General features: G+C 49.7%; 3 protein-coding genes and 1 pseudogene across 4 annotated transcripts in view; 2 read left to right on the top strand and 2 right to left on the bottom strand.

The window, feature by feature from the left end:
- Positions 1 to 2,533, top strand: part of FAM240B (family with sequence similarity 240 member B) — a gene marked incomplete at both ends in the record, with an annotated part of 6,120 nt that extends 3,587 nt beyond the window's left edge. Inside the window, one exon of the mRNA XM_080709028.1 lies at positions 2,443 to 2,533. Within this exon, the coding sequence (XP_080565154.1) occupies positions 2,443 to 2,533 (91 nt within the window). The remainder of the gene's footprint in view (positions 1 to 2,442) is intronic.
- A 13,919-nt stretch (positions 2,534 to 16,452) lies between these two features.
- Positions 16,453 to 23,098, bottom strand: LOC308272285 (centromere protein N-like; annotated as a pseudogene). Its single transcript has 2 exons — positions 22,396 to 23,098; positions 16,453 to 16,525 (listed from the first exon to the last, which is right to left on the bottom strand). The product of its transcript is annotated as a centromere protein N-like (transcript).
- A 2,207-nt stretch (positions 23,099 to 25,305) lies between these two features.
- On the top strand, positions 25,306 to 47,406 carry LOC308272284 (spermatogenesis-associated protein 31-like; the record flags this gene model as incomplete). Its single annotated transcript, XM_080709027.1, has 8 exons — positions 25,306 to 25,402; positions 27,201 to 27,255; positions 27,838 to 28,080; positions 33,154 to 33,207; positions 33,850 to 37,133; positions 40,758 to 40,834; positions 41,959 to 42,025; positions 47,318 to 47,406. 8 exons carry the CDS (start codon positions 25,306 to 25,308, stop codon positions 47,404 to 47,406), a joined length of 3,966 nt encoding a protein of 1,321 aa, XP_080565153.1.
- Positions 47,407 to 57,282: 9,876 nt separating this feature from the next.
- LOC308271855 (procathepsin L-like) lies at positions 57,283 to 62,994 on the bottom strand (the record flags this gene model as incomplete). Its single annotated transcript, XM_080708465.1, has 7 exons — positions 62,744 to 62,994; positions 62,327 to 62,449; positions 62,091 to 62,237; positions 61,742 to 61,966; positions 60,275 to 60,437; positions 59,530 to 59,647; positions 57,283 to 57,382 (listed from the first exon to the last, which is right to left on the bottom strand). Exons 1-7 carry the CDS (start codon positions 62,867 to 62,869, stop codon positions 57,283 to 57,285), a joined length of 1,002 nt encoding a protein of 333 aa, XP_080564591.1. The 5' UTR covers positions 62,870 to 62,994.
- Between the last annotated feature and the right edge of the window lie 7,370 nt (positions 62,995 to 70,364).

The following is a 70,364-nucleotide window of genomic DNA, read 5'->3' as shown; positions in this document are numbered from 1 at the left end:
TACTGGTGTTCCTGGAAGCCCTTCTACCTCCGGGCTACACTCCCAGACCTATTATATATAATATATAATATATAAGTATGTATTTATATATTACATATATATATATATGTATGTATAATTTTTTTTTTTTTGGAAAAGAGGTTTCACTACTTTGCCGAGGCTGGCCTCAAACCTGCGATCCTCCTGTCTCAGATTCTTAAGTACTAGGATTGCAGCATGGGCCACCATGCCTGGTCCACAACAGATTTTGCTTTTGTTTTTAATTCTGAAGGAATATTTCCTTGACATTTTTTATCCAGAGACATGAGTAGTCATGACACTTCTAAATTCAGTGTGCACGATTCAGGTCTCCCCCGTCGCTTTCTTAAGTGTAGACCAAGGGTCGGCAGCAGTTTTTCTTAAAGAACCGGATAGTTCATACTTTGGGCTTCATATACCATCTGGGCTTAACCTCTAGTTTCCCAACTCTGGCTTTCTACTGTGAAAGCAGCTATGGAAAATCTAAACAGCGTGGGTGAGCAAGTAATCAGGTGCATGCTAATAAAACTTGATTTACAAACACGGGCCACTGGGCAGCTTTGGCCAGAGCCCAATCCTTCGTCCAGACAACGAACCAAACGGCGTCACGTACGTTTTGTAGCGTTTGCCAATCCAGCCGCCGTCGCCCTCTCAGCCCTCGGTTGCTGCCGGGCTTCCTGACGCGCAGCCAGCCCTCCCGGTTCCTCCCTCCCCTGCCGGGCCTGAGACCAGCGGAGATGTAAAGGAGACGCTTTCCAGAGCCAGTTTGGTGCCAGGAGCTTTTATAACACCCATGCCCTCTGACACTGTGATATTTCACCTCTGGACTCCAAAAGCTGCTTACTGTTTTGTGCCTTCTCATTCTCCTGCAGTAAGCGTGTACCCCTCAGCCCCAGCACTCCAGCTTCTCCCGGTGGTCTTCTAGGCCCACACGGGAACAGAGTTTAGTTCCATGGCCCCAGTGGGCAGAATGACAGCACAGAAATCCCAGGGAGACAATATTCCAACCGTAGCAGGTTCTAAGTCCATTTGTCCACACGGAGCTATGAGGATGCTCCGGGATCCTTTGTTAAAAATACCATCCTTCCTCCAGGAGTTATTTCTGCTCCTCATCACACATCAGACACTCCCGGGCGGATTTACTTCTGGATTCTTCTGTCCATGGGCCCACCTGCCTGTCCCTCTGCGGGGACCGCGCCATCTTAATGATGAGGCTTTGGTTAGGCCTCAGAATCAGGCCGCCTGGACCTGTTGCCTTTATTCCTCTTTATAAAGTTTTTCTAGCTGATCTACTTCTTTTTTGCCTTCTATAGTGATAGATAGATAGATAGAAGATAGATAGATAGATGTGTGTGTGTGTGTGTGTGTGTGTGTGTGTGTGTGTGTGTGTGTGTTGCAGTACTCCCAGGGGCATTCTACCTCTGAGCTATACTCCCAGCCCTATTTTTTATTGTTATTTTAAAACAGAGTCTCACTAAGCTGCAGAGGGCCTCACTAAGTAGCTGAGGCTGGCCATAAATTTGTGATTCTCCTGTTTCAGCCTCCCAAGTACTGGGATTTCAAAGATGCATCACCATGCCCAGCTTTATTTTTATTATTTTATTTTATTTTTGTGGGGGGGGGGGGGCTGGGGATGGAACCCAGAGGCATTCGACCTCCGAGCTACGTCCCTGCCCAATCTTTTATTCCTTATTTTGAAACCGGGTCTCACTGAGTTGCGGAGGGCCTCGCTAAGTAGCTGAGGCTGTCCGCAAACCGCGATCCTCCGGTCTCAGCCTCCCGAATGCTGCGATGACAAGCGTGCCCACCGCGCCCGGCTATTTTTATTATTTTAGATGGAGTCTGGCTCTGAGTACGGCCTCAGACTCCTGGATTCAAGTGATCCTCCTGCCTCTGCCTCCCGTGTGACTGGGATGATAGACGCAGAGCTCTTTCATAGAAAATCTAGAATCAGCTGCTCAGTGGCGGCAAAAACATTCTCACTTGGACCTTGATTGGAATTACATTGAGCCCACTATCAATTTGCAAAGGGTTAAGGTGGGGGAGGGCTGTCTGCTCATCTTAGTCACTCGTTTTTCTATTCGTTTTTTTTCACGTGTAAAAGCCACGGGGTTCTTTTAAAAAGCATTCCTAGCCAGGCCCAGTGGCGCACACTTGTAATCCCCGTACTCAGGAGGCTGAGACAAGAGGATCAGAGGTTGGGGGCCAGCCTCAACATTTCAGCCAGGCCCTCAACAACTTAACAAGATCCTGTTTCCAAATAAAAGAATAAAAGAGCTCTGGGGGTGTAACTCAGAGGTAGAACACCCCTGGGTTCGATCCCTAGGATGCCAATAAAATAAACAAACAAAAAAAAAAACCGAAAAAGAAAGAGAGGCAGGTCTTGCAGACTAACCAAGCTTGGTGTTGTGCTCCCCACCCCAGACTCCGAGAAGAATGGAAGCAGAGGCTGGAGAGGAGGCGGAGGCTGCTGGACAACCCCCAGGAGGAGAAGCCTGCCGACGCGGAGGGCTGAGCGCCTGAGCGCCTCCCGCCTGCAAGCTGCCCGGCCATTGTTTCTAGGAGAAAAAAAAAAAACTAACACCCAAGTTGTGCTGACCCATAGGCAGGACGCTGCCCTGTTTGGAAGGTTTTACTTGTGAAGCCTCCCTGGGCGCTAATGGCCGTTATTATCTGGCTCAGTCCTCTCTGCGGGGAGGACAGGGCGCCAGTGCAGGGGGAGGCAGCTGAGTGACTGAATACAAAACGCTCTTGGAATTAGCAACCCCAGGTTTCAAAGGCCCACACTGCCTAGTGTAGGTCCCCGTTGTCTTCTCCTGTTCGGATCTGAGTATTTACTCTGAACTCACTGTGGGGAAAGACCGTGGTGGAAATCTGGCTCTCCCAGAACTCCTGGGGAAGAGAAGTCAAAAAGACCTATTTTCCTCTCCCTGCTTCTGCTCACAGAGCTGCTTGCAGAAATAAAGCTATTATCGTCTTAAGAATTTAATAGTACGGCTTGAAAATGAACTAAATTAATTTTTCTCTTTATATGAATCTGGGTGGGTGTGTTTGCTTCGTGAACATTTTTGAATTGTTACCAGGGACTGAACCCAGAGGCATTCTACCTTCAAGCTACAGCCACAGCCCTTTTTAATTTCATTTTGCGACAGGGTCTCGCTAAGTTGCTGAGGTTGTCCTTGAACCTGCCATCCTCCTGTCTCACTCCCCCAAGTACTGGGATTACACGTGCCAGCACGCCTGGCCCATAAACGTGTTTAATCAGAAACACGTAGCACAAGTAGGACAGTATCGGGGGCTCCGTGTCCCGCGCCCACCTCGAGTTTGTCTGTCCTGCACCTCCATCCTCCTGTCTCGGTCACGTCCCTCTTGGGAGTGCATGAGGCCTGCGCCTCAGCGGCCCCAGACGCACCCTGGAGTTAAAGTCGCCCTCCTGTAGGCCTCCTCTCTGGTCCCCACGCCATCACCAGCCAGGCGGCCTTCCACAGGGCATCGTGGGGACTCCTTTGCCCGGATCCCAGAGGAGAGGAGTGTGAGTAGGAACCTGGGCCACCAAGGATCCGGAGTGGCCGGAGGGACGCGGGTGCGGGAGGGACAGGTGGAGACGGTGCTGGGGAGGACGTCTGGCTCCCACAGACGCACGTGCACGACGCAGAAAGCAAAGGCCTCTTCGTGGCTGAGCGAGAGCCACGTAGCGAGGGCTGGAGAGGCACCTGCACCGCCCCGCGGGAGGAGGCCAGGACGGCGCTCAGGGCCGTTCACATGGACCCCCATACTATTCAATACTTCGAAGGAGCCATGAGCCAAGGCTGGGGAAATGGGCAACGAGGGCACTCAAAATAAAGCTTCAGGGAGGTCGGGGAGCCCCGGACCTCGGTATCAGGGTGGCTCGCCCTGCCTGGGGTCAGAGGAGACACTGACGCCAAGCAGAGACCTGGACCGCAGCACGGTGAGCGGGCATGACGCCTCGACAGACACAAGTCAGCATGAGTAAGGGCAGCGGTGGCCGGAGTGCACAGCTTGGAAGCCGCTGGCCTCGTGGTGAGAGAGAAGCAAAAGGAGACAGCAGGGAGCCGAGTCCACATCCCCTTCAAGGGCGTCCCCCAATTACCTAACTTCCTCCCACGTCCTCCTTCTTAAAGGGTCTTCCATCTCCCAATAGCGCCACCGGCTGGTGAGCAAGCCTTCAAAAACCTGGGCTTTGCGGAACGTTCCAGATCCAAGCTATAGAATCATGCACGCTTTTGTGATTTTATTACAAGACTTTGTACAGGCCCAAAGAGACGGCGGAGCTGGTTCTGTCCAACTCTGCGCCGCTCACCAGCAGGGCTGCAGCACTGAGCGGGCAGTAGCCACGGCTCAAAGTCGTTGAGATGACGTGAACAGGCGTATCAGCTCCTGGAGATGGATGGACTGGCACAGAGAGAGCCCTCGGGCCCTCGGCTCTCAGCCCTCTCTCTGCTCTCTCCGGGCTGTCACTGATCTGGGCCCATGGAAAAGGCATGGTCCCTCCTGGGGACATGCTTCCTAAGCCTGCTTGCCAACCTAAATCTCCTGGAAAGCTGTTTTAGGTTCTTAGATTCCTGGGCCCTGCTCTGAGATGAGTTTCTTTTTTCTTTTTGTGGTAATAGGTATTGAACCCAGGGTCATTCTACCTCCAAGCTACACCCCCAGCCCTTTTTATTTATGTTTTACATTGAAACAAGGTGTCACTAAGCTGTTAAATATCTTACTAAATTGCTGAAGCTGGCCTTGAACCTGGGATCCTCCTGCCTCAGCCTCTCAAGTAGCTGGTGTTATGGTAAAGCTCTTATGGGGACCCTGCTGGGCTCCCATACTGTAACAGTGAGATGTAGCTGTGGTTTCTTGTCCTCAGCTATTTGTAGAAAAGAATATCCCAAACTCTATAAGCTTAAGCAATTTTATTATTACAAAGATGGACAGATAGAACTTAAAGCACTATACCGTAGAGGGTGACGGAGTGGGATGACTTGAAAAGAAGTCACCCAAGTTGTTGGGTACAGAACATTTTTATAGATACCTGGTCCTTCTGACCCTACTAGGTCCCCCCTTCTGGGGCAGGTCTTTTGATATGGGGATTCCTTCCTGTAGGCCTTCCCTGTCTCCAGTACAGAACCCAAGCCTTTTGTTACACCCCAAAATGTGTTAATTGATCATGGGAGTCTGGGATCTCTTGAAGGCTTATGGCATCCCCCCACATCCTTGGGGAAGTTTGCTTGTCTTAGAAATGTAAAAGACCCTGAGCTTCCTCTATTTTCTTGCTAATCACCCTTGGTACCTGGACCTCTGCAGGGTCTCTTCCCTGTCTCCAAGCTCTGGCTTTTCTATTTTTTGCGGGTCTGGGGATGGAACCCAGGAGCATTTGACCTCTGAGCTACACCCCCTGCCCTGTTTTTTATTCTTTATTTTGAAACAGGGTCTCACTGAGTTGCAGAAGGCCTCACTAAGTAGCTGAGGCTGTCCGCGAACCGCAATCCTCCCCTCTCAGCCTCCTGAATGCTGGGATTACAAGCGTGCGCTCCAAGCGTGCCATGCCCAGCTCCAAAGCTATTTTGAAGAGCATTTTGAAGCCACTTCCCAATAGTCATAGCTGGGATCAGATGTGTGTGCTACTGCACCTCGCTTGCTCTGAGGGATTCTGATCCTGGCGGTTTGGTGTGAGGTTTGGGAATTGTATTTTTATTAAAATGCCTAGGAGGCTGGGCGTGGAGGCACATGCTTGTAATCCCAGCATTCAGCAGGCGGAGACCCAGAGGACTGGAGGGTCACAGTTCGCAGACAGCCTCGGCTATTTAGCGAAGCCTTTCTTAACTCGGTGAAACCCTGTTTTAAAACATAAAAAATAGGACTGGGGGTGTAGTTCGAAGGTAGAATGCCCAGGGTTCTATCCCCAGTGCTGCAAAAAAAAAAAAAAAAAATGTCTAGGAGACCCCACGCCCAAGCAGAACCACGGCCCCCCACCCCAAGTGTACAGAATCGAGCAAAGACAACCGTTGAATCTGGGTGCGCATGGTCAGACCTGTAAGAGAAATGTGAGCCACGTTTGGGGGTTCAGGGCGGGGGGCCTGGCGGACTGCCCAGAAGGTAAGGTCGGGCGTTGGGGAGGGTCAGCTGTGTTCTGGTGAGCACGACCTCTGTGCTGGGAGGAGAGGCAGTGGGGCTAAGTGGAGGCGGCTCTTGAAAGGCGGCTCTGCGCTTGGACCTCAGCACGGGGCAATGGCGACTCATCAAAGGTTTCTAAGCAGGCGAGTAACTTGCTAAGAACTTGTGTTAGAGACTTAGCCGAGCACCCCTGGCAGAGGCGTGAGAATGCACTCTGCGGGGCCAGGGATTGCCTTGTTAACTACGATGACCCAAACCGCTTTATTTGGTAAGCATGCCGCTTCTGAGATCCTCCGCCCTTTCACGCTGAGTGAAATCACAGACCGGCCTGTGGTCTAGGGGTGACGCCGTGGGGACCCGCACATGGCAGTTTCCGCTCAGGCTGTGACTCAAGATAAACCCTTTTAAACTTCCAGCTTTCAATTTCGAAATTAATTAGCACTTTTCCTGTACTAGCCTGGTATGGAACCTAAACCGAGGAATGGCAAAAATCTTAAGTTATAGCAACTGAAAGGTGAGCCCAACTCAATAAAAGCACTGCTGAATTTTAAACCAGAGCGGGACAGATGCTTGGCACAGAGCAGGACCCGAGGCCCTTGTGTCTTTTACACAGCTGAAAAGCAATTCGCCTCAGCGACAAAAACAGTTAAAGCAGGTGTCCCTTTTCACAAAGCAATTTAGTGGCGAAATGGCCAAGAGCGCCAAGCGCCAGGCCAGAGCCCCAGCCCAGCGGAGGAGACACAGCGGCACTGAGAAGCTTTGCTGCTGGAGACTCCCGGGTCTGTGGGGCCAGGGAGGAGCCAGAGAGATGCTGGTTAGGAAAGATTTACTGCTCTGGGCTTACTGGTGAGATGGACGGAGCCAAAGATGGCTGGGTAAATCAGGATTGTTTACAAAACGCAGCCTCTCCCCGGCCCACAAGGACTGAGACACCACTGCAGTCCAGGCTGAGCCCCAAACCAGGCTCCCCGAGGGCCAGAGCAGGACGGCACAGGGTCTTCAGGAGCCAGGAGCCAGGGAAAGGCCCGAGCTCTAACTGTGCACCTTTTATTAGAACCTACCCATAGATAGGATTTTCCCAGGCAGGGGAATCTGATAATAACTTAGACTACGGTATGTTTTCTATGAAACTAAAAAATGCCCTTTTCTGATTATAAAAATACACATTTATGGTAAAAATTCAAAAAAAGAAAAAGAGTATAAAAATTCCTTGTAGTGGCCGGGCGTGGTGGCACATGTTTGTAATCCTAATACCTGAGAGGCTGAAACAGGAGAAATCACAGGTTCCAGGCTAGCCTCCGCAACTATACAAGACCCTTAGCAATTTAGACAGACCCTGTTTCAAAATAAAAAATAAAACAGGGCTGAGGGTGTAGCTTGGAGGTAGAACACACCTGGGTTCAATCCCTAGTACCACCACCAAAAAAAAAAAAAAAAAAGAAATGTAAACATCATGGTAACAATTTTTTTGCTAAGTTGCTGAGGTTGACCTCCAACCTGTGACCCTCCTGACTCGGCCTCCCAAGTACTGACATTACAGATGTGTATCTCATGCCTAGTTTCCATGTTAACCATGCAGCATTAGCACCAGATACCACGAGTGAAAGGACAAACTCTCCCAGACCACTGCCTGGCTTCAGCTGCTACCAGGAGCTGGGCTGTTCAGCCCACCTACACTTCCGATTAACTGGCACCAAGTCCAGAAGGTTCCAAGGCACCAGCCTCCCCTTGATGTCGACAATTCACCAGAACGGCTCACAGAACCCGGCATAGCAACGTACTTAGGAATAACTAGGCTGAGCCCCAAGTACTTAGGAATAACTGGCCCTGCCCCTGGAAGGTGGCCACCTCTACCCCATGTCCACCAGCAACAAAACACCAGCAAGCTTCGGGGCCCAGAGTTTCTACTGGGCTCCCATTATGTAGATATGGTTACTGGTCCATGGGCTACTTGCCTACACTCCGTTGCCGGTGCTCCTCCCTCCCATGGAGGCCAGGCTGGCTCAGGGCCACCTTTCTGGGTGAGCAGCCCCTATTCTGAGTCATTTTTATTGCAGTCGTTTTTCCCTGGCGCGCTGTGATTGTTGGGATTCAGGGTGACACAGTCATATATACACAAACCATTATCTGGTCCATTTTGTCCCCTCTTGCCTCTCTTTCCCTCTTCTCCCTCCCTGTGCGGAATAGAGGTATATAGATATCAAGCCATCGTGTTAGGAGAGCCTCATTAACAGAGACAGACCTAAGACTCAGAAAATTCCAGAGACTTAGAGTCCGCATCCCAGGAGGGAGGGACAGAGGCTGCAGAGATTCTTATACAGCCAGCCTCCTATTCTGGGACATCTTGTAAAAGGAGGGGGAAAAGATCTTGACATTTCCAAGACTGAGCTTTTCTCTAAGAGTCACACATAAGAGAATACTTAAACCAGTCCAGATATGAAATGCAACTTTAAATAGACCAAAAGCTCAAATGTGAAATGGCCCATAAAACTAAAATACTAGCTGGGCGTGATGGTGCACACTTGTCATCCCAGCACTTGGGAGGCTGAGTCAGGAGGATCACAGGTTCGTCGCCAGCCTCAGCTACTTAGTGAGGCCCTCCATAACTTAGTGAGACCCTGTTTCAAAATAAAGAATAAACAATAGGGCTGGGGGTGTAGCTCGGAGGCAGAATGCCCCTGGGTTCCATTTTCAGTACTGCAAAAAAAATAGGGCTGAAGGTATAGCTCGGAGGTTAGAATGCCGGGTTCAGTCCCCAGTACCGCAAAGAATAAATAAATAAAATACATTAATTGTCGAGCCTCAAGTGCCCCACTTTCCCACAGACTAGGGGCTCATGGGAAAGATGTGTGCATTTCAACAGGTGACCACGTGACCCAACCTATCAAGGAGTGTGTGTAAATCTGAATAGCAAACAGGGTCACCGTGTAGACCACTTTAACGAGATGACTCAGAATCACTGCACCAGCTTCTTAATCCCAGTTTTGGGGAGGCTGAGACAGGAGGTTTGCAGTTTTAAGGCCAGTCTCAACAACCCAGCAAGACCCTCAACAACTTAGGCAAACCCTGTTTCAAAATAAAAAATAAAATGATCTGGGGTGTAGCTCAGAGGTAGAACGCCCTGGGTTCCATCCCCAAGACCAACAACAAGGGGACCTTTCCTTACACACAACCCACGTGTTCCTGGATAGCCTCAATTGTGTTGTTTCCCCGAAGACACACCAAGGTCATCTTGGTTGACCTCTGTAGACTGATACATTTTCCTCAGTACATAATTACCCTGGAATCTGCGGGTGAGTCTTTGCGGCAAATGTTTTTTCTTATATTCTTATCTGTGGCAGTGTTGGGAAATGGCTTCAAAATGTATTTGAAAATAGCTTTGGTATTAGAGACCCAGAGCTTGGGTGTGGGCAGGCGCTCAGACAGGGAACTGGCCAGAGTTCCAGGCACCAAGGGTGATTAGCAAGAAAATAGAGGGAGCCCAGGGCCTTTCACATCTTAAAGACAAGCAAAATTCCCCAACGAGGTGGGGGAATGTCATAAGCCTTCAAGACATCCCAGACTCCATGATCAATTAACACATTTTGGGGTGTAACAAAAGGCTGGGGGTCTGTACGGAGACAGGGCAGGCCTACAGGAAGGAATCCCACACCAAAAGACCAGCCCCAGAAGGGGGGACCTAGCCGGTCAGAAGATGATTGGTATAAACTGTTCTGTATCCAGCAACGTGGGTGACTTCTTTACAGGTCTCCCCACTACGTCACCCTCTGTGGCACGGTGCTCTAAGTTCTGTCCTATCTTTCCATCTTAGTAATAATAAAATCGCTTAGGAGTTTGGGCGATTGCTCGCTATACATAGCTGAGAACAAGGACCCGCGGCTACATCTCCCACCTTAACATTACCCACTTTCAAGTGATCGCGAGCAGCCACTTGGGGGGAGTTAAATTTGTGATCTCGCCCAGGAATCCAGCCTGTCGGCTCACAGGCACTGCAAAGTCGCCCTGGGCGTCACTAAAGGGCTGTCACTCAGCCCAGCTGGTGGGGATTTCTGGAAGCCCGTGTGACTAATGGCAGGCGTGCGCGCCGCTCCCCGCTTGGTACTGGATGGTGCGCCTACGCCCTGTCTTCCTGACATTTGGTTGTCGAGTGGGAGCCTTTACACATCTTTCATGGGTGGGGCCTGAATAAAGAGGGGTTTAGTTCAGAAGGAGGCTGCGATGGTCCTGAGGTTCCGAGGGGCTGGAGGCCGAGGAGGGCAGGTCACTAGTGTATTGCCTCTTCTGCCTTGTGCACACTCCACCGGGCTTGTGATTTTATTTTCCAAGATCGTTAAATAAAAAGGCAGCTGTCCCAGACTCTCGAACCTGTGACCGGCCACCACGTTAGCCTCCATTATTTGATACCCTAGTAAAGAGACCTTCCTGGAGTTCTCTGATAACTGCCCGCGCTGCACCTGAAGGACCAGAGCTCGATGCTCGGACGCTTCCCAGCCACGGACGCGCAGCTCACTCCGTCTCCAGCCACACCAGGGGCAGTTCAGCCGGGACTCTGTCAAAACACACAGACCATGCTCCACCTACGTGGTAGGTCAACACAACAAGAAGGGTTGGTTTCTCAACTCAGGACCAGCAGGGTCTGTGGCTTCTGTGATAAAAAAGAATTTCAGTGCGTGCCAGGCAGACAGTAGAGAATCAGTACTCAAGGGGGAATGCAGGCCACCCCCGAAGTGATGGAGGCCGCTTTGGGAGCATAGGGCTTCCATAGGGGGCTTTGGCGAGGGTGGGCAGGAGGAAGTGTGGGCCCCCGGCCTGGTGGTCAGGGTGATTCAGGGGTGGCAGTCATCTTCCAGGTCCTGCCCTTCAAGGTCTCGTTAGTAGGTGTCCATGGTTTTGTTTTGGTTGGCCCTGGGGTTGAGCTCAGGGGCACTTTACCCCCCAGCTACACCCCAGCCTTGTTTGTTTGGTACTGGAGATTATGCCCGGGGACATTCTACCTCTGACCTACACTCCCATTCCTTTTTCTATTTTTTATTTTGAAACAGAGTCTTGCTAAGCTCAGGGATGCCTCAGCTCTTCCTGCCTCGCCCTCTCAGCGCCGGGATGACAAGTGTCTGTGCACGCCGACACGTCTTGGCTTCACTCTGCACACCTAAGGTAGCACTGAAGTGCTCCCCATTTACCTTTTCTCAAGTGGAAGAGCAATTCCCCACAACTATAAATTTGGATTTCAGAGCAAACCACTTGTTACCTTCTAAATAGTAGTACCTTTTGAACGGTTAGCTTTCTTACTTTCCCTTCTCTTTTTTTTTTTTTTTTTTTTTTTTTTTTTGTACTGGGGGTTGACCCAGGGGCATTCTACCTCTGAGTTATACCCCCAGTCCTACATTATTATTATTATTTTGAAGCAGGGTCTCAGTAGTTTGATGAGAGTCTCACTAAGTGCTGAGGCTGCCCTGGAACCTGGGATCCTCTTGTCTTACCTTCCTAAGTACTGGGATTACAGGCATGCACCACCACGCATGCCCAGTTTAAACAGTTGACTTTTAAATAGTTTTTTTGTTTGTTTGTTTGTTTGTTTGTTTTCTTTTCTTTTGTTTGCAGGTCTGGGGATGGAACCCAGGGTATTCTACCTCCAAGCTACACACCTTGCCCTATTTTTTATTTTTTATTTTGAAACAGGGTCTAAGTTCCGGAGGGCCTAAGTAGCTGAGGTTAGCCGTGAACTTCGATATTCCTGTCTCAGCCTCCCAAATGCCGGGATTACAAGAGTGTGCCACCACGCCCAGTTTAAATAGTAGTTTAAAATCAAAGTTCCACGACTACTGAATGCAGAATCCGACTTTGCACTTTCTCTTGCATCAGACGCTCCGCTGGATGCTGCCCCACATCTGCAGAGAAGCCTGTTGCCCGCTCTCTGGGGCTGTTAGGGGTCCTGGAGGTGGGTCTCCCTGCAGCCTCAGATGTGTCTGCACCCACCAGATTCTCGGCAAACTCAGTCAGGAGTCTTTTCGGACTCCAGAAAGTTCCACCGTGGAGCACGACAGGGCAGACGGGGATTTCATGGGACTGAAATGCGACTCCCTCCCGACTCTTTTAAAGCAAGAACAGCCGGCCTTCGTGGCCCCTTCACGCCCGGGCAGCACCTACGACGTCAGGGATCACCAGCCATGGCGGCAGCAACCGCGCCCTCGCTTTGCAGGGAGGGACAGCAGGCGGGCTGCCGCCAGCCCTGGTCAGGGCCGGGCCACGTGGCATCTGATCTGAGTACCAAACCTCAGCTCTGCTCTTCTCCCTAAAGCCTGCCCGCGTCCCGCCCCCCGAAGAGCGCACTGACCCCTTGGAGCAAAGGCGGCGAGGTGCCGGGCGCCAGGGCAGCCGCGTGCTGAGATGACCCTCGGCGGGGCGGGAGGCGCCTCCATCTCCACCCAAACGCCCGCACCTGTCCTCTCCCAGCTGAAGGCCCCGGCAGAACCGCCTGGCCGGCTTCCCCTCTCCCTGGGAGGTTTCCAGCTTTAAATCTACAAAGCTGCTTGTGGTGACCTCCCCCGCCGACCCCAGTCCTCTGCAGCCCGCCGGCCATCACTCCCGATGGAGCAGGCTTAGGGCTCGCCTCCCCCAAACTGTCATCGGCCTCCCTGCAGGTCTTCCTAAATTCCAGGTTTAGAAAAGAAATCTTGCCGGGTGTGGTGGCCCATGCTTGTAATCCCAAGACTTGGGAGGCTGAGATGGGAGGATTGCAGGTTCAGGGCCAGCCTCAGCTACTTAGTGAGGCCCTCTGCAACTCAATGTAGCTCCAAGGTGAAGAGAGAGAGAGAGAAAGAAAGAAAGAAAGAAAGAAAGAAAGAAAGAAAGAAAGAAAGAAAGAAAGAAAGAAAGAAAGAGAAAGAAAGGGAAATGGAAGGAAGGAAGGAAGGAGAGAGAAAGATAGAAAAGAACCTCTGAGTCTGGAGTAGTGGCCCGCACTTGTAATCCTAGCATTTAGGAGGCTGAGACAGGAGGATCACAGGTTCGAGGACAGCCTCAGCAAGTAATGGGACTCTCATCAACTTAGCAAGACCCTGTTTCAAAATAAAAATAAAATAGGATTGGGGGTATAGCTCGGAGGTAAAATGTGCCTGGGTTCCATCCCCTGTATGAAAAAAAAAAACCTTCTCCAGGCTCCTGGCTTTTTCGGTATTAAAGAGAAAGCACAACGTTTTGTGTAAAACATAGAAAATATAAAACTCTTTCCCAGCCGGGCGTGGTGGCGCACGCTTGTGATCCCCACGCTTGGGAGGCGGAGACAGGAGGATCAAGCAGGTTCGGAGCCAGCATGCTGGCTTAAGAGACCCTGTTTCCAAAAATAAAAAAAAGTATGAAATAGGTCTGGGAGTGTAGTCTGGAGGTAGAAGGGCTTCCAGGAACCCCAGTACCATAAAAAAAAAAAAAAAGATATTACCCTGTAATATCAGTACTTACGAGGCTGAGACAAAAGGATCACAGGCTCAGCACTTAGTGAGATCAAGGACAATAAAGGGCCAGGCGATGTAGTTCGGAGGTAAAATGTTCCTGGGTTCAATCCCCGGACACACACACACACACACACACACACACACACACACAGTGATAAAATAAAAGATCTGGGAGCCGGGCGTTTTGGTGCACACTTGTAATCCCAGTACTTGGGAGGCTGAGACAAGAGGATTGCGTAGGTTCGAAGCCAGCCTCGGCCACTTAGTGAGGCCCTCTGCAACCCAGTGAGACCCTGTTTCAAAATAAAGAATAAAAAATCGGGCTGGGGATGTAGCTCAGAGGTAGAATGTCCCTGGGTTCCATTCCCTGTACCACAAAAAAATAAATTAAAAAAAAAGTTATCTCTTCTGACACGAAACCTCCCGTAGTTCTTTAAAGCGATGGCCTTGCTGTCTAACCTCAACCTTGTCCACTTCCCAGGAGTCCCTGCTGCTTCTGCCGGCCCTGCCCGGCTCACTCCTCCGTCCCAGCATGCTCTGCTGCTTACTTCACGTGGGATACAGCAGGTAGGTGTCAAGACCGCAGCGCTGCCAGGGATCCAAGACCCCCAGAGACAGAGCAGAGCTCTGATTGTCTAGGTATTTATTCTGCCCCTTGACTTTTTGTGATTTTTCAGGTTATTTTAATGCCCTTGGGGTGGGGGGGGGAAAGCTGGGTACAGAGGCACACATCCTAATCCCAGGATTTAAGAGGCAGGGACAGAAAAATCACAGGCTCAAGACTACTTGCAAGCTACATTGCCAGCACTTTTTTAATGTTTCATTTTGGAATAAGGTCTCACTAAGTTGCCAAGGCGAGTCTCACACTCGTGATCCTCCTGCCTCACTCTCCCAAGTACCAGGGTTACAGGCATAAGCCACCACACCTGTCTTTTTTGTGTGTGCGTGTGGTACTGAAAATTGAACCCAGGGCCATATTACCTCGAAGCTACATCCCCAGCCCGATTTTATTATTTATTTATTTATTTATTTATTTATTTATTTGGTGGTACTGGGGGTGGAACCCAGGGGCTTTCTACCTCCGGGCTATACTCCCAGACCTATTTTTATATTTTATTTGGAAACAGGATCTCACTAAGTTGCTGAGAGCCTCACAAAGTAGCTGAGGCTGGGTTCGAACCCGTGCGATCCTCCTGTCTCAGCCTCCCAAACGCTGGGATTACAAGCCTGTGCCACCACACCCGGCTTATTCTTTATTTTGAAACAAGGTCTCACTAAGCTGCAGAGGGCCTCACTAAGTAGCTAAGGCTGGTTGCAAACCCAGATCTCCTGTCTCAGCCTCCCAAGTACTGGAATCACAGGCGTGCGCCACCACGCCCGGCACCACACCTGTCTTTTATTTATAATTTTATTGGTGCATTGTGGTTATACAACGTGATGCACTCATACAGGTATACATCACTTGGTGCATTATTTCCTTCTGTATCTGATTTCTTTTGGAAAGATACTAAAGAGAACTATAGCCAAATTATGACACCAATTTAGGTGTCTGTCAACAGCAGAATGAATAAAGATAATATGATCTATAGGCACGATGGAATTTTACTCTGCCAGAAGTAAAACTCTCATAAAAAAAAAAAGAACAGAATTCTGTCATTTGCAGGAAAATGGATGAAAGTAGAAAATATCATGCTAAACGAGATGGCCAGGCTCAGAAAGTCAGTGGCTATATGTTTTCTGTCATGTGTGGAAGCTACAGAGGAAATAGGAAATTAAAGGCACTTTAGATAAATGGAAGATTCGCAGACTAGTGGAAAGGGAGCAGGGCAGGGAAGCAGGGCAGGGAAAAAGAAGGACCGAGAAAGAAAATAGATGGAATAATGTTATGGCTATACATGAAGGTATTGCCGCCGATCTCACCAACACGTACGGGAAAGGAGGAGGAGGTCAGGTTAGACGCAAAAGGAAACACACAGGTGCTAGGTGCAGCCTCACTGTGATATATAATTGCAATGCACCGATTAAAACAGATTTTTTTTTTTTTTTGGTGGTACTGGGGATAGAACCCAGGGGCTTTCTACCTCTGAGCTATACTCCCAGACCTGTTTTTATATTTTTATTTGGAAACAGGGTCTCACTAAGTTGCTGAGAGCTCACTCAGTAGCTGAGGCTGGCTCTGAACCTGCGCGATCCTCCTGTCTCAGCCTCCCAAGCGCGGGGATGACAGGCGTGCCCACCACGCCCAGCTGAAAACAGACTTTAAAAAGAAGAAAATGGGCTCTGAGTATGTAGAGATTGGGGTTCATCTGGAGCCCACAGCGGGATTACAGGCACGAGAGTCCGTGCTGTGCTTTACTTTGGGTTTTGCTTGCTTGCTTGTTTTTGCTTCTGTTTATTTCTATTGCTGCTGCAGATGTGTTCATACTTAATGTAACTCCTTTCTGGAGGGTGCTGGCAATTGAACCCAGAACCTCATTCATGCTAAGACAGCCGTACCCCTGAGCTACACTCCAGCCCTTGCTGTGACGTCCAGTGTGGTGTGGCCTCAGTTAAACCAAAGTGACCGCGTTGGGCTCCCTGCTCGGGGTCAGGGAGCATCTGCCATGAAAGAACGGAGTTCTGCTTCCTCCTCCCCACGCCGGTACCTTCGTCATGTTTGACGATTTCTGCTCCAAGAGCTCAGATGTGCAGGAGGAGTCCATCTGAAGAGGGAATGGTTCTGTAGTGAGGTGGAGACTGTCCACCTCATAAGCCTACTGAGAACGCTCAGCCTGCTTCATTCAGGGCCTCGGACGATGCTCCAGCAAGGGCACGGAACTTTAACATGGACCCCCTCCTCCTCCTCCTCCTCCTCCTCCTTTCACACGTGTGGAGCACACTCCAGGACAGACACGCTGTGGGTGTCGTGTGGATTCCCACAGTGGGAGGCTCCTCTGAGTAAGACACAAGGTGACCGCGGTGGGCAGGGAGGGTTAGCTCGGGCCTCATCCAGGGCGAAGCCACGGGACGATGGCCCTGGAGGGCAGAGTAGTCACGAGAGCCACTCAGCAACCAAGTGGGACTGACTCCAGAGGAGCCTGCACATCCATCTGGGGCCCGCAGAGCAGCCAGCTCCAGCCGCCCGCAAGAGGAGACGCCACCAAGACAGCGGAGGGGCTGCCCGTGTCTACATAATAAACAGTGACCTCTGGGGAAGAGTCACATTTCCTCAAGGTTTTCTATTTGTGTCCGGTGAGCTCAGTGTGAAATATGAAAGGGCCGCTCTCCGAGCGCTGTTAATACCAGGCTCTTCTGCTGTGTAAATAGGACGGAGGCTTCAAAGCCAGGTTCCATTACCCCTGGCCTGCTGACCGGAGTTGGGATGCTTACGCTGCTATTGCTGCTGCTGCTGCTATTGTGGTGGTGGTGGTGTTTATTATTATTATTAATTATTATTTTGTGTGTGGTACTGAGGATGGAACCCAGAGACACTCTATCTCTGAGCTACAACCCCGGCCCTATTTTATCCTCCTATTTGAATCAGGGTCTAAGTTGTGGAGGGCCTCACTAAGTAGCTGAGGCTGGCAGAGAACCTGCGATCCTCTTGTCTCAGCCTCCCAAGTACTGGGATTACAAGTGTGCAGCACCATGCCTGGCTTTATTAGTAGTAGTAAAATATTGTTTAGATCACCCCAGGACCATGAAAGCTTAGGGCAAAGCGTTTCCCAAAACTGCAATTGCAAATAACCATATTTGAGTCTGACTCCTGTCTCCTTAATTTTCTGAAATTGTCCCAGGGGAGAACCCGGTGATCTGAACAGCGAGGAGGATCGTGGAGAGCTTTTTCAGGGCTCTGATTACACTGAAAAATTGTTTTATTTTCTTTCTCTTCTACTTTTTTTTTTTTTTTTTTACAAGTCCTGTACATATTTGAGGTTTCTCTGCCACGGCCTATCTAGATTTTAAGCCTGTGTAGCATGCAATTGGGAATAAATTATTTCCCCACAAGCAGATGAGTTATCAAGAATTCTTAAAGCATGTGTGGCTTTGCATACCTGTAATCTCAGTACATGAAGGCTGAAACAGAAGGATCGTAGGTTCAAGGCCAGCCTCAACAATTGAACAAGACTCTGTTTCAAAAAATAAAAAGGAGCCAGGCATGGTGATACATGCCTGTAATCTTAGTACTTGGGAGACTGAGACAGAAGGATCACAGATTCAAAGCAATTTAGTGTGACCGTCTCAAAATAAGAAAGAAGCCAGGTGTGGTGGCACATGCTTGTAATCCCAGTACTTGGGAGGCCGAGACAAGAGGATCGCAGGTTCGCGACGAGCCTCAGCTACTTAGTGAAGTCGTCTGCAATTTAGTGAGACCCTGTTTCAAAATGAAAAATAAAATAGGGTGGGGTGTATGGCTCAGAAATAGACTGCTCCTGGGTTCCATCTCCTGTACCACGTATTCACAAAGAAATAAAATAGGGCTGGGAATGTAGCTTAGAGGTAAAGCACCCCTCCCTGGTTTCAACCCCGAGAGAGAGAGAGAGAGAGAGAGAGAGAGAGAGAGAGAAGAGAAGAGGAGAGGAGAGGAGAGGAGAGGAGAGGAGAGGAGAGGAGAGGAGAGGAGAGGAGAGGAGAGGAGAGGAGAGGAGAGGAAGAGAAGAAGGGAAGGAGGGAGGGAGGGAGGGAGGGAGAGAGGAGAGAGAGAATTTCTAACCCCTGAAAAACATCAAGAAAATAAACCTATGAGAGAATTCTGTCCTCAGCAGAGATTGCCTCAAAAACATCCAGGTGTGCCAGGTGTGGTGGATTACACCTGTAATCTCAGTTCTTGTGAGACTGAGGCAGAGGAGGGTTCGAGGCCAGCCTCAGCAACTAGCAAGGCCCTCAACAACTTAGCAAGACCCTGTTTCAAGATTAAAAATAAAATAGGGCTGGGAGTGTAGTTCAAGACGTAGAAGGTGCCGGGCTCAATCCCTAGCACCATATAAAGGGTGTTCTGGTAACCATCCCGTGATAGGTGGTTCCGGAACTAGTTACTTTCTGCATTAAACACTGTTTACAAGAGATATCATAGGAAATGGGCTTTAGACTTTTTTCCACCAAGCATTTCTTCCATCTTTTTTCAGTGAAATTCACTTTTCTTAGGCACCATCTCATCAATTCACCGTTTGTGACATTTCCGAAGCCCTGATTCAGTGTCTCCGCACCCCCTCTGGCCCACCAAGCGAGGCTTTCAGAATGTCACCACTGTGAGCACTGGTCTGTCCCTGTGAGAAGACTTGAGTTCTGGGAGGTAGAGGACGGGACGGGCTCAGCATTCATCCTTCTGAGGCCCCACCTCAGAAGGTGTGCTGAATACCTCCTGACACGTGTTGCTAATGGCTACATCCTACCTGAGGAGGACTTAAAGAGTATCACCTAATGGATGCGGGATCTTTCTCTACATATATTCTGGGGATTAAATCCAGAGCATTCTACCTTTGAGTTACACCCCGCAGTATCTATTTTACTTTTTATTTTGAAACTAAGTTGTTGAGGGTCTCCCGAAATTGCTGAGACTGTCCTCGAATCTGCAATCCTCCTGTCTCAGCCTCCCAAGTACTGGATTACAGATGTGCACCACTATGCCTGGGTCTGAACTCAAAACATAACTGATACAAGCATGTTAAGACCTAAATTTCTTTCTTTCTAATGTATAGGATGATTTTTTGTGTGTTTGTTTGTTTACTAATTACAAATGTTTAGTTAAAGAGCAGAATAGTGCTAGATAAGAAAAAAGGTAGCTAAACTCTGGCAAAAGAAACTCAGTGTAAGTTTGTTTTGGGGGGGGAGTTTTTTGGGGGGGGGTTGGTGGTACTGCGGTTCCTGGAAGCCCTTCTACCTCCGGGCTACACTCCCAGACACCTATTTTTATATTTTTATTTGGAAACAGGGTCTCTTAAGCCAGCGAGTCTGGCTCTGAACCAGTGCAATCCTCCTGTCTCTGCCTCCCAAGCGTGGGGATTACAAGCATGCGCCACCACACCCAGCTTCAGTGTAAGTTTTTAAAGGGTGTAGATTCACAGCCACATGCTGCAAAGGAAAGCTCAGGCTTTGAGTCCTGTCACACGTTTCCAACTCCTTCCCATTATTTACTGTGTGAGGCTTTTTAATGAAAGAGGTTTGACTCTCTTCCTCCCTAACTCTTCCTTAGCCGTAATTTAATAATAGTCAGGTCGGCAATGTCTTAATTGAGATCTCTTTTCCACTTAGACCTCTAATTGCACCCAGAATTCGAGTTCCATTTACTTTGAGATTGCTCTTTGAGAGGACACTGATACTGCACGCCAAGTGTTCTCTAATCACTAATAAACGATGCACTAAATGGCAAATTTTCGTCGAGTGATTTATGTTCTTTCTTTCCAGATTGCCTTAATTGCTCCGAACATAAATCTGAGAAATGGTGGTTAAAGCGTTGCAGCCTTTGGAAGATCTAGTATTAGTTCGTAATCTCTTCTGATAGAATTTGAAACGCTCAATTATCTGAAAAAAGGCAGTACATTAGTCGAGGAGCGTCGTTCCCGGAGGCTGTAGGGCCAGGCCAAGCCGCCCAGCCCCAGGAGAGGTCACCTGGCCCCTGGGAACGAGTGCTCACCTGCAAGGAACTATGTCTCTCTGTCTTTCCTGCTACAGATCGCGTCTGGAATGTCCCCCAAAAGCTCATGTGTTGGAAGTGTGTTTCCCGGTGCAACAGTGTTCAGAGGTAAAATTATTGAATCAGGGATCCAATCTGATCAGTGGGTAAATACACCGAAGGATAATTATTTGAACGGACTTACTGGGTGACATCTTCAGCCAATAGGGTGTGGCTGTGGCCTGGAGGACATCTGTCCCTGGTTGCTTCCTCTCTCTCTCTCTCTCTCTCTCTCTCTCTCTCTCTCTCTCTCTCTCTTTCTCCCCCCCCCCCCAGTGTGCCAAGTTGAGCTCCTGTCCAGTGCTGTGGTTCTCCCATGACCTAGCCTTCAAACCAGCCAACTCTGGACTGCACCTCTGAACTCCTAGCCCAAATAAACCTTCCCTCCTCGATGGCATCCATGCCAGGTATTTTTGTCACAGCATGAAAAAGTGTACTAAAACAGCCCTTCTTAAAGATTTTAAAAATAAATAAATAAAAATAAAACAGCTTGTCTTTTTAATTAATTACCTCTAAATTTTACCTCCTAAGTACCTCTCCTACCTGATCTTCACCAACACCACAGCTCCCACCCACGTCCAAGCCCTAAGCTGTTCGCCTCTTGCCTGAACTCCTCCCATGCTGAGACGTCTGCAGCCCTCCTCTGATACCTGATTGCAGCCTGTGGAAGACCCAGAGACGGGGACTCCAGCCAAGCCATGACCAAATTACTGACCCACAGAACTGTGAGCTAATACACAGTTAATAATTACACCTCTGTGTTTGGGGGTCATTTGTTATACAGCAAAACACAACTTATAAACCTGTCATGCCATCCCCTGCTTTTCTTCAATATCACCTTCTTTGGGGGGGAGGCACTAGGGATGGAACCCAGGGGCATTCTACTTCCAAGCTATACCCCAGCCCTGTTTTTTTTTTTTTCTTTTCTTTATTTTGAAAGAGGGTCTCACTGAGTTACAAAGGGCCTTACTCAGTAGCTGAGGCTGTCCACCAACCACTATCCTCCTGTCCCAGCCTCCCAAATATTTTGTTTGGAAACCGGGTCTCACTAAGTTACTGAGAGCCTCACTAAGTAACTGAGGCTGGCTTCGAACCTGTGCGATCCTCTTGTTTCCGCCTCCTGAGGGCTGGGATAACAAGCGTGCACCACCACGCCCAACTTTCAAAACTTCTTCATAAATGAGTAGGTCTATGACTCATGCACACTCCTGCCTTGTGCTTCCAGGAAGGGCCTTTTTCCACTCTCATAGATGTGCATATAAATACATCATACAGACTAGTGTGTCGCAGCCTATACCATCCAGGTCTGTGTAGGTACACTTTATATCTGCAGAACAAAATCACCAAAGGACGCTGGGTGTGGCGGTGCGTGCCTGTGATCCTGGTGTTCAGGAGGCTGAGACAGGAGGATCACAAGTTTGAGGCGAGCCCCAACAACATAGCAAGACTAGCAAGCCCCTGATTCAAAATTAAAAAAAGGCTAAGAGTGTAGCTCAGAAGAAAAATGTCCAGACACACACACACACACACACACACACACCACCTCATGATACATTTCTAAGAACTTATCATGTCATTTAGTGATGTCTGGCCACACAGTGGGGCAAGAACCAGCCTTTACAATAATATGCAACCGGACATCTGAATGTGTCCAGTGAAGAGCTCCCATAAAATTAATCATCTAAGACATATTAATGGGAAACCTTTCTACCCATATTTTAAAACTGAGCAGCCAGAATCGTTGGATATGCAACCCCTGCAATAGCAACTTAATGGACCCAATTCTGCTTTCCAAATGGACCCATTTTATGATTCTCTTAGAAATTTTGAGTTGAGCGCAGTTTCGTGGCGCTTCTTTCAGGGACTTGAAGCTTAACATTAAATCCCTAGAAACTAGCCATTGGAGGGTGACCATTCTAAGATGGAGGACGGGCAAGAGTGAAAGAAAGGACGTCAGCCACTGGGCCACGGACACACGGCTCCCAGGACTCATCTCTAAAGTTTACCGACGGAATCCATCCAGCCGGCCATCGACTGGAATTCCTGTGCGCGGTAGACAAGGAGCCACTAGCAATACCACTAGCATACCTAAAAGAATAACAATTCCTTCGTATGATCAAATACCCAAGTACTGCGACTTCCAAGCCACACTCATCTGATTCATCTCTGACTTTAACTTCATCCATTCCCTTGCTGGGTGTGCAGGCAAGCCACGGAGAAAGCGGTCCATCTGCAATACCGGCTGGTGCTCAGGATGGCAACGCTTCCTTCCAAAAGATGCGGGCTAGAGAATTGTATCAGGCACCGGAGGGGCTCCTGGCTCGCAGCCACGGGGCCTCCGTTTAAGTCACTTCTGAACTTCGTCTCAAGCTTAGAGTGTGCAAACTCTGGTTGTGGCTGAGGATGGTCTCCAAAGGTTTCTCGAGTGACTCTTTGGAAAACGCATGAAAACATGCGTTTTCATGAATGATCCTTGAATCCATATTTCTATCGGGTCCCAGTCTTCTTTCCTGGAGAGCTGTGCTTTCCAGGGTCCTGATTATACTGTTTAAACACAATGGCCATGCAGGTGCCAGCTTCCCGGGCAGTTTTCACAGTCTGATGGTGTTTGCTGACGATTGTGGACTTGACCCAGAAGGGTTTACTGCTCTTCAGTGATGCAGATGTGAGGGCACAGGGCGTCTGGGAACAATGCCTACACAGGTAGGCTTGTGCTGTTTTGCCTTTATGCTCTGTGTCCCCCAGGCAATTCACACCCAGACTGCATTCTCCATGTCTCTGAAGGTGACCGGCACATTTTTTTTACTGCTCTCTGAAGAATTCTAAGCAAGGTGTGGTGGCGCACGCTTGTCATCCCAGCATTTGGGAGGCTGAGACAAGAGGATCTGGGTTCTTGGACAGCCTCAGCTACTTAATGAGGCCCTCTGCAACTCAGTGAGACCCGGTTTCAAAATAAAGAATAAAAAAAAAATGTGACTAGGGGTGTCGCTCGGAAGTAGAATGCCCCTGGGTTCCATCTCTAGCACTGAAAATAAATAAAAATAAAATAAAATAAAAGGGCTACGTCACTGGGACTCGCACCCTTCTCCACACATAGCAGAACCGGGCCTGAAGCACAGAGTCCTTTCTCTGCCATGGGTTTATGCTCTGCAGTTGGTTTTCAGACAGAAAATCCCAGGCTTTTAAGACTGTCATCATCTCCTGCATGGGGATTTTCAAGATGGTCCTCCTGGTAAACTCGGCCAAACTCACATCCGTCTCTTTGGCGCTGCAATGATTTCTGCCCGGAAGGTTTTTCCTGTACACATTCATGCGTGGGTGACTCTCTGTCAGCATGCAGGTGCCTTCCTCAGCTTGCTATTGCTGTGGCAAAGACCTGAGATAAACAGCTCTGAGGAGGAACGACTGAGCTGGGCTCCCGTTGGAGTCCAAGGGCTTGCCGACCGCTTTGAGCCCGCGGAGGCTGGTGCCTCACGGAGCCTGGGGCAGGGTCCCCTCATCTCCTGGAGGGGGCCCACGGCTCCCGCCGCCTCAGCAGCGACTCTCCTTGATACACTTTTTCTGTTAGACAAATCTAGTAGAGTGAAAATGGACTTCAGTCCCTCTGCTTGGTGTAAATGTCATGATGAAAAAATATATATCTCTTTCAAAAATAATAAGTAAGAACAAATCATTATAATGGAAAGTACAAATGTGTGGATTTTTTTTTTTTTTTTTTAGGTACTGGGGGTGGAACTCAGGGGCATTCTACCTCCAGCCCTACTTTTTATTTTTTATTTTGAAACAGGGTCTCACTGAGTTGCAGAGGGCCTCTAAGTAGCTGAAGCTGGCTGTGAACTACGATCCTCCTGTCTCAGCCTCCCAAATGCTGGGATTACAAATGTGCGCCACACGCCCGGCGTGAAGTGGTTTTTTTAACTACCATCTAAAAAGAAGCGTAGTGGAGCACGCTTGTAATCCCAGCATTCTGGAGGCTGAGACCGGAGGATCGCGGTTCACTGACAGCCTCAGCTACTTAGTGAGGCCCTCTGCAACTCAGTGAGATCCGGTTTCAAAATAAAAAATAAAAAATGGGGCAGGGGCTGTAGCTCAAAGGTCTAATGCCCTTGGGTTCCAATCCCAGACCCACAAAAAAAAAAAAAAAAAAAAGAAAGAAAAGAAAAATAAGAGCCAGGTGTGGTGGCACACGCTTTTAATCCCAGTACTTGGGAGACCGAAACAGTATGATCGCAGGTTCACGGCCAGCCTCAGTTACTTAGTGAGGCCTCCACAACTTAGAGAAACCCTGTTTCAAAATAAAGAATAAAAAATAGGGCTGGGGTGTAGCTCGGAGGTAGAATGCCCCTAAGTTCAACTCCCAGTACTGCAAAAAATAAGAATAATAAAAATAAAAATAAAAAGGAAAATCATAACAGTTTCTCTTCGATGAGTTATGATGTCTTGCCTAGACCACAGCTTCCCTCAAAACCTACATGTGCCTGCAGTTGAACACTGTCCGGGGCTCTGGAGACTGCCCCAGGGGTAACTCCCAAGTGTGGGGAGCACAGAGCCTCAGGGCCTGAGGACTGATGCCCTCGGGGCCACAAACCCAGAAGGAAGCCAGCCTCCGCAGGTGGGCCGGGAGGTTGCAGGGGGCGATTCCTCTCCAAGTCCCAGCTCACCCACTGTGGGAAGACTTCCCATGGAAACCAGCGACAAGGAGCAGAACCTCAGAAGCCAGCTCCCCGGGCCCTTTTCCGATTTGGGAAGTTTAAGACTGGATTTTATTCCCTCCTTTCCCACCTCTTCCACTAGGGGCAAACAGCGCCATCCAGCGTGTGGCCCCGCCCCAGCAGCTGTGGGCATCTGCTCGCTCCCGTCAACCCCACAAGAGAAACGAGGGAATTATGATTCATTTTTCCAACGTTAGAGTAAATCCTTTTTATTTTCTAATAGACCTTGAGCTGACTTTGGAAATCTACGCTTCTACTTTTCCACAGTTAGGAAGACGGGCAGCTCAGCGACACTGTCTTGTCCTGGCCTCTCGGGGCTCCAGGGTCCCAGTTGGGGGTCACTGGGAGAATGTACCCTCTGCGGGAGAAGCCCCCCATGGAGCACCACAAAGACAGCCAGGTTGGCCCCAAATCGCACCATCCTCAGAGCGGAACACACCTTAAAGGTACGGGAGCCACTTTGGGCTCACAGTGGAAGATCAACAGGACGTCCAGTCAAAAGGGGGCTGGTGGCCAGGGAGCCTCACTGGCCACACTGCCTGCCGCTGCGGCCTTCATCCCCTCCTAGCCAGTCTTCCCTGCATAAGCTTTGCATTATACTGGAGACGCACAGCTCCGTGTCCAGTTAGACGCTTCTCAGCAGGTAGGTAGTAGGTTCAAGACACGGGGTGGGGGGGGTCAATTCTAAGGATTCCTCAAGTCCTGTTACCCACATTCAGGGAGACAGAGAGTAGCTGTGAAGAATCCTAACTACCCCGTCATAACCAACAGCAACATATGAGCAGGTGTCATCAAGTTACACCGTGGTGAAGCCATTGCTGTTGGTGTCCACCCGGGATTGCTTCCAGGACTCCCCGGGTACCAAAGTCCATGGATGCTCATGTCCCTTATGTAAAACAGTTACACAGAGCCAGGTGTGGAGCCACGTGGTCCCACTTCTTGGGAGGCTGAGACCGAAGGATCGCAGCTTTGAGGCCAGCCCCAGTGACTTACGGAGCGGACTCTCAGCAACTTAACAAGATCCTGTTTCAAAATCAAAAAGTAAATACAAAGGTTCAGGGTTCAGTTCCCAGGCCCCCTCCTCCAGGAAAATTTTGCATATAAACTATGCTCATCTTCCAATATACTTTAAATTATCTTTCCTAACAAATACAATGCAAATGTTATGTAAATAGTTGTTAAACAGTAGTATTTAGGAAATGTTATGGTTCGAATTAAAAATGCCCCCTGGAAGCCGGGCGTGGTGGCACAGACTTGTAATCCCAGCATTCCGGAGACTGAGACAGGAGGATCGCAGTTTGTGGCCAGCCTCAGCTACTTAGTGAGGCCCTCTGCAACTCAGTGAAACCCGGTTTCAAAATAAAGAATAAAAACAGGGCTGGGGGTATAGCCTGGAGGTAGAACGCCCCTAGGCTCCATCCCCAGGACTGCAAAAAAAAAAAAAAAGAAGCAGAAGAACAAAGAGGAGGAGGAAGAAGAAGGGGAGGAGGGGGAGGAGGGAGAGGAAGGGGAAGAGGAAGAGGGGAAAAAATTTCCCCTGGAAGAGCTCATGCAAGATGTTCAGAGGAGAAATCACTGAATCACGATGGGTCTGACCCCATGAGTGGACAGATAGAATAATGAAGTCTTTGGCCGGCGAGGTTGGCGGTAGGGTGTGGCTGGAGGAGGTGGGCCATTGGGGTCCTGGGGTTCACGGGCTCCCTCTGCTCTCTCTGCTCCCCGCTGCCCTGCCGTGAGCACACGTGACCCAGCCTAACGGGGACTAACACCTCCAGGCTGTGTGTGTGTGTGTGTGTGTGTGTGTGTGTGTGTGTGCGTGCACGTGTGGCTGAGTTGCTGAGGCTGGCCACAAGCCTGTGACCCTCCTGTCTCAGCCTCTAAGTCCTGGGATTGCAGGCATGCACCACCACGCCTGGCAGAAATTTTCTGATAGGAACAAAAAGGAAGAAAAAACGACGAGCTGGGTGCGGTGGCAAACACCCATAATCCCAGTAGGTAGGAGGGTCGAGGCGTCTATACCAGCCTCAGCAACTGAGACCATTAGCAACTTAGCAAGAGCCTGTTGTGAAATTAAAAGTAAAGGGCTGGAGGTGTAGCTCAACGGTGGAATGCCTCTGGATTCATTTCCTAATATCACACACACACAAAAATTTAAATAAAAGACAAACCGTGTAGGCGGGACAGTTTGGCGAGCAACCCAAGTGGGTCGGACACGTTAGTGCACGTGGCTCGGCTGGCCCCTAGTGGCCAAGGTGGAGATGGCAGGCGTGAACAGAAGAAATGGGGTCAAGTATTTCTTGTCAGAACCGGCTCTCAAACTGGTCCTAAATCGTGTGTGTGTGTGTGTGTGTGTGTGTGTGTGTGTGTGTGTGCGCGCGCGCGCGCGTGCACCCGTGTGTACGGGGATTGAACTCAAGGAATTTCTACCTCTTTTTATTTTTTGTTTTGAAACAAGACCTAACCACCCTGGCCTCCAACTGCGATCCTCCTGTCTCAGCCTCCCAAGTACTGAGATTACAGGCCTGCACCGCCACGCCCAGCTGGTGTGTGTCTTTCTACGCATCAAATCCTTTTGTGGTTGTTACAACCCCTGCAAAAACAACAGGGCAGACACCGTCAACACATCCAGTGAGCCGGGTGTGACGGTGCACACTTGGGAGGCTGAGACAAGAGGATCGCGGCTTCCAAGCCAGTCTCAGCAACTCAGTGAGGCTCTCAGCCATTTAGCAAGACCCTCTTTCCAAATAGAAAAATAATAAAATAGGCATGGGGGGGTGCCGCCCCGAGGTAGAAGGTCCCTGGGTTCCGGCCCAGGGTGAGCTGATCTGCCCTGGTCTTGATCCTTCTTTCCCGCCTCATCCCTCATCTCGTGGGCCCTCAGAGCCGCGGTCCTCACCCCTCGGCCCACACACCCCTGCACACAAGAGGACCGTCAGTGCAGCTTCAGTGGGGGTCAGAGGGAAGCGCTGGCACCCTGGAAGGCCAGGCGCCACGACAACGGGAAGCAGCCGAAGGGGAGCCTTGTGGAGCGGTGGAAAGGGGACCCGCCAGGGTGGACAGGAGCCCGGCCGTCCTTGCACGCGGGATGGAGCACGGAGCTGCGGTGCCAGAGCAGCGTGTCGGGGTGGGTACCACAGCCTGGTGTCCTGTTGGCCAAGGAATGAAGTGCGCAGAGGGACAGGATCTTAAAACACAGGAGCTCTCCAGGCCACCTGCTGCTCAGAGCCGGGGCTCCATCCACACCGGCTTGGTTTTGTTTTATTTTGGTTTCTTTGCAGGTCTGGGGATGGAACCCAGGGGCATTCTACCTCCGAGCTACACCCCCAGCCCAATTTTTTATTCTTTATTTTGAAACCGGGTCTCACTAAGTTGCGGAGGGCCTCACTAAGTAGCTGAGGCTGGCCTTGAACCTCAGTCGTCCAGTCTCAGCCTCCCGAATGCTGGGATTACAAGTGTGTGCCACCACGCCCGGCTCGCCCACACAGGCTTTGATAGCAGAGGTGCGTGCTCCCAGCCAATTGCTGAGCTGTTGGGTATAGGAAGGCATGAAGGCCTCTTAAGAGGGAAAATTATTTTCTGAGTTTGGTACACTACTAATGAAAACATGCAGGAAGCCACTACATCGGGGATGTTCTGCCCCGTGAGCCACTCGCTCGCGCTGTCCCACCAGCCACGGAGAGCAGTTCTCACCCCACGCGAGGAGCGCACGCGTGCGGGGAGCCAGGTGTCTCCTCTCTAAGGGCTCTTGTCCCGGGATCTTGACAAATGAAGTTCAGGGACTAGTGAAGGGTGTAGAACATGAATATTTACGGCAACAGAGAAGACAACGCAGCCCCTCACAAGGGCGTCCTGGAAAGAGAGTGACCACGAAGCTCCTGGAGAGATAGATGGACTTCTAAACACACTAACCCCCGCCCCTGCTCGTTATGATTGGTCAGAACTGGGTTTTGAGCAAGGCGTGGTGGCGCGCTTCTAATCCCAGCATTCCGGAGGCTGAGACAGGAGGATCGCGGTTCGCGGCCAGCCTCGGCTGCTTAGTGAGGCCCTCTGCAACTCAGTGAGACCCTGTTTCAAAATAAAGAATAAAAAATAGGGCTGAGAGCCAGGCATGGTAGCTCACGCTTGTAATCCCCGCGCTTGGGAGGCTGAGACAGGAGGATGGCACAGGATCGAAGCCAGCCTCGGCTACTGAGTGAGGCTCTCGGCAACTTAGTGAGACCCTGTTTCTAATAAAATATGAAAACAGGTCTGGAAGTGAAGCCCATAGGTAGACAGTCCCTGGGTTCCATCCCCAGTACCACAAAAAATAAAAAATAAAAATAATCATCTGCATGAGTTTGTCAACTGAGCCATTTATTGGTAAATAAAGAAAACTGTCTCTGAAAGAAATAAAAAATAAGGCTGGGGTGTAGCTCAAAGGTAGAATGCCCCTGGATTGTTCCCAGAACTACAAATAAATAATACTAATATTAACACTAATACTAGTAATAATAGTAGTATAAAAGCCACAACTTTTTTTCAGCCTTGTGACAATCTGAGATGTTCATAAAAGGTTTTACTATTATAAATCTACTAAAACTGGCTAAGGCCTGGATATGCAGGGACATAAATTCCTTAAATAACAAAATGCTTAAGTTGTCATTCTGGAGAAACCTCCAAAACCCACTCCCAAGATAGTTTAAAACTTCTTTTTGAAAAACGAGCGTGTGCAGAAGCCAATTCATCCAGTCAGTGACCTCTGAATGTCAGGAGTTCAAAATCCCCAGCACAGAGCATAAACCCCACTCCGTAGACAAGCAAACACAAAAACCATGTGTCCTGCAGAGGCCGAGCTATCTGCAGCAAGATCCGAAGCCTATTCTCAGCAGGGCTTTTAGGAAGTGCAGACCAGGGTTCAGAGAGCCTGGCAACTCTGCTAGTCTGTCTTAAAATATAAAGGGCTGGGATGGTGGGCATGGTGGCCCATGAATGCTTGGAATCCCGGCATTCGGGAGGCAGAGACCGGAGGATCGTGGTTCACAGCCTCAGCTACTTAGGGAGGCCCTTCACAACTCCGTGAGACCCTGTTTCAAAAAATAAAGACTAAGCCGGGCGTGGTGGCGCACACTTGTAATCCGAGCATTCGAGAGGCTGAGACAGGAGGATCGTGGTTCGCAGCCAGCCTCAGCTACTTAGGCCCTCTGCAACTCAGTGAGACCCGGTTTCAAAATCAAGAATAAAAATAGGACTGGGGGTGTAGCTCAGGGGTAGAATGCCCCAGGGTTCCAGCCTATATCTATATAAAAAAAAAAAAAACCCCTCAGGATTCAAAATTCACAAAACAAAATTGAAGATAAAAGAAATTTGAGTTCTAGTCGTACAAGGACACAAGACAAAAGCACCGTACGGGAACACAGAGTCGAGGACAAGGTGGCGGCGAAAGCCCCTGGGCAGTCCCCACCGACACAGGTTGGCAGCAGGTTTTCAAGGGCTATAAACCAAACGGGCCACCTGGAGCCAAGATCTCCAGGGAGGACGAAGGCACCAGGGCTATCTGGGCTGGAGGAGGAATGAAGCGCCTGAGTCTCTACCCGGCTGAGAGGTGGGGCTAGGAGGCGGGGAGGGGGCGCAGCCTCTTCTGCCTGGCGCCCCTCCCCCACTCCAGGGCCCTTTGTGACCCGGAGGCCACCACACTGTGATGCGGGCAGGCCTGGGCCCACTCCCTGTTCCCAAAGGAAACTCTTGGGGTTCCAGTTTCTGAGAAAGTCAGGGAGATGAGTTTCCTCTTACTTCTGGAAAGCATCAATGCCACATGGCTGAGCCCGGGCTTCAGTGCCTGGGCCACAGAGATGACCCTTGCCTTTGTGTGTGGGCTGGGGCTCTTCCTCCTGTTACTGCCCTGCCTCCCTGGAGAGGCGTCCTCACCACCACCAGGGAAAAAGAAGGCCGTCACAAAGGTAAGAAAATAGCCAGGCAAGGTGGAGCCCGCCTGAAACCCCAGCACTCCAGAGGCTGAGACAGGAGGATCACAGGTTCAAGTTCAGCCTCCGCAACCTAGTGAGGCCCTATTTCAAAATAAAAAATAAAACCAGGCGTGGTGGCGCACGCTTGTAATCCCCGCGCTTGGGAGGCTGAGACAGGAGGATCACGCAGGTTCAAAACCAGCCTCAGCTACTAAGTGAGGCTCTCAGCAACTTAGTGAGACCCTGTTTCCAAATAAAATATAAATAGGTCTGGGAGTATAGCCCAGAGGTAGAAGGCCTCTGGGTTCCATCCTCAGCACCGCAAAATAATAATAATAATAATAATAATAATAATAATAATATTAATAAAGTAAAAATAAAAAGAACTGAAGGTGTAGCTCAGAGGTATAAGGCCTCTGGGTTCCATCCTCAACACAGAAATAATAATAATAATAATAACAACAACAACAATAATAATAATAAAAAGGGCTGAGGGTGTAGCTCAGAGGTAAAATGTTTCTGGGTTCAGTCTCTGGTAAAACACATACATACACACACAGAGACACACACACAGACACAGAGTAAATAAATAAATAAAACACCTCTACCCACACCCAACAGAGAATGATAATTCTCTTATTACACCCACGTTTCCAAGTCAGATAGAAAGAGTGCCTAAGGGGCCATCCCGGGAGGCCAGCCACCCTTCATTTGGGTCAGGCAGGGCAGTGCAGGGTGAGGGTGGGCACCAGGAGGTCTCCCTGCGGTCACAGGGCTTCTGTATGATGCTCTGCGCCAGGCAGGGTGTGAAATCAGACACCTGACATCTGACAAATCCTGAAAGCGGGGAGCTTGGGAGGGGGCGCTGGCCGCTGGCTTCTCACGCCCCAGGCCCAGCCCGTCCTGTTGGTCCTGTTGGCCGATGAGGCTGAGCTGAGCCCCTGCCGGCTCCTGGGTCAGGCTGGAGTCAGGTGGGGTCTCAGGAAGCAGAACCCAACCTGGCCACTGAGCTGCGGCTGTAGAAACAAGTTGTTTCTGAGCAGAGGATGTGGCTGAAGACATCCAGCGCACAGCCTCGGTAGAAAGGCTCCTTTGTGTGTTTCTTAAAGGAGAAAAGAAAAAAGATTTTTTTTTTGTCCACTTTAAAAATAAGTAAAAGCCGGGCGTGGTGGCGCACGCTTGTAATCTCCGCGCTTGGGAGGCTGAGACAGGAGGATTGGGCAGGTTCAAAGCCAGCCTCCGCTGGCTTAAGAGGCACTGTTTCCAAATAAAAAATATTAAAAAATAGGTCTAGGAGTGTAGCCTGGAGGTAGAAGGCCCCTGGTTCCATCCCCATTACCACCAAAAAAAAAAAAAAAAGAATAAAGAATAGGACCAGGGCATAGCTCAGAAGTCGAACATCCCTGGGTTCCATCTTCAGACCCGCAAAAAAAAAAAAAAAAGAAAGAAAGAAAGAAAGAAAGAAAGAAAGAAAGAAAGAAAGAAAAGTAAAAGAAACCAAATGTGTTGGTGCCTGTCTGTAACCTCAGTATTTGGGAGGCTGAGACAGGAGGCTCACAGGTGTTGAGGCCATCCTCAGCAACTTAGCAAGAGACCCTGTTTCAAAATAAAATGAGCCGGAGGCATAGCTCAGAGGTAGAATGTCCCTGGGTTCCATCCCCAGAACCAAAAAAAAAAAAAAAGTGAAAGGAAAAAAACCAGAAGACTGGGTGGGTCCGGCATGGCCCGTGCTAACACCTGAAGCCTGAGTGCTCGGCTGTGTAGACAGCAGGCGGAGGATTGGGCTTGGGTCCTCCTTAGTCGCTTACCATTTCTCAGGGTCAACCGCAAATGAGGAGGAGGAGGAGCAGAGAGAGCAAGAAGAGCCCCACCCTGAAAGGTAAGACCCCCTCCCCCAGGCCTGGGGCTGAGGAGGCCGACTGAGTCCTGCGGCTCCTGGGTCGGGCTGGAGTCTGGTCAGGGCTCAGCTGCAGAACCCAGCCTGGCGGCCGAGCTGTGGCCGTGGGAGGCCCTGGGAGAGAAACCAGTCCCTGCTGGAACAAGGCCGGGTGGGGAGGCGGGACAGAGGCACCCTGTGGGGCAGTGGGGCCGCAGCAGTGATACCGCCTGGGTTTCCGTGGGGGCTCCTGTCCCTGGCTAGGCTGATTCCGTTTTGGGAGGCCCCTCCTGCCAATGTTCTGAGCCTCAGCTCAGTCTCCCATCATACCTCTCGCCCCTCCTTGCACCCCCATAACCTCCTGCCTTCCAGCTTGCAGAGACTGCCTGAAATCCCTGGGGGAGGCGCAGAGCCTGGTTTTTCGTATGCAAAGGTAAAGAACTTCCCCTTTCTCTCCAATATCCTCCCTCCCAGGCCCACGGGGGACCCCAGGGCCACCCAACAGCCTGGGGCTGACGGGGGTGGGGTGTAAATATGGGGTGCTAAAACTCTGGGGCTGTCGGGTCTGGTTGGGCATGCTGTAATTCTAGCATTCTGGAGACTGAGACGAGGATTGCAGTTGGCCGCCAGCCTCAGCTACTACTTAGTAAGGCCCTTTGCAACTCAGTGAGACTCCCAAACCAGAAAAAAAAAGGGGAGGGGGGGCTGGGAGTGTAGCTCACAGGTAAAATACCCCTGGGTTCCATCCCCAGTACCGGGAAAAAAAAAAAAAAAAAACCTGGGGTGAGCGGAGTGGTGGTACATGCCTCTAATCCCAGTACATTCGAGGCTGAGACAGGAGGATTGCAGGTTCAGTGCCAGCCTCAGCAATCCAGTGAGACCCTGTATCTAAAGTCCCTGGGTTCAGGCTTCAGGACACACACACACACACACACACACACACACACACACACACACACACACACCACCAGCGGCAGCAGCAGAAGTTTACAGTCAGGGTCTGGTCAGGGTCTGGGGCGCGCCCGGCCCTCGCCAGCTGCTCCCTGCTGCAGCCTGTGCCTCCTGTTTCCTGCAGCCACCTGGGGACTCTCCCTAACAAAGACAGCGCCCATCAACCCTCAAAGCAAGACCCCCCTGCCGAGGTGTGCAGAAGAGCCCCTGCGGGAGCCCAGCTGCACGGGGAGCACGCAGAACCCCCGAAGGCGGCCCTGTCTCCTCTGACCGCGAGCCTTCCCCCTCAGGCCTCCTCTCCATCGTCGCCAGGCCCAAAGACGGCCTCTGCTCCTGCTGGCTCCACCTCACCCCTCCCCGCCTCTCAGCCCCCAGAGCCTCTGCTTCCCCGGCAAGGCCTTTGGCCCCAGCCACTGGCCCTTTCCCTTCCCCCAGCAACCCCCCGAGACCCCGCGGCCTGTCCCCGGCCTCCGATGTGCTTCTCTGAACCACCTCTCTCCCAGTGGGACCCCACGCTGCTCCAAACCGGGGTGGCCGACGCCTGGAAGCGTCCCCCGTCCTCTCCCATCCCGGCCACGCCGGGCTCTCCCATTTCAGCGGCTCCTTGGTGGCAGGTCGTCCCCAGAGCCTGGAGCCTCGTCGCCTCAGCACAGGGCAAGTCAGGGGGCCGCCAGCTCTCCTGCCGTGAGGCAGAGGCCTCGCCCCCGGGAGACCCCAGGAGATGGCAGGTGGCCGGCGACCCCTCGTCACTCAGCCCCGACAGCCAGAAGCTCCTGGAGGTGAAAGTCACAAGGAAGGTGGAGATTCAAGTTTGGAAGGAAAAGGAAAACTCTGGATCGTTTCTGGAACAAACGGGCCCAGGAAACCCCTTCAGTTCTCTGACCAGTGTGTTGAATTCACTGGGTGCTGGGCAGGACACGACCAGCCCACTACCCTTTTGGGACATGGAAGAGAAGCCACAGCAGTTGCTAGGTCCCCAGCCACTCCCCTGTCCCAGGGCCTTGGGGACCTGTTTTCAGCAGAGATACAGCCAGCTTTTCTGGGGCCTCCCCTCCCTGCACAGTGAGTCCCTGGTGGCTGCGGCCTGGATCTCCCAAAGCCCCGCTCTGCCGCCCTCCTTCTTCTTCAACCAAATATCCAGTGTTGGCCCAGATCAACTGCAGGATAAAATGTCTCCTCTGCTTCCCCAGGCCCAGCCCCTGTCCTGTCTGGAGCCCCAGACTCCGTCCTCAGTATTATCTGTACCCCAATTTCAGCCCCAAGCTCTGTGTCCATTCCATCTCCAGTCCTCCCTCCAAGCACCCTCTTGCACACCCCACGTTACAGACCATGGGGCATCCCAGAATAAGCCACAATCTCTCATCCCAACTGAAATTCAGCACCCAGAAAGGCCCTTAATTGGGGAACAACTCGGACCTGGGTGGGCTTTACCCGCAGTGGCCCACAGATCTCAGGAGGTCTACAGTCTCCTGACTCCCAGCCTCTCCCGAGACGACTGGGCACTGTCCATCCTTCCCGAGGACCTGCCGGTGAGCCCGGAGCTCCGCCGCCAGCTCCAGCAGCACATTCAAAAGTGGCTCATTCGGAACCGGTGGGACCTGCCCCGCAGGATCCAAGAGTCCCTGGAGCTGATGCCGTTTCAGGACCCTCTAGCGAAAACGTGTGAGGCCAGGGAGGAGCCCTGCCCCGAAAGGCCCTGTCTGTGTACAGGGGAAAGCAGTAAGGACGTACAGAAGGTGAGATTCCAGCTGGGGAGGGATGTGGGCAAGAACTTGGGGCATATTCTAGGGAAAGTTCCCAAAGATGCACCCAGGGCTTTGGAAAACTTCCCGGTGAAGGCTCAAAGGGAGAACTCCGTGGAATCGGAAAGAAACCGGATGGGACAACTGGCCGGCGGCTCGAGAGATGACGTGAGCAAGAACCAAAGTCTGGAAAACACCCTGAGGGACCACCTGGGCGTCAAGTCGGGGCAGATCAGCTCGGGGCTGATCCCTCTGAGCGTACGGCAGTCCTGGGTCTCCATCAACAGCTCCCTCTCTTCGTCCGACACTCAGATGGAAACCATACACCTGGCAACCTCCAAAAGTTGGGAAAATTGCTTAAGCACCTCCCGGAAGCTTCCCTTCCTCGACTCGTACACGCAGCAGACCCTGGAGGCGCACGTTACAAAGTTTTGGGCGAAGCATAGATGGCGCCTGCCCCTCCAGATCCTCAAGCCCGTAAATATCTTTAAATTGAAGAAGCATGCACCCTCCGGCCTCATGCAGTTGGCCCGGCCGCCCTCGGCCACCCGTGCTTCTGGGTCCAGCTCAGCGGCTGAGGTTGCTGGGACCCCATTCCAAACACCTCGGGAGTGTCTGAGAGAGAAGGCAATCGTCCGAGAGTCCTCGAGCACGCTGGAGTGTCAGCTCCTCACCTCTTCCCCCGCAGGTGAGGAGGTCCAGGGGGCCCTGGCCCAGGGGACCTCAGATGGGACTGAGTGTCAGAGCCCACAGTCTTCTCAGACCCTCACGTACAGCCCCAAGAACAGAACTGTCCTGGAGGCCAAGACAGGCGGCCTCGAGGCCCAAACACTGCCCACACGGTGTGCGACCCAAGACCCTCAGGCAGAAGGGACGGCTAAGTTGCAGCAAAAAGCGGAGCCCAGCGTCTGTACCACGGAGAGGGGCTCTTCCGCTGACAGGCTCCTCAGCCCGCAGCCGTCCCGCAGCCGTCTCCTGAGCTCACCTGTTGGTGACGAGCTGGCTTCGCAGGTGTCAGCTGACCCCAAGCATCAGGGTTTACGGAGGAGCCAGAGCAAGACGTTTGTCCAAGCTCACAGGGATGAGGGTGGGAGGGGGTCCAGCCCAGCAAATCACACAGAAAGGACTGAAGAATCTGGGACCTCCACGCTCGACCAGGTGGACCAAGAGGATACCCTGGAGGGCGACAGCGCCCAGCATCTTCCGGAAGAGAGCCAGACCCATTCAGAAGGCTACCTCCAAAGAAACCTGGGGCGCTTCCTCCAGTGGATTCTCCCCAAGAAACAAGTCAGAGAGCGGGGAGACCCCCCCCAACTATGTCAGCCTGAAGCAGCCGCTGCCCAGAGCCAGAGGTGTAGTCCACACAGATCATGTGTGGACCCCGACGTGGCGGAGGCTCAGGAGCTCATGAGAGCCGTCGGACACATGCTGGAAAGGAAGGGGACCCTCCACCAGGAGCACGGTGCCGCCCGCTGGAATCCGCAGGAACTCGGAGCCCGGGTCCCTAGGTTTCCCTGCCATCGCCAGCCCACCTTGTGCTTGGAGCAGAGGACATCGCTGGGATATGCATTGCTGGGGTATGCAGCTGCCCCCAAGGGCCACAGCTTTCCCATGAGGCACAGGCAGCTCAGAGGCCGAAAGCCCCCCAAAACCGAATGCCTGGACAGTGAGCAGCGAGGCCCGAGGCCTCCCCGCCTCCCGCTCCCCCATGAGGCCCTGTCCCCAAACCGTTCCATCCAGCCTGGGCCAGCCGGGACTCGGGCCTCAGACCACCCGCATCACTGTCCCAGGCACTGTCCATATCGGGCAGGCGTTACCTCTGGTCAACCAGGAAATCTTTCTCTAGTCTTTTCTAATAGGAAAAAATGTCTCCGATAAAAAAAAAAAAAATTTAGTCTACGTAGAGAAAAATGTTTTCATTTAGCACACCCAACATATTTAATGTTGCACAATACACATTTGTTTGTTTTTTTCCCCTAAGAGGGCCTCTCCAGCTGCTCCCAGTGGGCTCTGGCTTCTAAATAGAAAGGACAGAGCCAGGTTGAGGTGACGCACGTTTGTAATCCCAGCATTGGGAGGCTGAGACCGGAGGATCGCCGTTTGCAGGCAGCCTCGGCCACTACTTAGTGAGGCCCTTTGCTGCTAACTCAGTGAGACCCTGTTTCAAAATAAAGAATAAAAAATACGCCGGGCGTGGTGGCGCACGCATTCGGGAGGCTGAGACCGGAGGATCGCAGTTCAAGGACAGCCTCAGCTATTTGGCGAGGCATTCTACCTCTGGGCTATACCCCCAGCCCTATTTTATATTTTATTTGGAAACAGGGTCTCACTAAGCTGCTGACAGCCTCACTAAGTAGCTGAGTGAGGCTACTGAGTAAGGCTCTCAGCAACTCAGTGAGACCCTGTTTCAAAAATAGACTAGGCCCACGGGCGTGGTGGCGCACGCTTGTAATCCCCGCTCTTGGGAGGCTGAGACAGGAGGATCGCAAATGTTCGAAGCCAGCCTCAGCTGGCTCTCAGTAACTTAGTGAGACCATGTTTCCAAATAAAATATAAAATAGAGCTGGGAGTGTAGCCTGGAGGTAGAAAACCTCTGGGTTCCACCCCCAGTACAATAAAAAACAAAAATAAAAAATAAAGAGACTAAAAAATAGGGCTCAGGGTGTAGCTCAGTGGTACAATGCCCCTGGGTTCCATCCCCAGTACTGCAAAAACAAACACAAAACAAAAAAAGAATAGAAAATAGAGCTGGAAGCCGGGTGTGGTGGCACACGGCTGTAATCCCAGCATTTGGGAGGCTGAGACCAGAGGACTGCAGTTTGTCAACAGCCTCAGCTACTTAGTGAGGCCCTCTGCAACTCAGTGAGACCCTGTTTCAAAATAAATAGTAAGAAAAAAAGTCGGATGCCGGGTGTGATGGCGCACGCCTGTAATCCTGGCGCTTAGGAGGCTGAGACAAGGAGGATCGCGCAGGTTCAAAGCCAGCCCCAGCTACTTAGTGAGATGGTGTTTCTAAATAAAGTATAAAATAGGTCTGGGAGTGTAGCCCAGGGGTAGAAAGCCCCCCTGGGTTCCACCCCCAGTACCACCAAAAAGAAAAAAAGTAGGGCTGGGGGTGTAGCTCAGGGGTAGAATGCCCCTGGGTTCCATCCCTCGTATTGCCAAAAAATAAAAGTAAATAAATAAAGGGCCAGGACACAGCAGGAAGTGGCAGAGAAGTTGTAAGACCCCCACCCCATTCTGAGTTTCTTTACTGAAACTTAAATTTTCATAATATCATTATACAAGGGGGAAAAAAAACTAAAAACAAGGAGACACCCACCTGCGGACCTGATTTCACGCCTCTCCCCACTTGCCCTCTCTACCTTTAACTCCCGGAGCTGCAGAGACCACGCAGGGCTGCAAACCCCACACAGGCTCCAGGAATGGCCGGGCCAGGTAGCCGGCCTGGCACAGAGGCAGGAGGCGCGGAGGTGGGGATGCTGGGCCTCATTCAGAGGCAGACTCCTGGGAGGGCAGCAGCGCCCCTGTCTTGGGAAGCCCCTTCTCTCGCAGGAAGAAGCTGGATGGACTGAGAGGAGCCCGGAGCATGTGGCGGAGGAGAAATGTCTTCACACTGTGATTGCTAAGCTGGCCCCTCTATTCCTATATTTTTTTTCTTTTTTTTTTTTTTTTGCGGGTCTGGAGATGGAACCCAGGGGCATTCAACCTCCAAGCTACACCCCCTGCCCTACTCTTTTATTCTTTATTTTGAAACAGGGTCTCACTGAGTTGCAGAGGGCCTCACTAAGTAGCTGAGGCTGGCCATGAACAGCGATCCTCCGGTCTCAGCCTCCCGAGTGCTGGGATTACAAGCGTGCGCCACCGCGCCCGGCCTCTATTCCCTTTAGAATTCTAGAAAGGATTCCGTGGAAAGTCAGGAGTAGAGAACTTGAGATGTGACTCACAGTCTGGTGGTCTTTCCCTCCGCTTCCGGGAATGGTGGGTACTTCCGAGGGTGAGAGGCTGGCCTGGGTCACACAGCCAGTCTTGCTGGTTCTGAGCCCTCGCTCAGCCCTCGCTCACCCCAGAGATCAGAGAGCGGAAAGGCAATCAATCAGAAGTAGGCATGTGAGGAGGCCAGGAGGGACTCATCAAAATGCTTAGGGGTCGCTGGGCGTGGTGGTGCACGCTTGTAATCCCTGCACTCGGGAGGCTGAGACAGGAGGATCGTACAGGTTTGAAGCCAGCCTCAGCTACTGAGTGAGGCTCTCGGCAACTTAGTGAGACCCCATTTCCAAATGAAATATAAAAATCGGTCTGGGAGTATAGCGTGGGGGTAGTAAACCCCTGGGTTCCATCTCCAGTACCACAAAATAAAGAAGTGTTCATGGGTAGTAGGGCACGGCGGTGCATGCCTGTAATCCCAGTACTTAGGAGGCTGAGACAGGAGGACCGCAGGTTTGTGGCCTGCCTCAGCACCTTAGCAAGACCCCCCAGCAATTAAATAGGGGTGGGGGTGTATCTTAGAAGAAGAATGGCCCTGGGTTCCATCCCCAGTACCAAAATAAAAATAAATTAAAAATAAAAGGGGCTGGAGTGTAGGTCAGATGTAGAATTCTCCCAAGGTTCATCCCCAATACAAAAAAAAAAAAAAAGCTCTGCCCAGGGCTGGGGTGTCCAGAGTGGTCTCTGCTGTGCTGTGGCGCAGGTGTGCCCTGCCCTGCACCTGTCCACCTGCCCATATGGAAAGGGGGGGCCCCTAAAGGCTCCAGTGCGCACCTTCTGGCTGGGCTGCACGCAGGCACAGCTTCAGGCTTCATCCCCACTGGGCGGGTCCCACACCAGCAGCTGCTAATCCAGCTGCCAATGAGAATGGGCCCTTCCTCCGGTGGAGGGGAGTGCGCACAAGTCCTGGGGGCCTGATGGTGCCAGGTCCTGGGCCCAGATAACTAAGTAAGCCGGGCTCCAGAGGGACCCAGCGGTACGAGCAGAGCCAACACCAGCCGGGGCTGCACCCCAGGACACCGCCTCTGGGAGCCAAGGAGGGGAGGACACAGAGCTGGGAGCCTGACCCAGCCGGCTGCTGGCTCGGGCACCACGGGGCAAGTCCTGGAATGTGCTGGGACTGGCCGCGCACCCCAGGGTCCCTAGGAGGACAAGTGCTTAACCAGGCTGCACCTGTGGAGCCCCCAGAAGCAGGAAGCCATGAATCCCTTTGTCCTTCCAAGGTCCTCCAGAACAAACAGGAAACCATCAAGGGAAAGACCCAACAGAGCCCTCTCCCAGACACAGTGCCTCTTACACAAAGACCTGGCGGGGGAGCCTTACGCCGCCACGGAGAGCCCACAGGGAGCCCCCACAGACACACGTGTCACCAAGAGTCCTGTAGAGACCCACAAAGCTCAGGCACCCAGAGCTGCTTAAAGACCTCAGCCGGCACCGGGGCTGGCCTGAAATGCCAGTATTTGGGAGGCTGAGACAGGAGGATCACAGGTTCGAGATAAGCCTCAGTAAATTTAGCCAGACTCTCGGCAACTTAGGACACAGACAGCCTCAGCTAAGTAGTGAGGCCCTTTGCAACTCAGTGAGATCCTGTTTCAAAATAAAGAATAAAATATAGGGCTAGGGGTGTAGCTTGGAGGTAGAAGGTGTCTGGGTTCCATCCCCAGTACAAAAAAAAAAAAAAAAAAAAAAAAAAAAAATCAGACTCTTCTTCTGGTTCCTCAAATGCAGTTTTCTATATTAAAAGGGGGGGGGGTCATACTTGGTGGCACGGGCCTGTAATTCAATTACTTGGGAGGCTGAGACAGGAGGGTGGCAGGTTCTCAGCCAGCCTCCGCAACTTAGTGAGGCCGTCCACAATTTAATGAGACCCTATTTCAAAATAAAAATAGGGCTGGGATCATAGCTCAGTGGTAGAATGCTCCTGAGTTCAATTCACAGTACCACAAAAATAAATTAATAAATAAATGTCTTTGAAACCAGGTGTGGTAATATACACTTGTAATCTCAGTACTTGGAAGGCTGAGACAGTAGGATCACAGGTTCAAGGCCAATCTCTGAATTTAGTGAGGCCCTCCACAACTTAGTGAGGTCCTGTTTCTTTTTTCTTTTTGTTCTTTGTTTTTTTGGTACTGGGGATGAAAGAAAGAAAGGAAAAAAGAAATGCTTGAGGAATAACTGTGTGTTCTAATGGGGAAAAGCTTTCTACACATATCTTCGTTCAACACCACTTGTTGATGACCCGATGGCATCCCCATCTAGACACCAGTGGGTGCTGGTATAATAACAAAGAATAAAAGAGAAAAAACTGCCACTCTAGAGCAGTCCATTGCTAACAAACAATGGGACACTTAAGGACATGTAATAGGAGGGACGAGGGACTCTTGACAAAACGCCTGGGCAGAGCTGGGGACTAGTGCCAGGAGGAGCCTTATCCAGGCTGATGAGGGGGGAACACACCACAGGGCCCTTGGAGGACCACTGTGACGCCGCCTCCTGGCCGACAGAGGGCGCCAAAGGACCCTCCCCACGCTCACGTGGGCACCTCCAGGGCCTCCTGCTTGGTCACTCCAGGTACCCCACCCACCAGCAGCTCCTTGGTAGTTTTCCAGTTATATTCTTTCCTAGCCCTGGCTTATCAACTCACTACGCTATCTGTCACGAATCATTCTGACTCTCGACTCAGGAATTATCTCCGTCTATACAAAGCAGACAACCAAATATATCTCCCCAAACTCTGCCTGCTGGGGAGGTTTCTCTGTGCAGCCTCTCAGGGCCTCTGAGTGGGGAGCATGCATGTTTATACGTATATTTAGTTATCCACTGCCAGATGATACGCCACCTTGTAATCTTATCTATAAACCAGGAAGACAGCTCCTTTCCCCACTGCCAAGTCTTTAGAGCGGATCCTGGATCCTAGTGATCCTAGTACTTGGGAGGGGGGAGAGAAGAGGAGCACAGGTTTGAGGACAGCCTCAGAAATTTAGGGAGACCCTGTTTCAAAATAAAAACTAAAAGGGGCTGGGGACCGGGCATGGTGGCGCACGCTTGTGATCCCAGCATTTGAGAGGCTGGAACAGGAGGCTCGGGGTTCACAGACAGCCTCAGCTACTTAGTGAGGCCCTCCATAACTCAACGAGACCTGTTTGAAAATAAAGAATAAAAAGTAGGGCTGGGGGTGTCGCTGGGAGATAGAATGCCCCTGGGTTCCATCCCAAGTACCACAAATAAATAAATAAATAAATAAATAAATAAATAAATAAATAAATAAATAAATAATAAAATGGGCTGGGGATATAGCTCAGAGGTAAAAACACCCCTGAGTTCAATCCTCAATACAGGAGTGGGAAGGAGGAAGAAGCATCAACAAGAAAGAGTAAGAAGGAAGAAGACAGCAAAAACAAAAGGAATGCTCTGTGAGTTTGTTCTTTGGGTCCTGGTTTTTTTTTTCCACCCTTGGTCTAATATTTCCCACTCCATTTAACAAATAAACAGCTTTGTATATATCCAACATTTTGATTCAGTATAAAAGATTAGAGAAACCAGGCGTGGTGGCGCACGCTTGTCATCCCAGCATTCGGAGGCTGAGACCCGAGGATCGCAGTTCACGGATAGCCTCAGCTGCTTAGTGAGGCCCTCTGTAACTCAGTGAGACCCTGTTTCAAAATAAAGAATAAAAAATAGGGCTGGGGGTGTAGCTCGGAGGTCAAATGCCCCTGGGTTCCATCTCCAAACCTGCAAAGAAAAAAAAAAAATTAGAGATTTTTTTTTTGGCATATACTTGTAATCTCAATACTTGGGAAGTTGAGACAGGATGACTGCAGATTTGAGGACAGCCTCAAAAATGTAGTGAGATTCTCAGCAACATGACAAGACCCTGTTTCAAAACAAAAAATAAAAAGGTTTGGGTTGTAGCTTGGAAGTAGAATGTCCCTGGGTTCAATTACCAGCACCACACGCTGTCGCACACGAAGTTCATAATGGGTGTTGTGGCTCACGTAATGTCTCCGTGTTCAGGAGTTAGCTGGATGCAAGCACATGCCTGTAATCTCAGTATGTGGGCGCCTGAGACAGGAGGGTCACAGGTTTGAGTACAGGCTCAGCAACTTAGACCCTCGTCAATCTGGTGAGACCCTATTCTCTCAAATCCGTAACAGGTTTGTTTATTGTTCATCGTAGTTCTGTGACATTTCCCTCCGTGAATTTTGAACCCCTTGTTGGGTACATACGCCTCTAGGGTTGGTATGTCTTTCATGGATTGACTGTAGTAAAAGGATCTACCGTTATTTTGGTCCATGGTAATTTGATTTGAAGCCTACTTGTGTGACACTAATCAGTTTACTCCAGTTTTCTTGGCTTACCGGTTGCATGTTATATCTTTTCTATATTTTTATTTATTTATTTTTGCGGTACTGGGGATAGAACCCAGGGGCATTCTACCTCCGAGCTACACCCCAGCCCTATTTGTTATTCTTTATATTGAAACAGGGTCTCACTGAGTTGCAGAGGGTCTAAGGAGCTGAGGCTGTCCAAGGACGGTGATCCTCCAGTCTCAGCTTCCCAAATGCTGGAATTCTAAATGTTTCTTTATCATGCATACCACATTGTCTTACTAAAAAGGATTGCCCTGAAAAGGGAGACCACCTAGTGCTCTGCCCAGGCTCATCTTCTGGGCTAATCTGGAAACTCAAAGTCACCTTGTCAGAAGCACCCACATGAAGCCACTCACAAAGGTGATTCTTAAGGTACACACACTCGTGTGTGCGTGTGTGTGTGTGTGCACACGCGCGTTACTGAGGATAGAACCCAGGTGCATTCTACCTCTGAGCTACACACCCAGCCCTACTTTTTATTCTTTATTTTGAAACAGGGTCTCACTGAGTTGCAGAGGGCCTCACTGAGTAGTTGAGGCTGCAGTGAACCGCAGTCCTCCAGTCCCAGCCTCCCAAATGCTAGGATTACAAGTAGGATTACACGCCCAGTTTTTTGTTTTGTTTTGTTTTGTTGTTTTTTTGAAACTGGGTCTGGCTAGGTCGGTTAGAGTCTCACTATTTGCTGAGGCTGTCCTTGAGCCTTGGTCCTCTCCACCTCCCAACCTGGGGATTACAGGTGTGCACCACCAAACCCAGCTTCTTCTTGATACGATATTTCAAGTATCTTTTAGAAAACTGTTTCTCAGAAACTACTGTGATTTGATTCTTGAAGCATTGGACGTGAACAATATTCCAGTAATTTCTGGTCTTTCCATCAACTTTACCCCCCCTCAGAAACTGTTTGAAATTTGTAGTATTACAGATTGGGAGAGTATGGTTTGAAGACACTGTTCCTGGGAACCCTTGCGAGGGTTCTGGACACACTTTCCCCCAACCCATAACATAAAGCCCAAATGACCAAAACCAGAAAATTATCGCGGGTTCTTGTCCTAAGCTAAGAATAAATATGCATAGCTTGGACAGTTGTTGAAGATTTAAAGAAGTTTATTAAAAAGATAGAAATACAGAAAATAGAAATACAGCTCCATGCCAAAATGGCATGGGGGGTGACTCGAAATGAATACACCAAAGGGATTACGAGTGGACTTGGCCTTTTATACCCATGACCTCCATCTTGTTTACATAATTCGGAGGTAGTGAACGTCCCGGTAAGGTACCTCCCCTTAACCCTGTCAGGTACCTCCCCCAGCAAGGTGTGACAAGATGTCTCCTTTCATGAAGGGCAAGGTCAAACCCTGCTCCATCCTCCCTAGATCATCATGTAGCCTAGTTCTCCTCTCTTAAGATCTGTCTTTAGATAGAGAAAGGCCTAGTTCTGCTCTATTGACTGGTTAATTACTTTGAGCTAGGTTAATTTACATTGGAATAGCTGCCTGTTTTAGGCAGAAATGAAGTCCTTTCTTTACCCATGTCTGCCGCCATTTTGACACAACTATTTTGAAATATGTTAATAATCAGAGCTTTCTCAAATCTTCCTAGGCCGTTCCCAATATTGGCACATGTAGGATCAAAAATTCTGTCTTCAGCAGGGCATGATGGCGCACGCTTGTAATCCCAGTAACTTGGGAGGCTGAGACGGCAGGATCACAGGTTTGTGGCCAGCCTCAGCTACTTAGTGAGGCCCTCTGCAACTTAATGACCCTGTTACAAAATAAAGAATAAAAAAATGGGCTGGAGGTGTAGCTCGGGGGTAGAATGGCCCTAGGTTCCATTCCCAGTACTGGGAAAAAAAAAATTCTGTCTCTATTGGCTAAAGCCCCAATTACACTTCCAGGATGACCTGTTGAGTCTCTTATCTTTCTGTGGCACCTTCTTGACAGCGTGATCAAAGCATGTATGTTTTATTATAACTAGAAACCCCTGGGATTTCTAAGCCTCAAAAAGCATAGAAAAACTCTGAAAAGACACAAGTAAGACAAAATGCTGTCCAGAGACCTTGAGCTTAATGCACTGGGGGGTCTTGGGCCCCTAAATTCCCTCATCCCTCCCACCTAGGCCTGACAACCGGCACAGGCAGAGGCCTAAGGAAAGCCCACTCTGCCGGGCAAAGGCCTGGGAGCCGGCTGACCACAGAAGGCTTTTAGCAGCACTTTATTTATTTATTTACTTATTTATTTATTTATTTATTTATTTATTTATTTATGATACAGGGAATTGACTCCACGGGCATTCCAAGCTACATCCCCAGCCCTTTTTTATGTTTTTATTTATGTTTGTGGCTCAAGGATTGAACCCAAGGGTACTCTACCTATGGGCTATGCCTCCAGCCCTATTTTAATTTTATTTTGAAACAGGCTCTCACTGGGTTGATGCGACTCTTGCTATTTGCTGAGGCTGTCCTTGAACTTGCAATCCTCCTGTCTCCGCATCCCAAATTCTGGGATTAAAGGCCTTAAAGGCCTGCGCCACCAGGCCCGGCTCCTTTTTGATTTTGAAACAAGGTCTCACTAGGTTGCTGAGGACCTCCCCTCAATTGCTGAGGCTGGCCTCCAATCTGTTCATCCTCTCTCAGCCTCCCAAGGACTGCTCTGCAGGCCTGGCTCCGTTTTGGAGATTATATATATATATATATATATATATATTTTTTTTTTTTTTTTTTTTTTTTTTTTGGTGCCACTGGGTTTGGATCCAGGACACTGTACCTCCCAGCTACACCCCGAGCTCTGTTTTGTAGATTATTTATTTATTTATTTATTTATTTATTGCCATACTGGGGATAGGACCCAGGGGCATTCTACCTCCAAGCAATAACCCCAGCCTTATTTCTTATTTTTTTATTATATTTTATTTATTTCTTTCTTTTTTGTGTGGTTTTGGGGATAAAACCCAGGGGTAGTCTACCTGCAAGCGATACCCCCAGCCTTATTTATTATTCTTTATTATATTTTATTATTTTATTTATTTGTTGCAGTATTGGGAATGGAACCCAGGAGCATTCTACCTCCGAGCTACACCCCCAGCCCTTTTCTTTTTTTTATTCTTTATTTTGCAACTGGGTCTCACTGAGTTGCAAAGGACCTCACCAAGAAGCTGAGGCTGGCCACGAACCGTGATTCTCCTGTCTCAGCCTCCCAAATGCTGGGGTTACAAGCATGCACCACCACTCCGGGCAGGACAGGGCGGGGTCTTTGTGCAGGATGGTGGCAGCGCAGCTGGACTCCTAGCCAGGGGAGTGCCCATGGAGTCTGGGGGTCCCCAAGCTTCACTCCCACCGGGCGAAGCTGGCCACACCCAGGCTGAACCCTGCAGGCCTCGGCTGTCGAGGCCCCCCCACCGCATCTTGGAGGCAGAAGCTAATGGTTCAAGGAGTGGGAGCTGCTTCTCCCCTTCCCGGGTCATCAGTGCCAGACAGACCCTCCTCCTGGACCCGTAGCAACCAAGCGGCGTGTGCCCGCCTTCTGCCCGCCCTGGAGCCAGCAGGACCTGACCCCACAGCCCTTCTCAGAGCCCATGAGGCGGTGACTCAGTGCCCCATTTAGGCCAAGAAGGTGTTTGTGGGCGAGGAAGGGCTTGAGCTCTGACGCCGCCCATCCCAAGCAGGAAGCTGAGTCAACCCCCATTCCTCGCCAGGGTTTGGAGAAGCCGGACAAGAAGCTGAAGGAACCCACTCACCTGGAGGCGCCGCACCTGCTCGGGAGAAACAGAATCGCAGCCCCGAGCACCTACTGTCGAGGACACCACAAAAAAGTCGCTTGTCATCCCAAGAACCAGGAAAAAAAAAACACACACACACACAGGAGAAAAGACCACCCGTAGACACCTCCCCAAGAAAATCGGTATTAGAATTATCTAACACAGAGCTGACATAGTGGTGCACGCTTCTCATCCCAGCATTTGGGAGGCTGAGACATGAGGATCAAGATTCGCAGACAGCCTCAGCTACTTAGCGAGGCCCTCTGCAACTCAGACCCTGTTTCAAAATAAAGAATAATAATAAATTAAAAAAAAAAAAACAGGGCTGGGGGTGTAGCTTGGGAGGTAGAATGCCCCTGGGTTCCATCCCCAGCACTGAGGGGGAAAAAGAAAAGAAACCCTAAACGAAGAAGACACCATAGATAAGCAAATAAGGCGACCTAACTAGGGGGATCGATGGAAAAGGGAAATTCTCTAATGTTCCTGATTTACATTCACAAACATCAGCCAGTCACTAAGTCAAACATGAGAAGGAGGGAGGGGGAGAGAAAGGGGTGGGAATCGGCAAGGGCTGAGTGAGTGGTGTGTGCCTGTGCGCCTCTGCCCACTTGGCCCCCATTGAGACGGACGACTACAGTGCACCAATATAAAATATAATTTTTCTGCCGGGCGTGGTGGCGCACGCTTGTAATCCCAGTGCTTGGGAGGCTGAGATAGGAGGATCGCGCAGGTTCAAAGCCAGCCTCAGCTACTTAGTGAGGCTCTCAGCAAATTAATGAGACCCTGTTTCCAAATAGAGTATAAATAGGTCTGGGAGTGTAGCCCAGAGGTAGAAGGGCTTCCAGGAACCCCCAGTGCCACCAAAAAAAAAAAAAAAAAAAAAAGGCTAACAAGCCAGGCATGGTGATACATGCCTATGTTCCCAGTACTTGATAGACAGACAGAGGATTGCAGGTTCGAGGCCAGCCTCAGCAACTTGGCCAGGCTCTCAGGAAGACAGCAAGACCCTGTCTCAAAATTTAAAAACAAAAAAATAAGAGCCAGAGGTGTGGCTGGGGGTAGAATGCAATGTCCTTGGGGTCATTCCACAGTACAAATATATGTGTATATTATTATTATTATTATTATTATTATTATTATTTCCAACAACTCAGGAAAATACCCAATAGCCTTTCCCAGTGAAAAGCTCTGCTTTGTGTTTGGGGTTGTTTGTTTGTTTTAGTAGAGATTGAACACATGAGCTTCTATACCCTAACCCTTTTTTTTTTTTTTAAAACAGGGTCTCACTAAGTTGCTGACAGCCTCACTCAGTAGCTGAGGCTGGCTTCGAACCTGCGCGATCCTCCTGTCTCAGCCTCCCAAGCACTGGGATTACAAGCGTGCGCCACCGCGCCCGGCCTACCCTAACCCTTTTTATTTTTGGCTTTGAAACAGGGGCTTGCTAAATTGCAGAGGCTGGCCTCGGAGCCTACAATCCTCCTGTCTCGGCCTCTTAAGAAGCCTGGCTTCTGCTAGGGTTTTTAGGAAGAGCAGAACGAGAGCCCAGCGCCAGGGTCTGCCTCTGCCCTTGTGCATTGGACTTCTCCTGAGTGTAAGATCGGCGGTACGTTGCTGGCCGTGTAAAGAGAAAGTGCTAGAAGGCCAGGGAAAGGCGGCCGCCCTTACTCCCTCATATATGGCCCACAGCTCAAGGGGACAGCCCTCCTGGGATTGGCTCTGTCCTGGCGGTCTTGTTAGGACACGTGTCTCAGGAAAGCGCCTCCTCCCTCCCTCCCTCTCCTTGGCCCTTAGCACGGTTTCTCCGTGTTTCTTGGGCTGAGCACTAGCTGGAGGCCGCAGCCCTTGGCTCTGAGAAGCTCGGCCCTGACCCTGGGCCGGCCCAGGTCTCCAGAGCACACAGATTGGAGACTTCCTTCTCCTTCCTCCTCCACACTCACCAACTACCTTTTGTTTCTTTTTTTTGTTTCTTTTGTGTGTGTGTGTGTGTGTGTGTGTGTGTGTGCGCGCGCGCGCACGTGCGTGCTTGGGATTAAACTCAGAGGCGTTTTTCTACCTCTGAGCTAGAATCCCAGTAGTCCCTTATATATTTTAATTTGGAATCAGGATCTCAATAAATTATTGACACTGGCCTCAAACCTGTGATCCTCCAGTCTCAACCTCCCAAGTACTGGGATAGTAGGTGTGGGCCGCTGCACCCGGCTTATTTTATTCTCAAACTGTATGCTTCTGAATCTGCTGCTTCATGAGATCAACGCGTGTTAACTATTTTTAAAAATCAAAATAAAGCCGGGCGCGGTGGCGCACGCTTGTAATCCCAGCATTCGGGAGGCTGAGACCTGAGGATCGCGGTTCACGGACAGCCTCAGCTACTTAGTGAGGCCCTCTGCAACTCACTGAGACCCAGTTTCAAAATAAAGAATAAAAAATAGGGCAGGGGTGTAGCTCGGAGGTCGAATGCCCCTGGGTTCCATCCCCAAACCCGCAAAAAAAAAAAAAAAAAAAAAAAAAAAAAAAAATCAGAATACCACAGGACACAAAGTGCCCCCTTTATCACCTCTTTTTTGTTGGGGGGGTACTGAAGGTGGAACCCAGGGCCATTCTACTGCCAAGCTACACCCCCCGCCCTGTTTTTTATTCTTTATATTGAAACAGGGTCTCACAAAATTACAGAGGGCGTCACTAAGTAGCTGAGGCTGGCCACGAACCTGCGATCCTCCTGCCTCAGCCTCCCGAGTGCTGGGATTTTACAGGTGTGCACCACCACGCCCGGCTTCCCTCTTAGTGCCTCTGAGAAACATGTTTAGTTTACATCCTTTCTGAACATTTCAAGATATACCTACAGAGCATCTGCGGTGTCTGCTTAAAAGTCTAAGTCACCCACAGCGCTCTAACGTGCCTTCTTCACGGAAAAATCAACTGACCCAGAGAACAGCTCTGCTGACTCTCAGGGCACAGCACTCTTACTGGGTGTGTTCTTTTCACAGTCATGTGGATTAAGTCCAGTGTGTCAAGTAAATAGTTGGTACTAACATGGCATGATTGGCCACGAAGCACATCCCCAGCTTTCCATCCACTGACTTGGGAACACATTTAAGGAGATTCCCTGCCTCCTGCCAAGGCCTGCTCATATTTATTTATTTTATTTATTTATTTATTTACAGTACTGCGGATGGAACCCAGCGGCATTCTACCTCCAAGCTACATCCCCTGCCCTATTTTGTATTCTTTATTTTGAAACAGGGTCTCACTGAGTTGCAGAGGGCCTCACTAAGTGGCTGAGGCCGGCCGCGAACCTGTGATCCTCCTGCCTCAGCCTCCCGAGTGCTGGGATTATAAGCGTGTGCCACCATGCCGGCTCTGTTTTTTATTTTGAAACAGGGTCTTGCTAGATTGCTGAGTCTTGCTTCATTGCTGAGGCTGGCCGAGAACCTGCAATTCTCCTGTCTTGGCCACCCCGGTACGGGAATGACAAGTGTGCACCATCACACCTGACTAAGAGGCTAGTTTTGAGAGGGCCACAGACAGGAGAAGATGCTGCAACAGGCCCCAGCCGCCTGCAAGCTGCTCTCACTGGGGTCCCTCGGGCCAGCTCGTCCAAAAGTTCACAAAGCCTGAGTGGACAAGTGAAAATGCTGTCTGGAACCACCGTGTGCCCCAACCGGGCCCGGCGCAGACCCTGAGCATTGCAAATCAACTGCCTCTGAGGACCGCGTTGGCTTGCTGCCGAGCGTCAGAGGCCCAGAACCCCCTCTGCCACCTGGTCACCCTGTGACCTGAGCTGCCCACTGTGCACTGGGCGCTGCCTGACCCAGAAAACCTAACACTGAGCTGGTGCAACAGCGCGGCATCAGCAGGGAAGGTGGGTGTGTGTGCCTGGCCTGGAGCAGGCACCCAAGGCGCACGGGAGTTACATAAGAAAGCCCTGGCTGCCTCTGCGCACACCTGGGGCCAACTGCCCAAGGAAGAGAAATCCTGGGCTGGTTTATAGATGGTTTTGTGCCGTGCGCAGACACCACTGGGAGGGCCGGGGGCAGCCTTCTGGCCGTTTCCTGGAATATCCCCAAAGAAAGTGGAGAAGAGAAATCACCCCAGTGGATCGGTCTCTGAGCACCGCACCTTTCCTTTCTTTTCTTTTTTCTTTCTTTCTTTTTTTTTGGTGGTACTGGGAATGGAACCCAGGGACCTCCTACCTCCAGGCTAGGTAGGAGGTAGGTCCTATTTGTGGCTTCAAACCTGTGCAATGCTCCTGTCTCAGCCTCCCAAGCGCTGGGATTACAAGCGTGCACCACCACGCCCGGCGAGAGGAGGCTTTTAATGGTTGAGTGATTAAAAATAGGTCCTCCCAGACCTATTTTCATGTTTTATTTGTAAAGAGGGTCTCACTAGATTGCTGAGAGCCTCACTCAGTAGCTGAGGCTGGCTTCGAACCTGTGCGGCCCTCCTGTCTCAGCCTCCCAAGCGCGGGGATCACAAGTGTGCCCACCGCGCCCGGCGAGAGGAGGCTCTTAATGGCTGAGTGAATGCAATGTGCTTTCCATGGATACCTGCCGGCCTCTTTCCCAGCGACCTGTTGTTGCCCAGTAAACTCGTGAACAAAGCCACAGTGGCGGGAAGGGGCTTGGCAAGGGCTCAGCAATGAAAATAGAAATTCTATGGGTGGAGGGATCCTGACCATCTGCCTCCACCCTACGCCCGAGGGCCGCACGTGCCGGTGCACAGGTGCCCAGTAGACAATAAATAATAAGCCGGGCGAGGTGGCGGCACTTGCAATCCCAGTACCTGGGAGGCTGAGCAGGAGGATTGCAGGTTCGTGACCAGCCTCAGCTACATAGTGAGACCCTCCGCAACTTAGTCTCTGTTTCAAAATAGGGAATAAATAAATAGGACCGGGGATGTAGCTCAGAGGTAGAATGCCCTGGGTTCCATCCCCAGTACCACAAAAAATAAATAGCCGGGCGTGGTGGCGCACACTTGTAATCCCAGCATTTGAGAGGCTGAGACTGGAGGATCGCGGGTCGCAGACAGCCTCAGCTACTTAGCCTTTGCAACTCAGTGAGACCCTGTTTCAAAGTAAAGAATAAAAAATAGGGCCGGGAGTGTAGCTTGGAGGTAGAATGGCCCTGGGTTACCTCCCCAGTACCAAAAAAATAAGTAAGTAAATAAATAAATAAAATGTAGAACCGAGGGAAGAAACCATGGAGCCACTCTTGGTAGTATTTATTTACTTATTTACATTTCTGGCCCTATTTTTTATTATTTTGAAACAGGGTCCCACTGAGTTGCAAAGGGCCTCACTAAGTAGCTGAGGCTGTCTGTGAACTGTGATCCTCCTGTCTTAGCCTCCAAATGCCAAGATTCCAAGCATACACCACCAATCTCGGTAGTTTTAATGACTGACTTATTTAAAAATAAAGATGAGTCTGGGTGTGGTGGCGCACACTGCTTGTAATCCCAGCATTCGGGAAGCTGAGACCAGAGGATGGTGGTTTTCAGACAGCCTCAGCTACTTAGGCCCTCCCAAACTTAGTGAGATCTGTTTCAAAATAAAGAATAAAAAATAGGGCTGAGGGTGTAGATCAGAGGTAAAATGCCCCTGGGTTCAATCCCCAGTTCCACAATAAAATAAAAATTAAAAATAAAAGTCGGGTTTGGTGGTACACACTTGTAATCCCAGCACTCAGGAGGCTGAGACAGGAGGATCCAGTTTCATGGCCAGCCTCAGCTACTTAGTGAGGCCCTTTGCAACTCAGTGAGACTCTGTTTCAAAATAAAGAATAAAAATAGGGCTGGGTGTGTAGCTCAGAGGTAGAATGCCCCTGGGTTCAATGCCCCGTACCACAAAAAATAAAAAATAAATTTAAAGAGATGATCATGAATATTTGTGAAATGCAGCGTTTACAGTGAGGTAGCTTAATAATTTTTTTTTTTTTTACTTTTGTGTGTGTGTATGTGGTACTAGGGATCAACCCCAAGTGTATTCCATCTGTATCCAGACTATTGTATTCTGAAAACAAGCTCTCGCTAAGTTGCTAAGGCTGGCCTCAACCTGTGATACTTCTATCTCAGCATCCCAAGTACTGGGTTACAGGCATACACCATCACACTTGGCTTAACATCGAAGATCCGAGTTTCTGTCTTATACTTTCCTATCAGTCAAAAGGGAAATTAACTTAGAAAATATAGCTGGTTGTTTGTTTTGTAGTACTGGGGATGGAACTCAGGGACATCCTGACTGAGCTACACGTCCAACCCGTTTCTTATTATTTTGAAACAGGGTCTTGCTAAGTTGCTAGTTGGCTGGGAGCCTGTGATCCTCCAGTCTCGGCCTCCTAAGTACCAGGCCTGGCTAAGAGAAACCCTCTCTTGGAGAAAATCCTGACCACATGTGTCAGGTGCTATGGAGGAGGGCTACCCGGGTCTGTGGGATTTCACGACCGCTCGGCGTCGTTTCTTCACGATGGATTACAGCTCTATTGAATATTTACCAGCTCATTGGAAATCCACAGGTTTTAGACTTTAGACACACACACAATTGTTTAGCCCGCACAATATTTTCCTGCTGATAAAAATACATGCTGCCGGGCGTGGTGGCGCACGCTTGTAATCCCAGTGCTTGGGAGGCTGAGACAGGAGGATCGCGCAGGTTCAAAGCCAGTCTCAGCTACTTAGTGAGACCCTGTTTCCAAATAAAGTATAAAATAGGGCTGGGAGTATAGCCCGGAGGTAGAAAGCCTCTGGGTTCCACCCCCCCCCCCCGAAAAAAAAAAAAATACATGCTTTCTACAAGTGACAAGTTGGAGTAATTCCCTGTGATTCATACAGAAGTTTGACTTATTTCCTTCAGGTCTCTTAAATAAATTGGTTTTATTTGTATTCACCACGTGTGTGACGATAAGCTTAGCCTGTCTGGTCTCCCCCCACCCCACCCCGAGTTTATTTTTAAGCCAAGGATCAGGTGTCAGTTCAGCCCAGTGGCTGCTGGCCGCCATTCCCTGGATTCTCACCATCTTCCAAGGCCGGGGACTATTTTTGTAGCCGAGCCTAATCTCTCGCGGACCTTGACCACATTTTCCATGTATTACCATGTACCTGAGATCTGTTCATCACAACTGTGAAAACTTATTTTTGCTAACACTGGGTACCACGAGGTTTTCCTAGGAAAGCAACGTGGAATGTCGTCAGATTCGACAGGTCAAAAGCTAAAGAGCCTTGGCAGTCGACTTGTGTCTGGTCTCTCCTGGAGCTGCAAAGCAGCCATGTGCTCCTCACCTGCAAGTTGGAAAGGTGATCGGTCAGGAGCCCTGCGACACCCATCACAGAACCTCGCTCCCTTGAGACACAGGGAGGGACTGCCTTTCCAGTATGTAAAAACCTCGTTACCACTGCTCATTATTAATTTTTTTTTTCTTCTGTGGTACTAGGGATGGAACCCAGGGGCATTCTACCTCCGAGCTCCACCCCCTGCTCTATTTTATTTTATTTATTCTTTATTTTGAAACAGGGTCTCACTGAGTTGTGGAGGGCCTCGCTAAGTAGCTGAGGCTGTCCAAAAACCACCATCCTCTCTGCCTCTCGAACGCTGGGATTACAAAAGTGCGCCATCATGTTTTATAATAACAACTTACCCTCTTCCTTCCAGATTATCAAATTTAGCTAGATCCAAGAGTTGGGTAGTCAGGTGCAGTGGTGCACGCTTGTAATCCTAGTACTTGGGAGGCTGAGACAGGAGGATCACAGGTTCTTGGCCAACCTCAGCCACTCAGTGAGGCCCTCACAATTTACACCGTTTCAAAAATAAATAAAATAGGGCTGGGGGTGTATCTCAGAGGAAAGATGCCCCTAGATTCAATCTCCAATACAAAAAAAAAAAAAAAAAAAAAACGTTTGGTGATTTCTAAAGTTCTATCACACAAGGTGAATACAGCTAAAAACAATGTATAGCTGGGCGTGGTGGCACAAGCTTGTAATCCCCACGCTTGGGAGGCTGAGACAGGAGATCACGCAGGTTTGAAGCCAGCCTTAGCTGGCTTAAGAGACCCTGTTTCCAAATAAAACATAAAATAGGTCTGGGAGTGTAGCCCAGAGGTAGAATGCTCCTAGGTTCCATCCCCAGTACCGCAAAAAAAATATATATCTATATATCTATAGATATATAGATATATATCTCTATATATCTGTATATCTATATATCTATATCTATAGATATATAGATATATCTGAGGCCTGGTGTGGTGGCGCACACTTGTAATCCCAGCATTCAGGAGGCTGAGACTGGAGGATCACGGTTTGCGGACAGCCTCAGCTACTTAGTGAGGCTCTCTGCAACTTGGTGAGACCCTGTTTCAAAATAAAGAATAAAAAATAGGGCAGGGGACGTAGCTCAGAGGTCAAGTACCTCTGGGTTCCATCCCCAGACCCGCAAAAAAATATATAAAAATAAAATAAAATAGCTAGAAGTCAGCCCGGCGTGGTGGCACATGCTTGTAATTCCAGCATTTGGGAGGCTAAGACAGGGGGATCGTGGTTCCCGGACAGCCTCGGCTACTTAATGATACCAAAATAAAGAATAAAAAATAGGGCTGAGGGTGTAGCTCGGAGGTAGAATGCCCCTGGGTTCCATCCCCAGTACCGGAAAAAAAAAGCCGACTAAAGTTAGGTATGATGGCATGGTTGTAATCCCAGTACTTGGGAGGCTAAGATAAGAGGATCGCAGGTTCATAGCCAACCTCAATTTAGCAAGATCCCGTTTCAAAATAAAAAGTAGGGCTGAGGCTGGGCATGGTGGTGCACACTTGTAATCCCAGCATTTGGGAGGCTGAGACCAGAGGATTGCTGTTCTCGGACAGCCTCAGCTGCTTAGTGAGGCCCTCGGCAACAAAATAGGATGGGGGTGTAGCTCGGAAGTCAAATGCCCCTGGGTTCCATTCTCAGTACCATGAAGAAAATAAAAAGGGCTGGGGGTATAGCAGGGGTAGAATACCCCTCGGTTCAATCTGCAGTAGCAGAACATAAACCTAGGTGCTTTCTACCTCCAAGCTACACCCACAACCCCCTTTTTTTTTTTGAAAAAAGATCTTGCGGGCATGGTGGTGCACACTTGTAATCCCTGCACTTTGGAGGCTGAGTGAAACAGGAGGATCGCACAGGTTCGAAGCCAGCCTCAGCTACTTAGTGAGGCTCTCAGCAACTTAGTAAGACCCTGTTTCCAAACAAAATATAAAAAAAAGGTCTGGGAGTATAGCCCGGAGGTAGAAAGCCTCTGGGTTCCACCCCCAGTACCACCAAAAAAAAAAAAAAAAAGATCTTGCTTTTGAACCTACAATCCTGCCGTCTCAGCCTCCCAAGTCCTGGGGTTACCAATGTGTGCCCCACACAGAGATCACAGAGTTCTGTCTTCAGAGCCCAGCCACATTTTCCAACTACACAGAAAGCTAATACATTACAAACACAAGTTCCACTAATATTTATTTTAAAAGGTAAAGAAAGCTTTATACATCCTTTTAAAAAATGAAAATTCAAGTCTTACAATTAAGCAATGAGTCCTCACTATCATAGAGCTGTTTATAAACAGTAGTTATAGTGGTAACATTTTACCCTTTGTAAAAATGTCACAGAATTCAAATCCCAATTTGAATCCTCAGATGATCCAAAGAGTTTCGTTTTACGGCCCGCTGAGAGTCGTCAGCTCCGCCGAGAGTCGTCAGCTCACACGGTGGGGTAGCTGGCCGCGGTGGCGATCCCGCAGTGATTGTTCTTGTCCTTGCTTATTTTTACGTAGCCATTGTCACCCCATTCTAGACCCCAGCTGAAAAAGGAGGTTCCCATTTTATTCAAAGTCAAGGACACATCAGCTTCATCAACAATAGCTGAAGCTTAAACAGCACTTTCTGCTTCTGAGCTGGACTCCCCGGCCCAATTTTACTTTACCTTCAAACTATATCCCTGCCCTATTTTATTTTTTATTTGCATCCAGGGTCTTGCTACACCGCTGAGGCTGCTTGCAAACCTGTGGTCCTTCTGGCTCAGCCTCCCAAGTACTGAGATTACGGGCGTTTGCCACCACGCCCAGCTGATTTTTGTTTTTGAGGTCAAACCTTTGATCCTGTCTCAGCCTCCCAAGTACTGGGATTACAGGCTTGTGCCAACATGCCTGGTGATCCTTCACTTTTTTTGCGGATCTGGGGATGGAACCCAGGGGCATTCGACCTCCGAGCTACACGCCCTGCCCAATTTTTTATTCTTTATTTTGAAACCGGGTCTCACTGACTTGCTGAGGGCCTCACTAAGGAGCTGAGGCTGCCCGTGAACCGAGTGCTGGGATGACATGCATGCCCACCACGCCTGGCTGATCCTTAAGATAGTAAACTGAGGGGGAAGCAGGGGAACTGCTGTACGGCAGTCAACAATGGGCACCTTACATTTCAATTAAAGAGAATGAGTTGTGGAATCTAATTCTGACAACCTTTGAGGCCCCTGAGAGCTGAGTAAAAAGAAAGGGAGGCCTCAGAGGGCACCCGGGAGGTGGCACACAGGCTTCTGGGTTGTTAAACAACCTTCCGGACTTAAACACTCAGCAAATAAAAAGAAAAAAAAGTTTTTAAATCTGCAGAGGCAAGCCGGGCGTGGTGGCGCACACTTGTAATCCCCGTGCTTGGGAGGCTGAGACGGGAGGATCGCACAGGTTCGAAGCCAGCCTCAGCTACTTAGTGAGGCTCTCAGCAACTTAGTGAGACCCTGTTTCCAAATAAAGTATAAAAAATAGGTCTGGGAGTATAGCCCGGAGGTAGAAAGCCTCTGGGTTCCACCCCAGTACCAAGCACACACACACAAAAATCTGCAGAGGCAGATGTTTCTGCTTGCTATACCTTGTTGAAAAACTGGAAACAAAAAGAAAACCATAGCTGGCTGTGGTGGCGCACGCTTGTAACCCCAGGACTTGGGAGGGGCTGAGACAGGAAGATCAGAGGTTCGTGGACAGCCTCAGCAATTTAGTGGAACAGTGTTTCAAAAGTAAAATATGGCCAGTCAGAGGTAGAAAACCCCTGGGCTCAACCCCCAGCACTGTCCCCCACAAAGAAAAAGAAAAAAGAAAAAGGAAATCAGGTAGGCACGGTGGTACATGCCTGCAATCCCAGCACTTGGGAGGCTGAGATAGGAGGATCAGAGGGTCAAGACCAGCACGCCCTAATTTAGCAGGACCCTGCTTCAAAATAAAAATAAGAGCTAGGGGGTTTAGCTCACAGGACAATGACCCTGGGTTAAGTCCTTAGGACTACAGTAAAAAGAAATCAGTCCTCAACTCTACAAGTTTCACAATTCTTTGCTTGACTTTGTTTTTCAGAATTAAGAAAAATTTCAGAATTTAGAAGTACAATGTTATACTTATTAATAACCCCAACAAACTCTTTATAATTCTGTGTTCACCCAAAGTGGGAGAAAGCCGGGCTTGGTGGCATACACTTGTAATCCCCGTGCTTGGGAAAGGTGGAAACAGGTTTGAAGCCAGCCATGCTGGCTTAAGAGAACCTGTTTCCAAATAAAAAGTATGAAATGGGTGTCTGGGAGTGTAGCCCGGAGGTAGAAGGGCTTCCAGGAACCCCAGTACCGCCAAAAAAAAAAAAAAAAAAAAATTTTAAAGATTTCAAGTTTTTGTTTTGTGGGTCTGGGGATGGAGCCCAGGGACATTCGACCTCCGAACTACAACCCCTACCCTATTTTTTATTCTTTATTTTGAGACAGAGTCTCACTGAGTTGCAGAGGGCCTTGCTAAGTAGCTGAGGCTGTCCACAAACAGCAATCCTCCTGTCTCTCAGCCTCCCGAATGCTGAGATTACAAGCGTACGCCACCACGCCCGGCTCAGGATTTTAAGTTTTTGTGAACTTGTTACTGAACACTAATACCAAACAAGGATGCTCTTTCCCACATAAAATGAGTATATTAGAGTTTTATACCTGTTCTTGACCAGCCAATAATTACTCTTATTTGAATTCGTTCCCTCGAATCCGTAGCCAACCACCAGAACCCCATGGTCCAGGTCCTTGCTGCTGCAATCTGGCTCATAGTAGATACCTAGGAGAGAAGTGAGCGTGGGCAGAGGGTCGAGTGACACGCGACAGGGACCTACCCTGTCACCCACGGTGGGGAGGCATCACAACTCGGGGAACGGCCAAACTCCAAGCATTATGTAAGAACTAAGAAATCGGGAGGCAGGAAGAAATCCACCTCCACAGAGGTCAACAAAGGTACACAAGTCCAAGACATTTCTACTTAATTTTTCTTCCCAAAAAAAACAAGTAAAACCTCCTGTTTTAAAAGCTAAGGTGCCTACACACATCCTCTAGCTAATACGCCAATCTCCTACTCCTAAGTCTAAACGAAGAGCACACACAAAAAAACTCAGCCATACTGTGCTACAGGATTCTTTAAAATATATTCTAATTGATAGCAGAAATCTTCTGGGAGGAGCTGACCACTGGAGAATAGTTAGGTGAGTCAGCTGTATCCACAGACTAGCAGTCACTTCAAAACATGTACTAAGAATTCATACTCATGAAAAAATGCCTCATTACACCACGCTCAACGCAAACTTCAAACTCTAATAGTCCTGGAAAGCAGGGCTCCATACCGAAGATCTAGTCAGGTCAGAGATTCTCCATTCTGCCTGAATTTCTCTACGACGAGAGGACAAACACCTACCTTCTTTATAAAACTGGAAGGATGCATGGCCTGCGTCAATAGCGACAGAGATGGGCCCAATACTGGCGACCGCCCTCATTAGAGCTTTCTCCCGCTGAGGGATGTCCACGTAGCCAGTGTCATTCGCCGCAGAAAACTCGGGCTTGTACTTGCAGCTTCCGTCCTTTCAAAATTAAGGGAGAAGACTCGATTATCACCACAGACCTCCTAGGGAGTATGGGTTCTAGAACAAACATGGAAGCAATTTGCATACTTTGATTTTCTTTTTTCTTTTGCTTGTGGTAGCACAGTTTGAACCTAAGAGCATTCTGTGTCTGAGCGAGACCACCGGTCCTTTTTAGTTTTCATTTGAAAATGGGTTCACCGGGTTGCTGGGTCTATCTTCAACCTGGGAATCATCCTGTCCTGGCCTCCCAAGTACTGAAATTAGGCAAGGGCCGCCACACCTTGTCTCTTTGGAGAGCCTCGTAAACACGTTTATAATTTTTTATAACCCAGGGGCATTCGCCCTGAGCTTTTAGCCCTTTTTTATTTTGAAACAAGACCTTGCTAATTGCTCAAGCTGGCCTCAAGCCTGCGATCCTCCCGCCTCAGGCTCCCAAGTACTAGGATTACAGGCGTGCCTCGCCAGTCCTGGCTTCTGGTCAGCATATTATAAATCATCCCAGGAAGCGACATGCTATTATCTGACTTGAAATTTAAGATTAGCCGCTCACTGAGGCCTAGCTTGACCTGTCCAAGAATTTTTTTCACAATGAAGAAACTTCTAGGCAGAATGGTTTGCACATTCTCCACAGTACAGAGAAAAAGTGGTAAATGTTAACCATCTACTCAGAAAACTAAAACCTTAGTCGTAATTTATTTATTTATTTTATTTAAAATTTTTTTGTGTGGTACTGGAAATGGAACCCAGGGACATTCTACCTCCAAGCTACACCCTCAGCCCTGTTTTATTCTTAATTTTGAAACAGGCCCTCAATGGGTTGCAAAGGGCCTAAGTAGCTAAGGCTGTCCAGGAATTCGGATGCTCCTGTCTCCGCCTCCCAAATGCTAGGATTACAAGCATAAACCTGGCTCATCTTATTTATAGCTATATATATATATAGCGGTGTACTGGAATGGAACCCAGGGGTATTTTACCTCTAAGTTTCATCCATAGCCCTATTTTTTATTCTTTTTTTTTTTTTTTTTTTTTGAAACAGGGTCTCACTGAGATGCAGAGGGCCTCACTAAGTAGCGGAGGCTGGCCATGAATGGTGATCCTCCTGTCTCAGCCTCCTGAATGCTGGGATTACAAGTGTGTGCCACCACGCCTGGCTCATTAGTAGTAATTTATAACGAGGTACTGACAGTTTAGAGGTTGACAGTCTACCATCTAATAATGTGAATTGTGAAAGACGTATTTCTGAAAGCCCTCCACTTTCCCAACGCAGAGCTGGAATGCCGTGGCACACGAGCCCCATTCACCTGAGCTTCGTACGGGTAGGATTCCTCCGAGTCCAGGCCTCCGTTGTCCTCAACATATTTGAAGGCAAAATCCATTAGCCCGCCATTGCAGCCCTGGTTGCCTTGAGGTCGAGAACAGTCCACCAGGTTCTGCTCGCTCAGGGCCACCAGCTGGCCAGTTTTCCGGGCCATCTGGCCCTCCAGGGCTCCTACTGCACTAAAAGCCCAACAAGAACCACACTGACCCTAAAAAGATAATAAAAAAAAGCCCACAGTTTACTGACCGCATCTTACGCATCTGAATACTCTAAAAAAGCAACTCTGCCCGCTGCTTCTTGGAGCTCCGTGGGACGGGCTGACAGCATCCTACCTGATTCTTCACAGGAGTGACGAGGCCTTTCTCTCGCCAATCCACAGACTTGGGGACTTCACCAAACAGAGGCTCGTGGAACACCTTCCCCTTCTTGTGTTTATGGTTTTGGAATCCATTCCTCACCTGCCTGAACTCCTCATTGGTCTTTGAGGAAAGGTAAAGACAACGTTGCAAAGGGGGAATGTGTTTCGTAAGGAGCCGGGCGCTCCCCGCACGCACGCAGGCGCACTCACCATGTCCCCGAAGGCGTTCATCTCCATGCGGAAGCCGTGCTTTCCCAGGCTGTACTCTCCGTTGTGCAGCTCGATCATCCTCATGTTCTTCTCCCACACCGCTCTCCTCCACCCTTCTTCATTCTGCAAGTGCGCACACCCGATGGCCAGGGTGCCGACTTAAACCCCAGCCCATACTCACTAAGGGGATCTGCAAGCACGGAAGAGCAGCCGGGGGATGGCTCTCCCTCCCGTTCTGAGCACGTGCTCCATGCCCAGCTGGGCACAGCGATGTCTGCTCACACCCTGCCCACACAGGTGCCCCTAGGTGACTGCCTGGTAAGAGCTGGCTTCTAGAAGCGACTCTCTGGCCCTTAACTCCCAACAGCAAAGACCACTCTCTCCGGGGTCCCGCCAGACATTTTCGGGGATACCAACCAGGCCGTACAGTCTCCTGTGTGTAGACTTCCACTGGTACCACTGGGTATCTAAATTCTGGTCGAATTTTGGAGTGGCTAAAGCTATTCCCAGGGAAAAGGCAGCTAGGAGGAGTGCGAGATTCATTGTTCAGAAACCTAGAAGGGAAAAGAAACAAGGGCTGATTATTTTCAAACACAATATCTTCCCAAATATTAACACAAAGACTATCAAAGGTCTGAAATTCTAAAAAAAAAAAAAAAAAAAAGACGGGCCAGAAATTAATTTTCGATTATAAAAAAAGGTTATTTGATTGAGCTACCAAAAGGAAAAACAACCTGACATATGGTACAGGAATGTAAATTAACTTTAATTCCTGTAGTGCACTGCTAATTTACTGTGTGTGTGTGTGTGTGTGTGTGTGTGTGTGTGTGTGTGTCACTGGGGATGGAACCCAGGGGCATTCTACCTCCGAGCTGCACCCCCAGCCCTCTTTTTTTTTTATTCTTTATTTTGAAACAGGCTCTCACTTGAGTTGCAAAGGGCCTAGGTAGCTGAGGCTGGCCGCGAACCACCATCCTCCTGTCTCAGCCTCCCAAATGCTGAGATTACAAGCGTGCACCACCACGCCCGGCTGGTAATTTATTTACGTTTGGCTAAGTCTCGCTGTACCTCACGGTTCAGAATCTTTTAACTTGGAAACAAGAAAATGGTTGGTCCAGGCTATTTACCAACACTCATCTCCAAGGTGAAACCTTATTAAGGAGGGCCTGTGGTCCCAAGGAGGGACCCCCAGGAGTTAGGACGCCGCCTCCAGCAGCAGAGGAGAGGGGCCGGTCTCCGCCCTCCAGAAATGGAACCTCTGAGACCCCCCGGGCCCGGGCTGGGCTCGGGGCCAGCCGCTGCCCGCGGCGCGATGGCCGCATCGCGGGGAGCCCCGGCATCGCCACCCGGGAGCCGGTCCAGCGGCCCGTCCCCGAGCCAGGCGACCCCGGGCGACCTGGATCGGGAGCCCCGCGGCCGGCCCGCCTCCCGCCGGGGCCGGGCAGGCGCGTCTGGGTCCCGGGCCGCCCGCCGCGCCCTCCCCGCGCCCCGAGGCCCCCGCCGGCGCTCACCCCGGCGGCCGCAGCTGCGCAGGCGCACTCGGCGGACGCGCTGCCCAAAGGTCCCGGAGGTCCGAGCATCTGGGCCCGCGGCCGACTGCACTTTAAAGCCCCAGGTCTGCGGCCGGGCCGGCCCCGCCCCCGCCGCCGGCGCGCGCCGCCATTGGCTGGGCCGGCCGGTGGGCGGGGCGCGCGGGCGTCGTCATTGGCCGGAGCGGCCGCCGGGCGGGGCCTGCGGGCACGTGACGCGCGCTCAGCCTGCGCCCGGGCGGGGCTGCCGGGCCGGGGAGGTGGGCGCCCGGGGCCGGCGAGGGTCCAGCCGCGGAGCTTCCCCCCCAGGACTGCCCGGAGGCCCACCGCCAGCTCGGTGGCCGGTTGCCGCTTAGCCCGCTCTTCCTGGGGTTCTAGTGTTCTGTTAAAATATGGAGGCTCCATAGCGTGGCTGCCGTCAGGTCCCCCAGACGGGGCGGGAGGGAGAAGGCATGGGGACGGACACGTGACCTCCCACCGTCCGGCGGGATCTGGTCGGAGGTGATGGGGCCGGGCGCGGTGGGCACGCTTGTCATCCCAGCATTCGGGAGGCTGAGACCGGAGGATCGCGGTTCGCGGACAGCCTCCGCTACTTAGTGAGGCCCTCTGCAACTCAGAGAGACCCTGTTTAGAAAATAATAATAAAGAAAGAATAAAAAGTAGGGCTGGGTGTGTAGCTCGGAGGTAGAATGACCCTGGGTTCCGTCCCCAGTACCGAAGGGGGAAAAAAAAAAGTGATGGGGAGCTGGCTGGGCATCCTGCACCTGGGGAAGGCGTCTGCAGGCGCATCCTGCCCGGGCTTCTCTGCTTAGGACTTACATCCTCTCCGCCCTCCTCAAACCCGCCGCAAACTATCTCCCAGGGAAAAAAGGGTGGCTTAATAGAAAGGAGAAAAAGGCCGGGTGTAGTGGCGCGGGCTTGTAATCCCAAAACATGGAAGGGTGAGAGGAAGGACCGCAGGTTCGTGGCCAGCCTCAGCTACTTGGGAGGCCCTCTGCAACCTGAGACCCTGTTTGAAAATTTAAAAAAAATCGGGCTGGGAGTGTAAATCGGAGGTAGAACGTAAATCGGAGGTCTCAGACCCCAACGTCACCACACAAAAATATTTTAAGTTTACTTTATTTAGCCGGGAGTGGTGGCACACGCTTGTGAGCTCAGCATTCGGGAGGCTAATACAGGAGGATCACGGTTAGCAGACAGCCTCAGATGCTACTTAGCGAGGCCCTCTGCAACTCAGTGAGACCCGGTTTCAAAATAAAAGAATAAAAAATAGGGCAGGGGGTGTAGCTCGGAGGTCAAATGCCCCTGGGTTCCATCCCCAGACCCGCAAAAATAAAAATAAAAAATAAAGAACAAAAAAAAAAAAAACAGGGCTGGGAGTGTAGCCCGCTAGAATGCCCCTGGGTTCCATTCCCAGTTATATAAATAAATAAATAAATAAATAAATAAATAAATAAAGTCAATTTATTCATTTATTCATTTATTTTTGTGGTACTGGGGATGGAACCCGGGGCATTCTACCTCTGAGCTACACCTCCAGCCCTTATATATTTATTCATTTTTTGTGGTACTGGGGATTAGACCCAGATGCATTCTACTTCGAGCTATATACCTAGCCAGATTTTATTTCTTATTTGAAAACAGAGTCTTGCTGGGTGATGAGAGTCTCACTTCTTGATGAACCTGGCCTCTTGTCTCAGTCCCGAGTACAGGGATTAGGATGTGCCACCATACCTGGCTTTCTTATTTTTTTGAAACAGGGTCTCACTAGGTTGATGAGAGCCTCACTATTTCCTGAGGCTGTCCTTGAACCTGTGATCCTCCTGGGATTATAAGCATGCATTACTAACTCACCCAGCATTCTACCTCACCCCCAGCCCAATTTTATTTTTTATTTTTAAACAGGGTCTAGCTAGGTTAATGAGAGTTCGCTGTGTATGAGGCTGTCCTTGAACCTGCAATCCTCCTGTCTCAAAACGATCACTTTAATAATATTTAATATCTCACTATTTGTTTGAGAGGCTGAGACAGGAAGACAAAAGGTTCCAGGCCCAGTGAGTGGTAACTTAGTGAGACCCTATTTGAAAATAATAATAAGAGCTGGTGCCCTTAATAAGAATAAGAAGTAGAACACCCCACAAATAATTTTTTTTTAATACTGGGGATGGAACCCAGGGGCTTTCTACCTCCGGGCTGTACTCCCAGACCTATTTTATATTTTATTTGGAAACAGGGTCTCACTGAGTTCCTGAGAGCCTCACTAAGTAGCTGAGGCTGGCTTCGAACCTGTGCGATCCTCCTGTCTCAGCCTCCCAAGCACGGGGATCACAAGTGCGCACTACCATGCCCGGCTCACAACTAATATTCATAATATTTGATATGAGGGTTGAGGTTGTACGTCTTGAGGAAATGACTAAGATAGAGAAAATTCGATACGGACTTAAGGAAATCCACTCAAACAAACACGTTTCTAATTTTAAAAGATTAGCCGGGCGTGGTGGCGCACACTTGTAATCCCCGTGCTTGGGAGGCTGAGACAGGAGGATCGCACAGGTTAGAAGCCAGCCTCAACAATTTAGTGAGACCCTGTTTGCAAATGAAATATAAAAATGGGTCTGGGAGTGTAGCGTGGGGTAGAAAGCCCCTGGGTTCCACTTCCAGTACCACAAAAAATAAAATAAAAAATAAAATATTATATTAGAAACATACTCATTGAAGAAAATATATTTCAGAACATGACCCTTTTCTAGGCTTTTTTTTTTTTTAACAAAATGGAGTCATACGGCATAAAGAAATTAAATTGAATAACGCATTCCAATTGTTATTTTTGTTTTGGGTACTAGAGATTAAACTCAAGGGAGTCTACCTCTGATCCACATCCCCAGCCCTGCTTTTTGTTTTTAGTTCGAAATGAGTCGCTAGGCTGCCGAGCCTCCCTGTGTCGTGGAGGCTGAACTCGAGCCTTCATCCTCCTCCTTCAGCCTCCACGATCCTCTCCGATCCTCTTATCTCAGACCTATGAGCCACAGCCTGGCTCAGTTTCTAATTCTTAATCTACAAACAAAAAAATTAAATGTATACTCTTTCTGGAAGCAGAACTTTTTTACATATTTTTTACATGTTACATATTTTTTACATGTTACGAGGAAGTAGAAGCCATTCCCTCTGGAACACAACCAGCACCCAGAGCTGTCAAGTATCACAAAAGCGTACTGCAATCAACTAGCTGGAGGTACTGCAATCAACTAGCTGGAGACTTGGCTTTTTTGTGCGTATTTTATTTTTATTTAGTTTTTAATATGCTTTTATAGCTAGGCATGATGGCACATGCTTTTAATTCCAGCTTTCGGGAGGCTGAGACAGGAGGATCGTGGTTCGCAGACAGCCTCAGGTACTTAGTGAGGCGCTCTGCAACTCAGTGAGACCCTGTTTCAAAATAAAGAATAAAAAATAGGGCTGGGGGTATAGCTCGGAGGTTGAATGGCCCTGGGTTCCATCATCAAACCCTAAAAAAAAAAAAAAGAACGGCCCTTGGGAACAGAGTATGTGTGTGAAACTTGCTATAACAAAAAAAAAAAAAAAAAAAGACAAATCCCAGAATTTGGGAGATGCCTCTGGGTTCTGTCCCCAGACCCACAAAAAGAAAAAAAAAAAAAGACAATTTAGAGAGAAGTTCTATAGTAAAAGAAAAAAAGGAAGTGTTGAGTGTTGTCCTGGGGCTGCTGCCGGAGAAGAATCGTCCGTGATCAACTTGGGAAACGCATTTGGCTGGAAGGTGTCAGCTAGAAGTGGGTCATTCTGTGTGACCGGTTTGGAAAGGCTATTGGACATCGTCTAGTTTGTCGAAGGCTGGAAGCGGAGGCAAAGAAAACAAGGAAGTTGTCGGGCACTGAGTAAGCCCGCTGGTCCGCGGCGGCCGCGCGGGGATCACACGGCTCTTTTCTTCTGTGGGTCAGGGTTCTGTGTCTGTACAGTTGGTTCATTATATGTTTGTTTATTCAAGTCTATCATCAGCAATCTGAGTTATTCTAACACGTGGGTTTTACAGCTGCCCTTGGGCCACGGCTCCCGAAGATTGCGCAGGGTGGAAGAACCAGCCACAGCACTAAGACCTGTGCCTTGAGCAAGGGCCTGGCAGCGGACCAGGTGACGGGAGGGCCCCAAGACTGGCAACCTCCTCCCTTGGTTCTCAACGTGTGATCTGCTTTGTTTTTTTTTTGTTTTTTTTTTTTTGTTTTTTTTCAGTACTGGGAATGAAACCCAGAGGCATCCTACCTCCAAGCTATACCCCCAGCCCTATTCTTTATTCTTGATTTTGAAACAGGGTCTCACTGAATTGCAAAGGGCCTCACTAAGTAGCTGAGGCTGGCGGAAAACCATGATCCTCCAGTCTCAGCCTCCTGAGTGCCTAAGCCACCACACCTGGCTTGGAATGTGATCTGAATGCATTGCAGGAAGCCTGGGCTCCTTTTATGGACTCCCCAAAGCTAAAATAAAACCAAGAAACATCTAAGTCTCGGAGAAATATTCTCAGTTTCCCAACTCAAAACAGCTCTTTGTATCATTTAAAAAAAATTTTTTTTGGGGGGGCGGTGGTACTCAGGTTGCAACCCAGAGGCTTTCTACCTCCAAGCTATACTCCTAGACCTATTTTATATTTTATTTGGAAACAGGGTCTCACTAGGTTGCCAAGAGCCTCACTAAGTAGCTTATCACTAAGTAGCTTAGGCTGGCACGGGGGATTACAAGCATGCGCCACCACGCCCGGCTCATTTTTTATTTTATTTATTTATTTATTTATTTATTTATTTGTCTATTGGTGGTACTGGGGTTCCTGGAAGCCCTCCTACCTCCGGGCTACACTCCCAGACCTATTTTTACATTTCTATTTGGAAAAGGGTCTCCTGAGCCAACGAGTGCGGCTGGCTTCGAACCTGCGCAATCCTCCTGTCTTTGCCTCCCAAGGCGGGGATTACAAGCTTGCGCCACCATGCCCGGCCTCATTTTTATTTTAAATACAGGGAATTGCTGCCAGGCATGGTGGTGCACGCTTGTAATCCCAGCATTCAGGAGGCTGAGACCCGCAGTTCGGCCTCAGCTACTTAGTGAGGCCCTCTTCAACTTAATGAGACCCTGTTTCAAAATAAAGAATAAAGCCAGGCATGGTGGCACATGCTTGTAATCCCAGCATTCGGGAGGCTGAGACTGGAAGATTGTGGTTCACGGACAGCCTTAGCTATTTAGCGAGGCCTTCTGCAACCCAATGAGACCCAGTTTCAAAATAAAGAATAAAAAATTAGGCAGAGGGTATAGCCTGGAGGTCAAATGCCCCTGGGTTCTATCCCCAGACCTGCCAAAAAAAAAAAAAAAAAAAGGAAAGAAAAAAAATAGGGCTAGGGTATAGCTTGAAGGTCGAATGCCCCTGGGTTCCATTCCCAGACCGGCAACATATATATATATATACATATATATATATGTATATATATATATATATGTATGTATGTATATGGAATTGAACATAAGGGCATTCTACCTCTGAGCTACACCCCCAGCCCTTTATATTTGAAATAGGGTATTCCTAAGTTGCTGAGGCTAGCTTCGAACCTGAGATCCTCCTGTCTCAGCTTCCCAAGTACCAAGGTCACAAGTGCGCACCACCACGCCCAGCTTATTTATAACTATTTATGTTACAATCTGTTAACATATCATAAATTGTAGTATTATTAGTCATGGTGTTTCTTTTCCTTTTTTTTTTTTTTTTTTTTTGTGTGTGTGTGTGTGTGTGTGTCTGGGGATGGAGCCCAGGGACATTTGACCTCCGAGCTGCACCCCCTGCCCTATTCTGAATTTTGAAACCAGTCTCACTGAGTTGCAGAGGGCCTCACTAAGTAGCTGAGGCTGTCCGAGAACCACAATCCTCCAGTCTCAGCCTCCTGATGCTGGGATTACAAGCGTGCCCACCACGCCCGGCCTATTTTATTCTTACTTTAAAACATTATCTTGCTAGGTTGATGAGTCTCACTAAATGTTAAGGCTCTCCTCAAACCTACAATCCTCCTGTCTCAGCCTCTCAAGTACTGGGATTACAAGCGTGTGCCACCACACCTGGCTTCTATCTATTTTGAGGGGGGCACTAGGGATTGAACCCAGGGGCATTCTACCTCTGAGCTACATTCCCAGCCTTATTTTACCAGCCTTATTTTATTTTTATTTTGAAACAAGGTTGACGAGAGTCTCACTAAATGCCAAGGCTGTCCTCAAACCTACAATCCTACTGTCTCAGCCTCCCAAGTACTGGGATTACAGGTGTGCGCCACCAGGCTTGGCTAGACAGATTTATTTATTTATTTATTTATCTATCTATTTTGTCTTTTTGGACTGGGGATCGAACCCAGGGTGGTCCACTGCCAGGCAAGCGCTTTGCCACTGAGCTACATCCCAGCCCTTTGACAGCTGTATTTAAATAAGGTTATGTTAGCCGGGCATGATGGTGCATGCTTGTAATCCCA

Source organism: Muscardinus avellanarius (assembly GCF_963383645.1).
Source record: "Muscardinus avellanarius genome assembly, chromosome: 13".
Taxonomy (NCBI): Eukaryota; Metazoa; Chordata; class Mammalia; order Rodentia; family Gliridae; genus Muscardinus; species Muscardinus avellanarius.
The sequence above is the reverse complement of the archived record's forward strand: the minus strand, read 5'-3'. Positions and strand labels throughout refer to the sequence as shown.